General features: G+C 45.7%; 1 protein-coding gene across 1 annotated transcript; it reads left to right on the top strand.

The window, feature by feature from the left end:
- Positions 1–10907: 10907 nt before the first annotated feature.
- On the top strand, positions 10908–49886 carry LOC144888767 (C1GALT1-specific chaperone 1-like). Its single transcript, XM_078767960.1, has 3 exons — positions 10908–10918; positions 44464–45122; positions 47085–49886. The coding sequence occupies exons 1-2, from the start codon at positions 10908–10910 to the stop codon at positions 45116–45118; spliced, it is 666 nt and encodes a 221-aa protein (XP_078624086.1). The 3' UTR covers positions 45119–45122; positions 47085–49886.
- Positions 49887–52821: the final 2935 nt, after the last annotated feature.

Raw genomic sequence — 52821 nt, 5'->3', positions numbered from 1 at the left:
AAGTAGTAAGAGGATGAAAGAGGAGGAGTAGGGTGGTCCAAAAAACATCGATCTCTCCGATTTTGATGCTCTACTGGATTATTGTTAGAAATGGTCTAAAACATTCACCCACCAAATATTTTCGCTCAATTCCATCTAGAAACTCATACACACTTCAATTGAAATATGGCGTTTTTCACCAAATTTGGCTAAATGAGAACAATCCAATAGCAACCTAGGTGGAAAAAGTACATGCACTATTGTACTAAGCCATTTTGTGGTTCATGACTTTTTGCATGCGCATTGCACCTGTGAGTGTGAAATCATCATGGTCGAAACATGTTTGACAATGCTTGAAACATGTTTGAAACATGTTCATACATGTCTGACTCATGTTTCGACCATGAGGACTTCACAGGGGTATGTACCATCAATGACATTATTTAGGAAAAAAATATTTCTAAAGTCTTTGTAAGTCATTAAAATTGACCAAAATGACAAATTTATATGTTGAGTGTGTATGAGTTTATAGATGACTCAGATACAAAATATTTTTTGGGTGAATGATTTCGACTATTTCTAACAATAATCCAATAGAGCATCAAAATCCAGATAAAAAAGTGATTTTTTTGCATTTTTGGACCACCCTAAGGAGGAGGTGTAAAGCAAGAGGTCTGTCAGATGCTTGTGATTGGCAGGTGGTGGCAGACCTAAAGCCACAATTGGTATTCCCAGAGGAGATCTGTGTGGCAAGGTTATGGCCTGATATTGTCATCTGGTCAGGTGCAACAAGTCAGGTCATCTTAAGGGAATTGTCTGTACCTTGGGAAGAGAACATGGAGGAGGTGCACCAGAGGAAAGTACAGTGAGCTGGAGGCAGAGTATCAGGAGAAGGGTTGGCGAGTTTCTTGTCAGCCATTTGAGGTGGGGTGCATAGGGTATATTGGCAATTCCTTTTCTGCATTTCTTGCTCAGTTGGAGTGTGTGGGGCAGAAAGTAGGAGGATCTGTGACAAAGTGGCCCAGGTTGCCTTGAAAGGCTCACTTTGGATTTGGAGGAAGTTTATGGAGGCACGTCGAACGGTGTAGGTTGAGGTTGTGGGTGGTGGTTCATTTCAGCCGAAAGGGGTAGTGGCTGAGCACGGAAGAGAAATGGAGATGTGTGAATGGTGTGTGTGTGTGTGTGTGTGTGTGTGTGTGTGTGTGTGTGTGTGTGTGTGTGTGTGTGTGTGTGTGTGTGTGTGTGTGTGTGTGTGTTGCAGGAGTGGGTGTGTGTGTTGCAGGAGTGGGTGTGGTTTTGCATTAATATGTTTTTGTTTGAGTGGTGCATGTTGTAAGGGTGGTGGTCGGTTTTTGTTTTTTTTGGTGTGTGAGTGAGTGGATGAGGGCTGTGGATTCTGGGAGTGGAGGCGGTTTCATTGTTGTAGTCTGTGTTCTCACTGGCTGGAGGTGGGGCTATGTACGCATCCAGGTTTAGCTGCTGCATGTGGAGGCGTATGTGCCCGTGCTGGCCCACCTTAGCTGACCGTATCGAGGTTGAAGGGCCGAAACGGGATGATGTTGAGGACCTCGACTGAGGACCCGGTCAGTGAGGCACACTTGTGACCAGGTGTGTTTTGAAATTATATGTGTATGTATATATATATATATATATTGTTACAGACGTGGTTTTAGATGTTAGTTTACCGAGCAGTTTGGTATTACCGCGTCCGCACAGTTACTCCCCGATTAGAACCCTATCCCACCCGATTCCACTCGACGTTGACCAAGTCGCGCTATGCTAAATCAATGAAGGAAAGGACACAACGGCTGGGATAAATGCAACGACACAAGGGGTACAGTTCTCAAGACCTCCGGAGGAGGATATAATATTGGTGATGCAGAAACGGGTAGATTACACGGTAAGAGGTAAAGCACAGAAAGATGGGCACTTAGACACAGTCTTATCTTATCCCCGACAGACCACAGACAAACGGGACAAGACTGACTTACACAGGGATTGATGGCAAGGAAGGGCAGGCAGTCGATAGCACAAGGTGCACCTTGGCTCAGGGACAGAATCAACCGCGGTCCGGTCCAGAGATGCGGGGAGGTATTCGGCGCTTGGAGGTGGCGTCTTCTCTCTCCGTGCTGGGGTCGCATCTGACGTCACCTCCCTCTTCCTGCGCATGTCCAGCGGGGAGTGACACGCCCTCGGCTCGTTAGCTCCGCCCCAGATGGAATCGGTCCGCCGCCTCCATTGGGTGCGGGGGGTTACCGGGCTCCGCCCTTGACGAGGAGCTGACAGCGAGCCCCTGCGTGGTAACCCCGTCGGAGCACATGTTCGATGGCGGCTAACCAAGCCGGAGTGAGGACGCACACTCCCCGCACCGCCGCCGCTGTTGTTGTTGTTGTTGTTGTACCATGAGGAAGAGCTGCGGGGAGGTATTTGGAGGTCCTAAACTTTCTAATGGTGCCATACAATCACATTCTGGTGCAACGAAGAGTCAGAATTAATGGAAACGAGTCCTTAACTGACATAGACTAAGAATAACTAGCAAGATGTCCTATAGTTGTCTACGTGAGATGCGGTGAACCTGGATGCGACATTTAATGGGGGAAATAGGGGAAGGTCGGGGCTACAGAGTGTTGTTTACAGAAAATGGGACTAGGGAATGGGGGATTGGGGATAGTTGGGAAGTATTGGGGAAATAGGGGAATATTTACAAGCGGATATGGATGGATCCAAATCCCATATCCGCAACATTGCACCCTTCTCTACCTCGGGGCGTCCCGGCCCGATAAATTTTTACTTACTTTAGTGTGGCACTCAGATGTAGTTCCCTCTACTATTAACTCAACCCTGAGTGCGACAGTTTTACAGATGTTCACAAATGAGTAAATATGTCCCCCTGCGACGTTGCACCCTTCTCCTCACAGAAACACACCCACAGGATAACCGAATCACGGAAAGAATCCTCAAACTAAACATACAGCCGGTAGGGAGCATTATTTACAATTGACGCTACTTTATTTACAAGACTAACCCAGGACCTGTGATTGTTCTTTCTGGGGGGGAGACAGTCTGCTCTGCATCAATGCACCATTAAAGCACCCAAAAACGCACCAAAGCACCCTCAAGCACCAATCGGTGCAGTCACCATTGTTCATGAAAATAAAAACAACAACCCCTAACCCTGCAGGTGTCTCTTGCTCTTCGGCTCCCTCTGCTGGTTATTATTATTGTCTTCCAGTTGTTGTCTTTCTTTCATTTTCTTACTGGCGGCCTATTTGCAATAAAGTGTGCCCCATGTGTCCTTTTTATTTTCTTTTATTTATGGCCCACAGGGCCGACTACGTGTGCTTCACCTGTGTGGCATCGGTGCCCTGTCGCCAAGGTCCGCCAGCAAGATTTCAGGCCCTCATGGTCGGTTCCAGCAGAGGGGCCATGCCCCAACCCATGGGGTCCATCAGTGGTGCTCGGCCACAGGCATGTGGTCCATAATGTGGTGCATCGATGCAGACAGCTGGTTCTGGGAATTCCGGGCGCACAATGGAGGACTCACGCACGCTCCCCTCGGCACCCAATGGCGCACAGGTCATGTGGGAGACAAAAGGGGAAAGACAATTGAGCGAGGGGTAAGGTCACAAGGGTACACATCAATAAGGCAATGCAAGGCGAAATGCGTACGGAGGGCGAAGTGAGAAAGCTCGTCCCTACCGTACGTCACCCCCCTGTCACCTACACTACCCTTGCCCTTACCCCATATGTACAAAATCTACACATTACCAATCCGTCGCTACTGTCACGTCTCCCCATATTTCCTCTATACCAAATTTGTCACCACAATCCCTCTATCCAAAATTTGCCATCACCAAATTCATCATCAATCCTCATAAGGAGGAAGAGATGGAACAACAAAGCACAATGTCACACCCACGTCATGATGCGTCTCACATTCCAAACATCTGCACAATAAAATAACAAAACATGGCATGGTGTGGAGGTACGTCATCTCAGGTGAGTGCATGTAGATGGTGCGAGGAGACTTCAATCCTAACTATCCTCTAAATGACATTAACACACTTTACACTACCCGGGGTCTTTCCCTGCCAATCCATTGGCCACTTACACTATGGGTTCTAAAAACCAATTCCCATTGACCAAACTGTGGTGCTTCTCAATTTGGGGTCTCACTCCCCCGATTCATCTCCCGGTGCCTTCGCACAATTTCTGGGCTGCGACGTGTAGCTCTCCCAGCAGGTCTACCCACCTGCACACCTCCACCACTGCAGTTGCCACCCGAGCTTACCTAACTCCTCACCCTAACCTAACTAACTGGGGAAGGCCCTCTCCTGGCTCTGTCACCCCACTGGTGCCCTCTGGCACTGGGCTACCCGGGTCCGTCCTCCGGATCCTCGGGCCCCATCCACAACAACTACCGGCTCCCAGAGCCCACCTGCGGCCTCACCTGGCCGACATCCTCACAGTGGTGGAGTGCCCAAACCAACTACACACACTAACAGGCTACCCGCCCAGCCATTTCCACTACACTAATGCACCCATCCAAAGACCATTCTTTCACCCGCACCACAGATGCCAATATCCAACCACAATTTACCTGTACCCTCTACCTAACACTTACACTACCCGCCCCGGGTATCCGTGATGGGGGTCCACTCTTCCCCCATTCACACCTTCGCACCATCCACTCCACTCCACAATTTCCACCATTCTCACTCCACGACCATCCATTCCAATACTCCAGATATTCCACACACCTGTACTTGCACACCTGTGCTCTCACACCTGGTGCCACCTGCACCCTTCTCTCCCCAAAGCGCATTCGCGCTGATCCACAACACTCACTACTCATACACTGCTCCACACACCTGTTCAGTTGCACACCTAGCATCATCTCATCTAACTACTCCCCTCTGAAACTTGCGCTTCCCAGTCGTCCCTTTAAACTATTGCGCTCCCTCGTCATTATCATCCATACTAATCTACCTGCGTCCCCACTACAGGTATCAGTCCCTAACTAAACTTAACGTCACCTAATGTCATCTTCGCTAGATCCCTACACACAAGATCCTAACCCACCCGGGGTTGTTTTCACTGCCATACACCCCATAAACTATAGCGCATTTGCCCCACCTGTTTGTGAGGGATGACAGAGTTGCCATCCCACCACATCGGGCATCTCCCACTACCACTTTTGCTTGTCCAAATTCCAACCAATTCAAAAATTTTCCATTTACTGCCAATTCTACCCACTATTATAAATTTCGTATCAAATCACTACTATCATCATCACAGTCCGCTATATCCTAGCCTCGGTGCGTCATGACATCATTAAACTCGGTTCGTAAAGCCGAGCAATGAATTTGGGTGGTTTGGTCGCCTGCAGGTTGAATCCGTCCGGCTTTCGGTTCAAGGGAGGTGGTTTGGTTGGACCGAGGTTCCACGCACCATCTCGGCGCGGCACCTTGCGGTCCCGGGCCCGATGGCTCAATCTCCCCCGGTCGGAACCCCGTCCCCACGAGGGGGCACCGTTCCGCTTCCTCCCACTCGCACTTGAACCGGACCGGTCGCCTCGCCCTACAAGGCCCGGACTCGACCGTGCGGGGCGGGGCCAAGCCCGAATCGGCAACGACGCTTCGAAGAGAAGCGACGCAGCATCGATCCGCGCCGGGCCTCGCACCCAACAAAGCACCCCTCGCACCGAGGGCTCGCATCGGCTATCCGTCGCCCTAACCGCTAACCCGGTTACCGTCGATGCTTCACCGGCATGCTCACAAGCATACGCTACCCCTTTCACCCTCACAAAACCCGGCGTTCCAACGCCGTCCGTACATTCCACCAACGCTCTTCCTGTTACACACCACACCTCTCGCGCACACTCTTGCGCACACCTCTCCTCCGTTACGTCCTCCGTAACACTCACCATGGGCGTACACTCTGGCATCCACCCACTAACGCGCTCAGATGGGCTCTCCCACCCTCGCGCCATGACCCACTCAAGTGTGCTTCCTCGCACACCCTCAACCATTCCAAGCGTGCATTCTCGCACCCGCTCCACCACCAACTCACTCCTCGTGTCACTCTCACCCTCGCACGTACACTCCGTACACCCCGACGTGCATTCTCGCTCGCACTCGGTTTCACTCCCACACTTTATAACACACCCACTCGCCGACGCACACTTTTTCCTCCCACGCGTGCCATTTCCACTCACACGGGACCCTTCACCAACGCCCGGATGCTTCCTCGATCCCAAGCGCGCGAAAATTCTTTTGTCGCTAAACATCCTCCTGCAAAATCTACCCACACAATATACAGCACGACTCACCTGGGGGATCCTTTTCTCCACGCGAACCTGCAAACTTCCATTCGGGTTAAGCACAGCATCGTGATGTGAGCAGGGACTTTGTACATAATCCATTTCTCCCTGCAATTCCCGGGCTACCTCCGTCATCTCTTCAATTTTAATTCCCAGCACTGCTTTTTCTTTATTAACCTCGGCGACCGCTGGCTTTAATAAAACACCCTCCTCTACCTCAGCGGTCGCCGGCTTTTCCAAACCCCGTGTCGCGATTTCTACCCCCGTCATTGTACCCGTGCTTTTCTCAACTTCGTTCAACCGGCGCTTTTCGACCCGCGTTACTTCCTCGTGCACCCCTGGGACCCTTTCGCCCACCCCAGAGATGCGGGTGTCTCCCCACATTTTTGCCTGCGGTCACCCATTCTGTTGGTTATTGCTTCAATTTGGTTTCCCAATCCGTTCGTTATTGCTTCCATTTGGTTTCCCAATCCGTTCGTTATTGCTTCCATTTGGTTTCCCAATCCGTTCGTTATTGCTTCCATTTGGTTTAACAATCGCTCACTGTTCCTGTCCAAAAGGGCCTCCATTTCAGCCATAATTAATTGCATGTCTTCCACCGTTGGTACAAAGGGCGCGGCAAAATTTGGTGCCGCTACACCCACGTGCGCGAGGACGCCATTTTGTGCGTCTGATACTCCCTCAACCACACCTTCTTTACTCTCCTCCACCATTTTCCCCACTTCTTCCCTGGGGTCCTGGGTCGATTCTACCCCACTCTCCTCTACCGGAACCCAGCCGTCTTGATCTGCCATAGCGCGACTTTCAAAATTCGGGTTTTTATTTTTGTAAAACACAATCAAATTTCGCCGTTATAATTTCGAGCGCGTGAAGCGCGCTTCGGGTCCGATCTCACTCCTCGACACCAATTGTTACAGACGCGGTTTTAGATGTTAGTTTACCGAGCGGTTTGGTATTACCGCGTCCGCACAGTTACTCCCCGATTAGAACCCTATCCCGCCCGATTCCACTCGACGTTGACCAAGTCGCGCTATGCTAAATCAATGAAGGAAAGGACACAACGGCTGGGATAAATGCAACGACACAAGGGGTACAGTTCTCAAGACCTCCGGAGGAGGATATAATATTGGTGATGCAGAAACGGGTAGATTACACGGTAAGAGGTAAAGCACAGAAAGATGGGCACTTAGACACAGTCTTATCTTATCCCCGACAGACCACAGACAAACGGGACAAGACTGACTTACACAGGGATTGATGGCAAGGAAGGGCAGGCAGTCGATAGCACAAGGTGCACCTTGGCTCAGGGGCAGAATCAACCGCGGTCCGGTCCAGAGATGCGGGGAGGTATTCAGCGCTTGGAGGTGGCGTCTTCTCTCTCCGTGCTGGGGGCGCATCTGACGTCACCTCCCTCTTCCTGCGCATGTCCAGCGGGGAGTGACACGCCCTCGGCTCGTTAGCTCCGCCCCAGATGGAATCGGTCCGCCGCCTCCATTGGGTGCGGGGGGTTACCGGGCTCCGCCCTTGACGAGGAGCTGACAGCGAGCCCCTGCGTGGTAACCCCGTCGGAGCACATGTTCGATGGCGGCTAACCAAGCCGGAGTGAGGACGCACACTCCCCGCGCCGCCGCCGCTGTTGCTGTTGTTGTTGTTGTACCATGAGGAAGAGCTGCGGGGAGGTATTTGGAGGTCCTAAACTTTCTAACGGTGCCATACAATCACATTCTGGTGCAACGAAGAGTCAGAATTAATGGAAACGAGTCCTTAACTGACATAGACTAAGAATAACTAGCAAGATGTCCTATAGTTGTCTACGTGAGATGCGGTGAACCTGGATGCGACATTTAATGGGGGAAATAGGGGAAGGTCGGGGCTACAGAGTGTTGTTTACAGAAAATGGGACTAGGGAATGGGGGATTGGGGATAGTTGGGAAGTATTGGGGAAATAGGGGAATATTTACAAGCGGATATGGATGGATCCAAATCCCATATCCGCAACAATATATATATATATATATATATATATATATATATATATTTATTTATTTATATATATATATATATATATATATATATATACATATATATTGTTACGGAACCCAACGTCGGCCTCGGATCCCTTCTCGAGGGGGGATTAGTCCCCTCGTTTGTGACTGACCGACGTGGTCCCTGAAGCTGCACAAGCTCCCTCCAGAGGCAGGTGAGCAGCTTCGTTCGCGACCGCGGATAAGATGTTAATTTGCCGAGCGGATGGCAGCCGCGGCACGAACTGTTAACAAAAACTAGACCCAATTCTCAAACGTTGGCCAAATCGTGCCACATGTATTCAATTGGGAAAAGAAAAAGACGACAGGTTGTGAAGAATAAGAAGAACAAAAAGGGTTTGAAATACGAATATAATTTATTACTAATATTTACACAATTAAAAGAAACGAAGGAGGAGGAAGGATAATAAAATAAAAACAGAAGAAAAAGAAGCGGACACAGTGCACCTTAGCTTACCTATAAACAGTCTTACTTAACCCAGGACAGAACAAACAAAACAAACTCACGTACACAAGAGGATGGAATGGCAGGAATCGTTTGGAGGGATGAGCAGGTGGAATCACAGGGCACAGCGAGCAGGTCCACTCCGGGCGGGAAGCGAGGAGCCGGCAGCTCCTTGTATTCGGCTTTACACCGCACACCGGCAGGGTCACTCGCTGCCCCGTCAGGGCTTCACACAGCTGGTTGAAACGGGGCTGGTTGAGGCGGCTCTCTGCAGAAATCAGCTGGGTCATGCATCTGCCGTATCTCTGACGCAACTCTACTAAAGGCTTCCGCGCGCGCTTATATCTCCCTCGGGCGATCAAGCCGCAGGCCTCCAGGACACGCCCATCGGTGAGGTCGCCTCGGCCCTGATTGGTCGCGAGGGCTCACCGATCCCGCCCTTAGAGGAGGCGTTGGCAAGGCCACGCCTTGTTCCCGGCGCTGGGCCGACCCCTCCCACCTTCGGCTCCGAGATGACCTCGTGGCTAATGGAGTCTTGCCGCGAAAACAACAACCCACAGCTGCAGCAGAATTCAGCGAACCGCTCAATGCAGCTGGCAATTGAGGAAAGGGGAATCCAATGGAGGTTCTGGGGAAATTGAAAGGGGATACTACCTTGTCTGGATTCGGTGCAATGGAGTGTCAATTAATGGAAGACACAGCCTTAATCTAATACACACAATAAGGAAATAACTACCAACAAGGAGGAAATCTATGATTTGGCTACGTGATGGTATATGACCTAACTAAGGGATGCCCTTTGACCTTTAGACACAACAACTGGAGGAAGGAGGGTGACATTTTACCACAATAAAAAAAACACAATTCTCATATCCACAACAATATATATATATATATATATCTCTATATATAAAGGAGGAGTGTCTGTGTGTCTGTCTGGATGTCCGCTTATAACTCAAGAACTACACATCGGAGAAAAGTTTTAGACACAGATTCGGAATCAGCATAAACTTCCGGTGGTTATAGGCTACTCTTTAATTTTAATATCAATGGTTTAAAAAACCGCGCCAGCTGCAATTCCACGGTGTAGTTTGTGGCGGCGCTATTGGCCCTTTCCGATCCCATGACGCATTGCGGTTCCGATTCGCGATAAGGTCTATGCGCTATCACCGACACTTTTCCACCTTTTCCATACCTTTTAATCAGATTTACCTTATCGTCCATCGTAACCACATTACGCTTGGAAACACTAGCATTATCCTTCTTCGGACCCATGGCTAAAGGTGGGTTTTCACGGGACACGCGAACGGTTCGCGAAGGATGCAATTGTCAAAAAAATGGCAAAGTCCAACATTCGTATTTTAGGCTCCAAAAGTTCGCCAAACATGCACGGAGGTTCGGAAGCGTCGTCAACAACAATATTGTTGAAATGAAAATCAAATTTTAGCAGTATGTGTGGCAGTATATTTTGTATATTGTGGCAGTATATACTGTGGCAGTATATTTTGGCAGCAGTATTTGGCAGTATGTTGAAATATGTTGAAAAAGTCAAAACATTACATGGGGTGTACTTACTTTTTCACGTGACTGTATATATATTTGTCTGTGGACTTTTCACAACAGCTTTGCACAGAAAGTTTCAGAATAGTTAACGTGCTGTTTCATGGTATATATATATCCATGTAATACCACGACACCCAACAAAGGACTATTTGATTACTTCTGATGAGGTAACACAGAGAATAGAGAATTTATTAAATAAATGTAATTCGGATTACAGGGGTGTGCCATCAGATCTGTTAATCTTGCGTTAACCTGCGGGACTGCTTTGACGTCATAATAATAATGCTGTACTGACTCTATGTATGTCATTACCTCTGCCACCGAAGGTGGATGGAGGTTATGTTTCGATCATTTACAGTAAGTACTCTCTCCATTTCAGTTAAACTTCAACGGAAATAATTTCTTTACCATTTGTAGTTTTGATATCCACAAGGAAAGGGAATAGCCAGAGCCGAGAGAGGGGAGAATACAGAGAGGCTACCGACCTGTCAACCAAGATTTCGTTTACGTAATACGTACATTCAAATAAAACATCAATAGAGGAGCTGCTAGGATGGTCGACAGGTATGCACATTTGCCTGTGAGCCATCTGGCCTCGGTTAGAATCCCGACCCAGCTATAAAGTGTCGTCCTGATGTTTCGCAGGCAGTAGTCAGGTTCACTATGTTTTTTCGTTCAAAATCATGGTAGATTAGCAAACCTATACATTTTTGGAAACGTTATTACATGGAAAATCTGAAAATCAATGTTTACATTTGCCAATTCCGACCAATTCGATTCGACCAATTCGACCAATTCGACCAATCGACCAATTCCATTCGACCAATTCGACCATTCGACCATTCGACCAATCGCTTCGATCGACCATTCAACCATTCGACCAATTCGATCGATTCGATTCGATTCGATTCATCGAATTCGATTCGATCGACCATTCGACCAATTCGATTTGCCAATCAATTTGACCGACCTTTGCTTGTGTGGAACGGACTGTGGAAACGATGCGGACTATATTGTCGGATACGACACACAGGACAGTGATGACGAACTCTAAATGGCATATTCTGTAATCGTGTATGTTTGATGCCATTGACTGCCTGTGTATATTTTGTCATTGACCGCTTGTGTAGATGTGAAGTTATACTGACTGCATGTGTATATATGATTTTGCTGACTGCCTGTGTATGTTTGGTGATATGAATTATTGTGACACATTTTGATGTTATTAACTGCCTGTACAAAATGATAACATGTATTTGATTATGCAACTTATCGCGAATATAAAGACAGTATTTTGCAATTCAAAACCTTTGATTCGTGTCTTACCATTCCCCATAGCACTAATTTGATACTTTCATTGGATTCCTTGACCCTGAAAATATAGGTTTAGTATATATTTTTAAAGTTTTTAGGGTAATTAGAGGCAGAAATAGAACAAAATATATATTTTACAGTGGCCATTTTGAAAATCCAAAATGGCCGCCATACAGGTATCTCTCCAAATGTAAACATTGATTTTTAGTTTCCTTATGCTATAACCTTTCCAAAAATGTATAGGTTTGCTAATCTACCATGATTTTGAACGAAATATAATTTATTGGCATAGTGAACCTGACTACAGGGCGAGGTATCAGTGTGCGGGGTATCCGAGGTATCCCTCCGCCGGTTTTAGTTGATGGACGTTAAAGATCCCACGGTGTCCTTGGCGAAGAGTAGGCGAGCTATCGCTGGCACCCTAAATGAATTACAAATTCATACCTAACCATTACCTAGAGGCTCTGCATCAGTGGCATTGCCACGCCCCCAGGAAATGATGCAACTCACAGCATTGTGCTGCATTCAAAAGAAGAAGAAAAACCGCAATTAAATGGAGCTACTTTTTTTCCAGTTGGACGTTTGCTGCCAGCGCCAGGTCCTTTATTAAAATGGTCTGTACCCTTAATTTCTATGACGAGGTATTTTTCACCTGTGCTTGAAACCAGTTTTGAGCTGTCTTTTTCCCAAATATTGACACAGTTGTCGTGTAGATATTTATCTTTAAAAGGTCCCTTGCACAATGTACAAAACGTCCCTTGAATGAATCACACAACTATGATTATAGGTCTGAGTAGTTAACCATTACCTGGTGGTGAACCATCAAGGGGAGTTTGATTAATATGCCTCAAGAACTATTGACACTTTTCTGGATTGTTTTGATTGGATAATGGATATGACAATGTGCAGTTGACTTTGGTCTTTAGCCTTGAGAAGTTTTGTGGGTTTCTATTTACAGATGAGTATAAGCCGTGTTCACACATCTGTGCCATAATCAGAACTATGATAATTATAGGTCTGAGTCTGGAGTACATTGGACAAGATGATCCTTATTTCTTGTGATTTGGTCTATTTGGTGTTGCCATTATACGTTATATTGATACTACTGAAAAGCCCGTCATAAATAGAGGGTTGGAACAGTTTATTCGACGGTGCCGCCTCATGAGTGTGCTAAAGTCTGAAGTCTCGGCCTAGTGTCAGGTCTTCATATATCTTCTTCATTTATTAGATGTCATGCAGACGGAAATGACCCCTCGTTTTACTCTGCATGCGTTTTTTTTTTGTTTTTTTTTTGTTTTTTTTGTATACTGAATCGAGGCTCGTGAAAGAGCTAATTTGCACATCATGTGCAGCAAATTTCACCTCCCGGCGCCTTGTATTTATTGTTATTTTAAAAAACGCTTCTGTACACCGCCCTTGAGGCTCTGTTTGCAAGCCACCGTCTACAATTCCAATAGAAGAGATTTAGTTACTCTTTTATGGAAAATGTTTTTCGAGTTTGTTTTATCCTCAAAAATAGACCATAGTGAAAACACATTCGTGTCGAAAGATTCGCCTTAAAACTGTGGCGGGCACAAGGGGTAATAATTCCGCGCACCAGTGGGTGGCGCGAGCATCCAGGCGGGGAACTGAAATGCATGCCCCGCCTTACGGCCGATCGGCCACGCCCGGGGGCAAGGCGTGGCCTCGGGACATATATGCGGGCTCTAAGCTCGAGCCCGCCGAGTGCTGATAAGCGAGCTCTTAATAAAGACTCTTGTTTGTATCAACGCGTTGTGGCCTACCTCTCTGGCAATCGAGTCATGTGTGCACAGCACCACACTGGTGACCCCGATTGGTTCAGCCGTTGCTGACCCCCGAACGCGCCATGGCTACCAACGCCGTCGCAATCAAACTCCCGGAGTTTTGGGAAGCACAAGCCGACGTTTGGTTTGTGCAAGCCGAAGCTCAGTTCCAAATCCGGGGCATCACGGCGGACAAGACCCGGTACTACCACGTGGTCGCTGCCCTCGGGCCTGGCACTGCCGCCCGCGTCGTGTCCATCCTTCAGCGCCCGCCGGGCGACCACAAGTACGAGGCGCTCAAACGTCTCCTCCTCGCCACGTTCGGGCTCACGGAGGTCGAACGTGCCGACCACCTCCTGGACCTTCCCGCCCTCGGCGACACACGACCATCCGTCCGGATGGATTTCATGCTGTCCCTGCTTGGAGACCAGCGCCCGGATTTCTTGTTCCGCGCACTTTTCCTCCACCAGCTACCGATACAGGTGCGCCTCCCGCTGGCCGGTTCCAAAATCACGGAACCCCGCGCCGTGGCCGGAGAGGCCGACGAGTTTTTCGCGGCCTGCGACACGCGGTCGGTGTACGGTGCTGCCGTAGTGGATCCCGGTGCAGAGGCTACAGCGCCCCCGGCTTCCCTCGTGGCCGCTGCTGCGCCCCGCCCACTACCGCCGCCGCCACCACCACCGCCGCCGGCACGGCCGACGCGGCCGCCACCGCCGCAAACCTGGTGCTACTACCATGCCAGGTTCGGCCGCAAGGCTAAAACGTGCCGCCCGCCGTGTTCTTTTGACGGGTCGGGAAACGACTGGGCCGGCGCTCACTTGCGGCCCTGAGCATCGGCCATTCCGGCAGCCTCCTGTTCATCACGGACACCTTGTCCGGGCGCCGTTTTCTTTGCGACACGGGAGTGCAGGTAAGCGCCCTCCCTGCCTCCTCGTCCGACAAGCAAGCCGCGGGCCGGGGCCCCGCTTTGCTTGCCGCCAACGGTACACCCATCCGCACATTCGGGAAGCGTTGCCTCTCACTGCGGTTCAGAGGGCAGCCCTTTCAATGGTCGTTTGTTTCACCGTGGACATCGGCGGTGCCCCGGATCGTATCTCCATGGACCGCCTCAAGCCGGCCCACCTCGATCTGGACCACCCCCCGCAAGCAGCTCTGCCTCCGCGCCGAGGCCTCCCCCCAGCGGTCAGACCCCCGGCACCCCCCAGCCCCGCCGTCCCGCTACTCCCCAGCCCTGCACGCATCGCCAGGGGGCGTTTTGGCCGGGTCATCCGGCTTCCCCGCAAGCTCACCCTTCAGGTGCGCGAGAATTCTGGGGGGGCGCGTGTGGCAGGCACAAGGGGTAATAATTCCGTGCACCAGTGGGTGGCGCGAGCGTCCAGGTGGGGAACTGAAATGCATGCCCCGCCTTTCGGCCGATCGGCCACGCCCGGGGGTAAGGCGTGGCCTCAGGACAAAAATGCGGGCTCTAAGGTGGACAGACATCTGTACAAACAAACAAACGGACATTGTGTTTTATGTGGTAGATTTGCCCTGCGTGTATCTGTTGACCATACAAACCCATGAGAGGCAAAAATTTCCAGCACTCTTTGTGCACTTCCATTGATTTTCCAATTTTCCAAGGTCCAAGGTGTGTTGGCCTAGAATCATAGTCTACTAACACTTGTGTTGAAGATACCAAGAATGTAGAGCTTTTCTCTAGGTGTTACATTCTTAACTAGAACAGCACTCAGTAGAGCGCATACCTCCGCCTGGTGAACAGTTTACGTTTTGTATCCCACTGATAGGCCGGAACTGGATTCGGACCTAAACCAAAATCTAATCAGCTTGTTCTTGTCACCTAACCAACTCATCCACCAAGTTTATTCATAACTCGTCCATAACTTTTTTAAATATCATGTTTAATATCGCTTTTCACCCGATCTCTCAATGGTGAAGAATCACTTAGAAATTAAATAATTCTTGTAGCCGAATCCATATTCAGATCTTCACCAAAATCGAATCGATTAGTCCATGTGACACACCCAACCGGTCCACCGAATTTCGGCCAAATCCATCCATAACTTTTTGAGATATCCTGCTATGTATCGTTAATGGTCATATCTCCCAATGGTGAAGAATCACTTTAAAATTTTAATAATTCTCATATCCGAATCCATATTCAGATCTTCACCAAAATCGAATCGATTAGTCCTTGTCAGATACCCAACCGCTCCACCACGTTTCGTCCAAATCCGTCCACAACTTTTTGAGATATCCTGCTATATATCGTTTTTGGCCCTATCTCCTAATGGTGAAGAATCACTTAAAAAATTCTACTAGCCAGATCCGAATCCGGATCTTAACCAAAATCGAATAGTTTCGTCCTGGTCACATACACTACCTCTCTGCCAAATGTCGCCCGAAGCCGTCCACAACTTTTTGAGATATCTTGTTCACAAACAAACAAGAAGACGTCATGCAGAGCACGATACTTGCAAAATCTACCCCCCCACCCCCCCCCCCCCCCCCACCGGAAAAAGGTTTAAATTGATCCAGCAAATTGTCCATTTCATAAAGATCAAAATTGACGATCTTCATCAAAGCTCAGGTCAATAGGATGAAAAGTGATGATTTTTAGATGAAAATTGATGATTTTAGAAGTTTGACCTAGAGTTGACCTTTGACCTTTTGACCTCAAAAATAGTTGGTTTCCCAATTGAATGACTCAATGTGCAAATACTGTTCAATTTCCAAGTCAATCGGATGAAAATTGATGATTTTGGAAATTTGACCTCGAGTTGACCTTCGACCTTTTGACCTCAAAATCAATAGGCTTCTTAATTGTGATGACCTCTACAACTTGGTGAAGGTTCGTGAAGATCGGTTGAAAATTGTGACCTTTAGACGACTGACATACAGACAAACAAACAAACAGACAAACAGATAGACAGAATAACCTTTGACCTTTTGACCTCAAAATCAATAGGCTTCTCAATTGTGATGACCTCTACAACTTGGTAAAGATTCGTGAAGATCGGTTGAAAATTGTGACCAGTAGACGACTGACATGCAGACAAACAAACAAACAGATAGACAGAATAACACGCAAGACCAACCAATATACTTGAAAAATCTTCGATTTTGCAAGTAACAAAAGGACAAACGGACAGACAGGGATGAAGACATAACCTCCATCCACCTTTGGTGGAGTAGGTAATAAATATAGGTCTTCAGAGAAGGTGCTATTTGTCTTCAGGCTTTGTGAGTGCACCGAGTCAGTGGAGTAGGCAAGTCGATTTAAAACTATGAGCTCCACACACCCGATTGAGCTGGCAGGAGGTAGCCGCCCAGCTGCCAAGCTTTGGTGAGCAATGACCGACCAGTGAAGTGCAATGACCACCCAGGCTAACTAAACAACTGAGTCAGCCTATAACTCATAACTGTTGCCTCATGTTGTGTCTACTCTGAATTAACGGTAAGGTCGGAGTGTCCTCTACAAGATGACTTTATTGTAAAGCTCACGAAAAAGTATAGAGATTGCAACTTGTCCAGCATGAGAGCCTCTGTCTCAGCATTGCTTGTTGCATGCAAAGGAAGAATCTTTTTTGAGAAAATGATATCAACAGGTTTTGGACGTTAAGTTGCAGACGTGTCTGTATAACATTTAGTATAGTGGACAGTAAAGATCTCACGTTGTCTGGTGTCAATTTATAGGTGGGTTATCGTGGGCACTCTGACCCAATTCCGAGGTCTACATTGAGAGTAAGCTTAGCTGCAGGGGTTACAGCTTACAGAATGATGTTTAGAAGTTGGTCACACTATCAGCAAAGTAGGACCCCACTGTAGTTTCCTCTCAGGGTGAACTTCAGTCTGGCTCTAACAAAGGATTTCCCACAAGGCCGTGGGAGCAACAGATTCATTTTAGGATAGTCTGCAACTCGCAATGTCCTCGTGTTTATGTGGCTTTTAATGCAGGAATCAGCACTATCCAGCCATCTCCATCACACCCTGATGTGCTGTCATGGAGGACCTCCACTATCCACTGACGGTAACAACAATGTGGTCGTGGCTGTCATTCGCAAGTACAGTATATTGGTTGGTCGTGTGTGTTATGTCAATCGTCGTTTGTCTGTTTGTACAGGTCACAATTTTAAACCGATCTTCACTAAACTACACCAAATAGTAGACTTGGTCATAACCAAGAAGCCTATTGATTTTGAGGTCAAAAGGTCAACATAAGCCAAAGTTCAACAACTTAGGTCAAATTTCTAAAATCCTCAATTTTTATGTGATTGACTTAAAATTTGAAGAGGATTTGCATGTCAGGTCATTGAATTCAACCCCCAATTATTTTGAGGTCAACATAGGCCAAAGTGTCAACGTAGGCCAAAGCGTCAACATAGGCCAAAGGTCAACAACTTAGGTCAAATTTCTAAAATCCTCAATTTTTATCTGATTGACTTGAAATTTGAAGAGTATTTGCATGTCAGGTCATTGAATTCAACCCCCAATTATTTTGAAGTCAACATAGGCCAAAGGGTCAAAATAGGCCAAAGGTCAACAAGTTAAGTCAATTTTCTAAAATCCTCAATTTTCATCTGAATGAATGGAAATATGAACAGTATTTGCATATTTGGTCATTGAATTCAACCACCAATTATTTTGAAGTAAACATAGGCCAAAAGGTCAACATAGGTCAAAGGTCAACAACTTAGGTCGAATTTCTAAAATCCTCAATTTTCATCTCTGACTTGAAATTTGAAGATGATTTGCATATTTGATCAGTGATTTCAACCACCAATTATTTTTAAGGTCAAATTTGTTTTGGGGATTTCACAAGTATCTGCACAAAGTCTTTCTTGTTTGTATGTCAATTGCCTACAGGTCACATCTTTACTACGACCTTCATGAAACTTCACCTCCTGGTAGAGGTAGTGACAAGCTGAAAGCCTATTGTACACCGCTCCTTTCCAATTCCATCCCCAGGCACTGCATGACGTCATCGCCAGGCACCTAAGGGTGCCCGGCGATGATGCGAGCTGAAAGGGAGTACTCAGTTTTCACTCCGGTTTCTTTCTTTCTTTCTTGTTTGTTTTCTTGCTTTCTTCTTTGTTCGGGCGATATCTCAGCCATCCTTTGAGCTAGGAAGCTGAAATTTGAGCAAAATAGTGAGCACGTGTTTTGGCAAAAACGGTACTTCTTATTTTTTGATTAATCATTTAATACATTAATTACTTATTTATTATCGATTTATTAAGTACGTATTTATTTTCTTCCTCATCTGGGCAATAGCTCAGGCACCTTTTGAGCTAGGAAACTGATATTCGGACACAACAGTGACCAAATCCCCCCCCCCCCTTCCCACGCCTCCTCCCCCCAAGCCCTCTCCCTCCCACACTTCTCCCTGCTCTCCAATGTTGTGGTTGTGTGCTTCCCCTTCTGTCCCCATCTTGTCTTCCGCTCCCTCTTTTTGTATATTTTGTTTGTCTGGTTGATTTGTTTGTGAAATAAATGTTAGCTCTTTCACGAGCCTCGATTCAGTATACAAAAAAAAAAAGAAAAAAAAAAGTGATTTGGCTATAAAAGATATTTTTGATTTATTGACTAATCAATTAATCGATGCATTTTTTTTTTCAATTAATCAGTTATTTAATTAATTTTCCTAAAGTTAGAGGTTCAGATGAAAAAACCTGGTGGTGTAGGTATGCTAATAGCCAATTCATTAAGAAATTAATTATTTTACGATATTTATTTATTTTAATTACGCAATTATTTATTGGACACCTCTCCCTCCCAATACCGTCTCTTTGTGCTGCACAGCGGCATCACCGGGTGCTGAAGGCGCCCCAGCAATGCCGCGTGCTGGAAGATATGTTATTTATTTATTTCGCATGGGGGTGGTGCACTTTGAATATATATTATGTACTTGTTGTTTTTGAGGTCAAAGTCACATAAATCGTCGATTTCTAATCGAGTCACTGTATATCTACAGTATGTATATTTATCGACACGGCTATACCTATAAAAGGCAAAAACCTCTTCTTTCTTTCTCTCTCTCTCTCTCTCTCTCTCTCTCTCTCTCTCTCTCTCTCTCTCTCTGTCTCTCTCTCTCTCTCTCTCTCTCTCTCTCTCTCTCTCTCTCTCTCTCTCTCTCTCTCTCTCTCTCTCTCTCTCTCTCTCTCTCTCTCTCTCTCTCTCTCTCTCTCCCCCTGCTGGTCGTTGGTGAGTCGTGCGTGGGTGTGGCAATCATGGCTGCTGTGTGTGAGGAGCTGTGAGTACTGTGTTGTGTTGTTGCCTTTCCCGTCCCCCTTTTCACTCCCTCTGTGTCCTTGTACGTGTTTGTGAAGTTTTCCCCGTGTTTTTCCTTCTTTGTTGAGACAGGAGAGAGAAAGAGAGCGCGCATGGTGAGTTTGGTGCGAGTCCTAAAGAACCTTGTGTTCTTCGGGCCTGTGCTCTGCTTGCCGTGTTCTTCACTATCGCCGTTTATCGGCTCCCTTATTCTATTTCTTTTCATTTTACCTTCGCCTGCAGGCTTTGCTTGCGATAGGTTCTATTTTGTTTTGTTTTTTTCAAATATTTCCTTAGTTTTGGTTCATTTATCGCTATGGCAAACAGTCGTTTGCAGAACAGCATTTACGAGTCACTTACTCGTAAAAATGGGGTAATAGTTAGCCCACCCGACGGGGTTCGGGTCGATGACGTCGTGATGGGCTTGGGTGAACTCGTTGGTTTTGAAAATGTGTTAGCAGCTTCAAAGATGAACCAACGAGTTGTTGTTTTTCTTTCCGAGGAGCGCTATGTCGCTCAGGCGGTTGAAACTGGTTTGTCCTTACCGCCAGATATTTTCGTTAATGTTAGTATGTTGGACTCACCGGCGGTGAAAATCACTTTATCTAATTTACCGCCTTTTGTTAAAAACGAACAGATTTTGTCCGTTTTAACACAGTTTGGCACCGTGGTGTCAAAAATCTCCATGATTCCCTTCCGTTTGCGTTCGGATTCTACAGTCCGCCATATCATGTCCTTCCGGCGGCACTGTTACATGGTGTTAAAAAACAATGCTCAATCGCTCAATGCTTCAGCTACGTTGGTCGTTGAAAATCGAAATTATCGAATGTACATCGCAACAGAGACAATGACGTGTTTCACGTGTGGTGCCTTCGGACATTTAAAAGGTGCTTGTCCGAAGTGTGTATCCGGTGGCACATCTAGACAGTCAGGAGCAAATGCCGATCCTAGTGGCACATCTAGACGGACAGAACCAAATGTCGATCTTCGCAATGACAATGGCGCGTCTGGGACGGCAGATCAGCCTTCACATTCGAGCGCGGAAATCGATAATTCACCGGCTGATGACGCGGGTTTTACTACCGTGTCCTCCAGGAGGAGTTATAAAAGAGGAAGCGGTAATGAGGACATACAGGCGAGCGTTTCGAAAAAGATAGCGCCGTCGAACGAACGTAATGTTTCTTTTTTAGAAACAGAAGCTCCTGCAGCTGGTCTTCTGCTGCAGAATAGGTTCAGTGTGTTTGCTGAAATGGAAGAAGACGTTTCCGTTCATTCCTCTCATGAACAAGGACCAAGCGCAATGCCCCAAGATGTTGTGGTAACCCCCCCGGTTACTGAAACTAAAGTCAAGAACCACAAACCTGCTCTCGTCCCGCGCCCTGCTGACGATGAAGTGTCTGAGGTAATGGAGGAAGAAGAAGCAGCAGCTCCAGAAGGAGAGTGCAAAGCCTCTGATATAAAAGCGTTAATCCCTGTTACGGTTTTTAAAACTCCCGCTGTGGAAACAGCTGCACCTTTAGTAGAAGACGATTTTCCCGTTATGAGAGCATCGGTTTCGGTGTGTGGGGGAAAAAATGAAGACTTTCCAGATTACGACTCAGATGGGGCCTCGTCGCTTGCCTCTAGTGCTAGTAGCGAGGTCTGGAATGACCCAGCAATAGCCAAGGAACTGGAGGGTGATGATGATTTATCACCCACGGAAATTCTAAAGTTTCTCCAGGACACCTTTCGAAAGAAAAAGGTTAAAATTATAACCTTCTTCCCGAACCTGTCTGGCTTTATAAACTCCTCAAGACGTCTCCTCCTTAAGGCTGAACAACTTGGTGTGACTGAGTCGCAAGTTTTTCGCCTTAGAAAGTGTGTATTGAAAGCTCGGAAAGAGCTACAAGCACACCCTAACTTCCCTTTACATGATAAACCTTCCCTGCCTACACCATGACCTTCTCTGTTGTAACTTTAAATATAAATGGGGGACGTTCACCCCTGCGTAAAGCTCAGGTAAAGTTGCTTGTCGAGCAAAAACATTTCGATGTTGTTCTTTTGCAAGAAACAAGATGTAGCTCTTCGTGCATGAGCGAATGGACTCGCATCATGAAAGGACAGTGGTTCTTTAGTAGCTTGACCTGTCCTAGTGCTGGAGTGGCTATTTATTTAAATCCTTCTTTCTGTCCTGAAAATGTCACTTTTAAGGAGATTACTAAAGGGCATTTAGTTTCAGTTAATTTCTTTTATAATGGTTATAAACACACTTTCATAAATGTATATTCACCCAGTACGAGCACAGAAAGATTAGCTTTTTTCACACAGTTAGAAATGTCCCTCACACACCTTGATTTTGATGGCCTTGTTTGTCTGTGTGGGGACTTTAATTGCACACTGTATCCCACCCTTGATCGTAATGGAGAAGAGCCCCACCCATCAAGTACAACACCCTTAAAGAGAGCATTGTCCAAATTCTCCCTTATGGATGTATGGAGACTCCAGAACCCATCTGCACGGCAATACACGTGGTGCCGATGTGCAAATGGCCGGCTATCTCTTGCAAGGCTAGACAGATTTTACATCAATAATGACTCTTTAAACGTCATAGACCATGTCGACGCCACCCCAAGTGGTTTTTCGGACCATCACATGGTTGTTCTTCATATACTCTCCCCGGCTCGAAATCGTGGCACTGCCCATTGGACCTTCAATGTGAGTCTTCTGCAAGATGACGCTTTTCCGGTCGCCTTCCGAGCCTTTTGGGAAGCTTTACTACTACGGAAGCCTTCCTACTCCTGCCTCATACAATGGTGGGACAATGCGAAAACCCATATTAGGACCTTTTGCCAGCAATATAGCTCCTTTTGTACAAAGAACGAATCTGCGCTGCAATCTCTAATTGCCAAAGAAATATTGTCTCTCCAGTCAAGCCTCCCAGCTCCCAGTGCCGAAAGGACTAGTTCTTTAATAGCAACGAAGAAAGCACTCCTTGCTCAACTCTGTGCAAAACAAGCCAGAGGGGCTCTAATAAGGCTACGAATGGAGAACTACAGCTTTATTGATACTCCTTCCAAGTTTTTCTTTGCTTTGGAAGCACGAAAAAAGAGAAACCAGCAAATAACTTCGCTGCAGGCACCAGGAGGCCGAACAACGCACGATCCAAAAGACATTAGAAGCTTGACAAAACAATACTTCTCTGACTTGTATTGCGCCAGAAACACTAAAGAAGACATGATTCGTTCCTTAACCACTTCTTTGCCCACCTTGTCCGAACCTGCATGTCAACAACTTGACAAGGAAGTGACTCTTGACGAACTCTTTACTGCGTTGCAAACTTTGCCCACAGGTAAAGCTTCTGGACTTGATGGAATCCCTGCAGAGTTCTACAAAACCTTCTGGGATTTGTTGGGACCTGAGTTGCTTGACCTCTTAGTTGATAGCCTACGAACAGGCTTGTTACCAATCAGCTGTCGCAGGGCTATACTTGCTCTCATACCTAAGAAAGGAGACCTCCAGCAGCTTAAAAATTGGCGTCCCATTTCGCTCCTCTGCACGGACTACAAGATTTTTTCAAAAGTTCTTGCCAACCGCCTCAAACCTCTGATTGGGGAGATTGTACACCCCGATCAATCCTATTGCATCCCTAAAAGGACAATACACGATAGCATTTTTATTGTACGTGACATGATTGACATTTGTATTGCTGAACATAGAAATGTTGGTCTGGTGTTTTTAGACCAAGAAAAAGCTTTCGACACGATTGATCACTCTTATCTCTTTGCAGTTTTACGGGGGTTTGGTTTTAAGGAAAATTTTATTTGTTATATCAAAATATTGTATAATAATATTTTTAGCTTGCTCAAAGTTAATAACATCTTAAGTCAGCCTTTCCCTGTTACCAGGGGTATTCGTCAAGGGTGCCCCCTGTCTGGCCTTCTATACTCCCTATCAATTGAACCTTTACTACATCGTTTACGCACACGGCTACAAGGGTTTTATCCTCTGCCGTCAGAAAATCCCGTAAAGACCATTGCTTATGCGGATGACCTCTGTGCAATTGTGTACTCCGATGACGATGTTCGCGCTCTGGTTGAGTCTGTCGAGGAATTTAGCCTGGCAAGCTCAACTAAAGTTAATTGGGAAAAGAGCAAAGCTTTTTACTTAGGTCCACGGAATGAAACTCCCCCTCCAACCCTACCAGGGCACCTTGTATGGACCAATGAAGGAATACACTACCTCGGTGTCTTTCTTGGAACTCAAGATTTTATTTCAAAAAACTGGGAGTCGCTGATTACCAAAACCGAGCAGCGGTTGATAAAATGGAGGGGACTATTGAGGCAGCTTTCCTTCCGGGGTCGTACTCTGGTCATTAATAATCTCGCGGCATCAATGCTCTGGCATGTTTTTAAAGCACTGCAGGCCCCAGGTTTTATCCTTAAAAAACTTCAAAGCTCTTTTGTAGATTTTTTCTGGGGGGGAAAGCACTGGCTCCGGCCAGGAATACTAAGCCTGCCGACTGCAGAAGGTGGACAGGGGCTAATAGATGTGACGAGCAAAGTGATGGCTTTTCGCCTCCTTTCAGTACGAAGGCTTCTATACTCCGACGTCCCATGGAAAGCCTTTGCCCATTGTTTGCTTAGGCAAGCTGGGAAACTTGGCTATGGTGACGAGCTTTTTCTTCTCGACGCGAAGCGCGTGGATATGACATCGGTCCCGTTGTTCTACCGAAGCATGCTGGAAGCGTGGCAGGCTGTTTCTTTTCGCCGCGACACCAGTGCTTACTCCCTTCAGATGTTTTTAAATGAACCAATATTTTTAAATTCTTTTTTTGATGGGGTCTGTAGTGACAGATCTTTCATGCAAAAGTTTATTGATGTCGGCGTTACCAGAGTAAAACACCTCAGGAACCCCCTTGTACATAGATGGAAGCCAGCTGCTGACATTGCCGTGGCCACCAGTGTGAGGTCCATCAGAGTCATTGGCAGAATTTTCTCTGTGATTTTACGGACCTTTAAGCAAACCGGGTTAAAATGGGACCCAGACATAGAAGATGCCCTCCATCGATCCCAATGTCCTTTCCCAAATCTTTTAATTTTATTTCAAAGTTTTAGGCTCTTTAACCAGATGGAGAAATCCTCAGTGTACAATCTATGTGTTCTCACTCTTTTTCCTGGCAAACCTGCAGAGCCACAAGCTCATTGGCGAGCGCTGCTCCAAGCTAACCGTTTCACAACAATAAACTGGCAGGTGATGTACAAAGAACCTACTGTCAAGCGCTCGGGTGATCTACAATGGCGGTTAGCGCACCATATCCTGCCTTGCAACATCCTGTCCCACCGTATATGTCCTGAAAACTCGGAATTGTGCCCCTTTTGCGACACCCCAGAGACCATTTTTCACATTTTCATTGAATGTTCAAGGTTGGCCTCGTTTTTTAAAATCCTGTCACGTGTGATCCGGGGGCTCGGTTTGACTTTTACACATTGTGTTTTCATATTTGGTTTTAATGTTTTGTATCAATGTAAAAATGAATGTCTTTTAGCAAACTTTCTGTGTTCTGAGGCAAAACTTGCCATTTATTTATCGAGGAAACGAAAACTGCAGAACACTGACGTTTTAGCTGATGACGTTTTAACTGTTTTTAAAGCATTGGTTACATCGCGTGTTCTTTTTGAGTTTGAAACTCAAGATCCTGCTTTATTTAAAAATCGGTGGTGTGTGAAACAATCCTTATGTGGTATGGTTGGTGGTGTTTTAACAATCAATTTATAAATCTAAAGTATTGCTTCTCTGTTACCCCTTTCCTTCCTGGTTATTTCTTTTTGATGCCTGTACAAACATCTTTCACCATGTAAAACTTGTTTTCCTTGTAATAAAGGGGAAGAAAAGTCTCTCTCTCTGTCTCTCTCTCTCTCTCTCTCTCTCTCTCTCTCTCTCTCTCTCTCTCTCTCTCTCTCTCTCTCTCTCGCGCCCCCTGCTGGCCGTTCGTGTGTTGGGCGTGGCAAGATGGCGTGCACTGGTGTTCGTGTGCTGTAGCTCCGTGCTTGTGTTGTGTTGTCCACCCCCCCCCCCCATTCCTTCCTTTCCTATCGCGCCTTTGCCGTGTCCTTCTTTACCACCTGTGCCCCTTTCCCTCCCTTGAGACAGAGAGAGTGAGAGAAGAGCCCAAAGGTGAGAGCAGACCCGTTCGGTTCAGTTTACCTGCTCCGTCGGTGCTGTTTACCTTATTCGCGTCGTATGAACTTTATTATTCATTATTTCATTTCGACTTTATTTATTTTGTGTCCTTTCCGCCTGGTCAAGGTGGAAAGGTGAGACATCGCCGTTATGGCGAGTGTTCGTGCACGGCAGGAAGGGTTTGAAACCCTAACAAGGAAGCATGCTTTCGTGTGTGTCCCTCCCGAAGGTGTTCCTACCGAGGACATTATCCTAGCTGTAGGGAATGTTATCGGCGATGAAAATGTCCGCGCCGCGTCGCGGATGAACCAAAAGTTTGTTGTTTTCGTGTCGGACGAGAAGTTCGTGCATGATGTTGTTAGTGCCGGTCTGTCATTGAAAGGTGGGCAGTTCGTCATGGTTTCCCCGATGGACACACCGGCGATTAAAGTTATTATTTCAAATGTCGCTCCGTTTATCACAGATGATAAATTAATGGCTGTTCTGACCCGGTATGGAACTGTTGTTTCCCGAATCTCGATGATTCCCCTGGGATGTCGGGATGAACGAATGAAACATGTTATGAGTTTCCGGAGACAAGTATTCATGGTGCTTCCTGATCGCGGCGACGATACAGGACTAAACATCTCGTTTAAAATTTCGGTAAATGATCGTCAATATCAAATGTACGCTTCGTCAGGCACCTTAACGTGCTTCCTTTGTGGAGCCTTCGGACACGTTAAAAGGTTTTGTCCCAAAGCATCTTGTACGAAGTGCGGCAAATTGGGACACACCAATGTGGGCTGTAAAAAAGAAAACGCCCCGACCGTGCTTCCTCATGCCTCGACCGTGCTTCCTCACGCCTCGACCGTGCTTCCTCACGCCTCGACCGTGCTTCCCCACGCCTCGACCGTGCTTCCTCACGCCTCGACCGTGCTCCCCGACGCTCAAACCGTGCTCCCCGACGCTCAAACCGTGCTTCCTGGCGCTCAAACCGTGCTACCTGAAGCCCCGACCGTGCTTCCCGACGCCCCGACTGTGCTTCCTGATGTCCCAAATGTGCTTCCCGAGGTCCCGACTACGCTTCCCGAAGCCCCAACCGTGCTACCCGAAGCCCCAACCGTGCTTCCCGAAGCCCCGACTGTGCTTCCCGACGCCACGACTGTGCTTCCCGACGCCCCGACCGTGCTTCCCGACGCCCCGGTGCTACCCAAACCCAGTGAGATGGCACTTGGTGATGCTAGTACTGCTGACGAACCCATGAATGAAGAACTTGTCATACTGACCAAAAAACGGAAAGCACCACTAACAAATAGCCCCGATGGTGCGATAAAGAAGGCTGTCTTGGGCAGAGACACTGTCTCTGCAAAAGAGGGCAAAACGTTTACAGCAAACGAAAATATCGAACGCCAAAGTGGTAAAGAAGATGTTACTGATTTCCCAAGCTCTGAGAATAAAGCCGACATTGATCCGAACAATGCGGCCATTTTTGAGCCTGAACGCGAAGCCCCACCGGTCCCCCCTCCAGTAGCTGAGCGGACTGGTGACCAAACAAATTGCTCTGTCTCACAAACAGAAATCGTAACCCCGGCTACGCAGAGATCTGCAGCCATTTGCCAAAGCACACATAAAGAAAGTAAGCACCAGTCTGCTCGTGAGTGTGCACCAGAGTACCCAACGAAATCTCAGGAGATGCCTCCAGAGGAGCTCGTGAGAGCTGCAAGTAAGGCCCAAGATCCAGGTGGGACATTATCAGACCTGTCAGAGTCTGAGGACGAGGTGGAAGTGACTGAGCTGTCACAGTCATCAGCATCTCAGTCACAGATACCCCCCCAACACATCGTGTCGTTTCTAGCCGAAACGTACAGACAGCGTAACATAGTCATTAAAGACCATTTTGACGATTTGGCTGCATTCATCCACACTGCAAAATCCATAATTAAAACGCCTGAACAATTCGACCTGAATAAGTCACAATACCACAGGTTAAGAAAATTCATCACACGTGCAGGTGTAGAGTGTTCCCAGCCACAGGCTGATTTCATCAATACAGGATGAAAACTATAAAACTCGCAACCTTAAATATTAACGGTGGTGGTGCTAGACACCTCCGCCAGGTCCAAGTAAAAAACATATTTCAACGGAAAAAGGTGGATGTGATCTTACTTCAAGAAACTCACATCACACCAAATGTGGAACATAACTGGCATCAACTTTTTAAGAGCCAATGCTATTTCAGCAATTCATCAGCTTCATCTGCTGGAATCGGCTTCTTGCTGAAGCCAGGCCTCGTGTGTGAGTCATGCCATTTTCAGGAGGTAATAAATGGTCGGCTTAGCTCTCTCAAACTAGTAAGCCATAACTTCCATTACACTATTTTTAATGTGTATGCGCCAAGTGATAGCATAGAGCGTAAGTCCTTCTTCACCGCAATGATAAATCACTTAAGATCAGTTGATTTTGATCATTGTGTGTGTGTCGGAGGTGATTTCAATTGCACCTTCGACCCATCGGTTGACAGAAATTCTGCCGAACCCCATCCTGAGTCCCATGTACACTTATCCAATTTTTTTAGCACAATGGGCCTCGTTGATGTTTGGCGGTTGCACCACCCAAGCACATCCCAGTACACCTGGTGTCGATGCGCCAATAGTCGAGTATCCTTGGCAAGGCTTGACAGATGGTACATCAACGTACCCTTTAAAAATACTGCGGTTTCTTCAAATATTTTTCCTTCCGTGTTTTCAGACCATCATATGGTAACCCTAAACCTTTCCTTTCCTCAACCCGCAAGTAGGAGCGCTTATTGGAAGTTTAATGTTAGACTTCTAGAAGATGGTATGTTTAAGGAAGCCTTTCGTGTTTTCTGGGCAAGTCTAGTAGCAAAGAAATCTTCCTTTTCTTCATCCAGCATATGGTGGGATAACATGAAATCTCAAATTCGGGTTTTTTGTCAATGTTTCCAATCACACAGCACAAACGACAAGCACATTACAATGGCCCGGTTGGAATTGGATATTCTACATTTGGAGAATAAATTGGCTCATGAAAACAATGACGCCAATTACCGGTTATTGCTTGTAAAGAAAGCTCTTTTAAGGGAGTTAGTTCAAGAGAAAGCAGCCGGAACATTAATTAGACTTAGAATACAGAATGTAAAGTTATCAGACACCCCAAACAAGTCTTTCTTTCATTTAGAATCCTTAAGCAAGCCATCACGGCTAATCTCTTCTGTTTTGGACTCAAGAGGCAACGTTGTTGTCAACGAAGATGATGTTAGAATAAACATTATTGAATTCTTTACAAAACTTTTTGAGGAGCAGACTGTTTGTAATGATACAATGATGGATTTAACCTCTCACCTCCCCTCCCTAACTGAGGCTCAACGGTTGGAGCTTGACCTACCAATCACCCTCCTTGAGCTAACCTGTGCTCTTGCTGCCATGGATTCAGGGAAAGCTCCGGGTATTGACGGTCTACCTCCCGAATTCTTTCTGACATTTTGGGACCTTTTAGGCCCTGAGTTGCTGAATGTTTTGGACACTTCTATACAGACTGGTATAATGCCGCTGAGTCTAAGGAGAGCCGTAGTGTGCTTGCTCCCGAAAACTGAAGATCCCCGACTTTTGGCGAACTGGCGACCGATCTCCCTGCTGTGCACGGACTACAAGCTTTTTTCAAAAGTACTAGCTAATCGACTAAAAAAGGTTATTGGTGATCTAGTACTGCCAGAACAGAGTTACTGTGTTCCTGGAAGATCCATCCATGATAATATTTCTTTAATCAGAGATCTCATTGATGGTAACCGTGTTAAAGAAGACTTTGGAATGATGTCGCTTGATCTTGAAAAGGCATTTGACAGTATCGACCATAAGTTTATGCATCATGTGTTACAGGCATGCGGCCTCGGAGCAAACTTTCGTTCCTACATTTCCTTGCTATACACGGATGTATTTAGTTTAATTAAGATTAATAATGTGCTGGCTCCCCCCATCAAGGTTCGGAGAGGGGTCCGGCAAGGGTGCCCAGTCTCTGGTTTATTGTTTGCTCTTTCTTTAGAGCCTCTTCTCAATCTACTGAGAAAGAAGATTTCTGGAATAGCACTCACTCCCATGAGTGCACCGCTAACCCTATGTGCTTATGCGGATGACGTCTGCATCTTTGTAAAAGATAAGGATGATATCGATATCGTTGTTGAGTGCCTGTCAAAGTTTCACGCTGCCTCCTCTTTAAAAATCAATTGGAACAAGAGCAAGACGTTATGGATACCCTCCCTTTATCGCAACCTTCTTCAGCCTGTACCACAGCCGCCCCCATCCCTCCCCGCAGGGTTGCTGTGGGGAAGTGAGGGAATTAAGTACTTGGGCATATTCCTTGGTTCCCCACAGTATGCTCAAAGAAATTGGGACGGGGTAATTGAGCAAGTGGGAGAAAGATTGAACCGATGGAAAAGGGTTTTACCTCATTTGTCCTTCAAGGGCCGTGTGCTAGTGATCAACAACTTAGTTGCCACAATGTTGTGGCATAGGTTCATCTGCCTGCAACCGCCGGAGGCCCTACTCAAAGCACTCCAGGGCAAACTGGTGGACTTCTTCTGGGGAGGCTACCACTGGCTACGACCCGATGTGATATGTCGCCCCTCGGCTGAGGGTGGCCACAACCTCGTCGACATCAAAGCCCGCCTAATGGCCTTCCGGCTGCGGTCCATTCAACGTCTCCTCTACATGGAACATCTGCCAGGCCGGCTCCCTGCACGCCCTGTACTGCAGCGAGCGGGTAGGCTCGGGTACGGGTTTGAACTCTTTCAAATGAACCTCCAGCATGTCGACATATCGGTTCTCCCTGCTTTTTACCAAAGCCTCTTAAATGCCTGGCAGAGCCTTTCTGTGAGTCGTCAGGCGGACACATATGTAACGAAAATGCTGGCACACGAGCCTTTGTTCTATAACCCTCTCTTTCCCGACATTCCAAAGAGTCGAGATTTTTGCCAACACTTTATAGCAGCTGGTATTGTGAAGGTGCGGCATCTCCGACATGACTCAGGGTATGGTTGGAAATCCGTAAGTGAAATCGCCGACCTGACAGGGATTTGGTCCCATAGGATGATTGCAAAAATTTTGAGGAAAATGATTCAGTTGGGACGGCAACTTGGCCTAACTTGGACTCGAGGTACAGAAGAAGATCTAAATGAGCCGATAGTGCCTAAATTAATTGTTGAACCCATTCAAAACGATTTGCCCCCTGTTAGCGATGGGTCAAAGCTTTTCCAGACAATGGACAGCAAGGGCATCTACAAGATGTGCCTCAAGCTGTTAAATGGGAACCCTTCGTTAAATGGAGTTACCCGATGGAAAGGATTGTTACCCGGAGGACCCCCCTCCGAACCTATCTGGGAAGCCATGTACAGTGAGCCCACATCCAAAAGAACAGGTGATCTCCAGTGGCGTTTGGCCCACTGGATTGTTCCCTCTAACACGTTTATTAGACATTTTTCTCCTGTATCTGTTTGTTGTCCCTTCTGTACAGTCAATGAGGACTTGTTTCACGCATTCATAGACTGTATCCGATTATTTCCTTTGTTTCATTGGTTGAATTACATTGCACATGAAATGCATGTTACTTTTTCTTTGAGAAGTTTCGTCTTTGGTTTTGCCCCTAAACAGAATCCTGCATCTAAACTGTTTAGTTTCCTAATAGCAACTGCGAAGCTTGCTGTTTATTTAACAAGAAAAGACAAACTATCTGGCAAACCGATAGAGCACTGCAATATCATGTTGTGTTTGAATGCATTAATCTCAGCAAGATTGAAACTGGAATTTACCCTGTCCAACGAGTCCGGAAATTTTCATAACTTTGTTGATACTTGGTGTGTTGGTGGGTTTTGTGAGGTTAAAGAAAATGAATTTAGAATACTGTTGTGAAATACTGATTGTTTTTATTTGATGATCATTGGGTGCTTCTTCTTTCTCTTTTTTTCTTTTTGTTGGCATTATTGATTTTATTGCAAAACGTGTATATTGTTACTTTTATATTTTTGTAATAAAAGGACTAAAAAGTCAAAGTCTCTCTCTCTCTCTCTCTCTCTCTCTCTCTGCCGTTTCGTGTGTTGGGCGTGGCAAGATGGCGCGTGCTCGTGCTTGTGTGTTGTAGCTCTTGGCTCGTGTTGTTTTTCATCCTCTCCCCACCAACCTTTTTACCTTTCCCTTTCCTTTGTTTTTTTTTTCCTTTTGTACTCTTGTCGTGTATGTTGACCTTTTTCCTCCCTTCCTGCTTCGTTACCACCTGTCCCTCGTTTTTTTTCTCCTCCTTCGAGACAGAGAGAGGGAGAGCCAGCACGGTAAGGGTTTGTTTGAACCACGTTTTTTCCTAACGTGGTTTAAACCGTGCTTTCGTTTTTAGTTACTTAATATATATATTTTTTTCTATTCTTTTTTTTTGGGATTATACAAATCTATTTGCTTTCACTTCGTTTCTCCTTTGACGATATGGCTAATAGGAGTAGCCAAAGGCCTGCCGATCGTGTTACCGATGAGGGTTTATCGCGTAAGCACGGGCTGTGCCTTGTCCCGCCGGAGGGAGTTGAAATGGATGACATTTTGCTCGCGATTGGGGATTTGATCGACGTGAGTAACATTCGTGCCGCGTCTCGTATGAATCACAAAATTGTGGTTTTTGTTTCGCAAATAAGTCTGGCCGATATTGTTGTGCAGAATGGTTTGACCTTGGGAAACGATCTGTTTGTTCCTGTGTCGTCGATGGACACGCCGGCAGTTAAAGTCATTCTGAGCAATGTTCCGCCTTTTCTAGGTAACGAGGAAATCCTACACAAGCTCGGTGAGTTTGGTACTGTCGTCTCTCGAATCATTAGGGTTCCTCTACGTACGAGAAACGGCAGGTTGAAGCACGTACAATCGTTTCGACGTTTTTGTTTTGTTGTTCTAAAAGACGCAGCGAAGCAGTTGAACACCTCCCACACCTTTAAAGTAGGCGAGCATGAATATAGAATCTTCATGGCGACCGAGACCTTGATCTGCTACGGATGTGGAGCACACGGACACACTAAGCAGTATTGCCCAGACGCAAAGAAGACGTACGCTACAGCAGCTGGGTCGGCCCCCCCTGTAACTGATGCAGTGCCCCCCGTTCATGAGCCTGGTGGAGTACAGACGTCCACACCAGAAGACCAGGGTGTGGAAAGTGGTGGCGGTGTTGCTGAGGTTAGTGCAGCAGGGGTGCACCCAGTCGATGTGGACAAGAGGCTGCAACCTCAAGAGAATATGGTCTTTGAGGAGGTATTGATGAAAGGCACCGAGGCTAAGAGGAACCTAAAACGTACCTTTTTGAGCGCCGAGGTGGAAGACAAAGGTAGCAAAGTGATACTCGTACAAACAAACAGTATCTCAGACTATCCTGATGATTCTCGGCAAGCTGGGCAGGGTGGTGACGAAACAGAGGAGAGTAGGACTTCACCCCATGCTCTTGTTGAAGAAAATCAATGCAGTAGTATTGGTTGTGATGATGGCACCATTGTCCCTTGTGACAACGAGCAGTCCCAGGGCCTGAGTGACAACGGTTGTTGCTCACATCCGGTTGAAACGACCAAGGATGATGGTCCAAGCAGACCTATAATAGGCAGCAGTGGTGGCACAGATGTGCCCCTTGTGATGCAACAAGAAGACTGCAGTGGTGATGACACAGAAGGTGTGCCTGCTCCTGACACACAACAAAGGAGTTTCAACGTTGATGTGGTTAGGGAGCTGGATGAGGAAGCTCAAAGCCTTGTGTCTGTGAATGATCATCAGGGAGAAGAACAGATGGAAGCAACAAAGGAAAACGTCATCAGTTTCCTAAACGAGACGTTTAGGCAACGCTACGTTGTGATCAAAGACCATTTTCCCGATGTGAAAACTTTCATCAGGGCTGCAAGACCCCTCCTGCAAAGAAATGACCCAATGGAAATCTCGGAGGCCCAATTTCAGCGTCTTCGGAAAGCGGTCACAAAGGCGAATAAGGAATTGCAGGCGGAGGGTGAGTTACCTTTGTAAATGGCTTTGCGAAAGATATGTATCGCATCCCTGAATATCAATGGGGGTTGTACCCCCTTACGAAAAATTCAGACAATTCAGGCGATGGAGAGGGTGAAAGCCGACATCATCCTGATACAGGAGACTCATGCTACGAACACCCTGGTTGCTGAATGGGGAAAACTTTATCGAGGGCAGTGGTGGCTGAGTGGGTTTACCACACCCAAAGCTGGTGTTGCCATCGCCTTGAGTGATAGAATCCCTGCTCGGAAGATTGTCTTTAAGGAAATTTATAAGGGACATCTGATAGCGGTGGATTTCTATTGCAACACGCAAAGGATCATCATTGTGAACGTATATGCACCGAGTGAGCCCATGGAAAGAAGAGTGTTCTTTTCCACTCTGCATGACTTTGTAAAAGGACTGGATACAACCGCTTTCATCTGTGTTGCTGGTGATTTCAATTGCACTATCAATCCTTCCGTAGACAGGACCGGTCATGAACCCCATCCAGCTTCTATGAGGATTTTGGAGAACATCATCAAAAATCAGCATTTGAAAGATGTTTGGAGGTTGCAACACCCAACTTCACGGTGCTATACGTGGTGCAGATGCCATGATGGGAGGATATCAATGGCAAGGCTAGACAGATTCTACGTGAATAAGCCAATGCTAAATGTGATGGCCACAACCCAGATACTCCCAACTGGTTTCACAGACCATTACCTGGTTTCAATGGGTTTTAATTTGCCTCTGACCTCAGGGGGTCGTGCGTATTGGTCACTTAATACCCACCTGCTGAATGATATGAGATTCAAAGAGGCTTTTCGAGCCGTGTGGGAAAGAATTCGGTCCTCCAAATTTGAACATGCTAACCTTCGACTGTGGTGGGACCTCGCAAAGGGTCAGGTCAAATCGTTCTGTCAACAATATAGTCTTTATGCCACTAAATTGAAAAATCTCTCGATTGATTCATTAAAGGCTGAAATTGCAGCCCTGGAGGAAAACATTAATACGGCTGGGAAAGACACTACAGGTGACCGGCTGCTATGGACTAAAAAGGCAATGTTGACTGAACTGGTACGGCAGCGAGCAATGGGCACCCTGGTACGCATGAGAATGAGTTATTTAACGTTGGATATGCCAAATAAGGCCTTGTTTGGTTTGGAGAACTCTGTTAAAAAATCACAACAGATTCATGGGCTACGTGCTGCTAATGGGCCAATAGTGACCTCCCAACAGGAGATTAAGTCTGTTTTGAAGGGTTTTTATACAAACTTGTACTCCCCCCAGAGCATAAGTAATGAGACCTTGCAGGAGCTGACTACCGGGCTTCCAAGATTTGAGGAAGACCAGCAACGCACATTGAACATGTCAGTTTCGGCTGCTGAACTTGAAACTGCTATGCGGAGCTTGAAGGATGGTAAAGCCTCTGGGATTGATGGTTTGCCCGGAGAGTTCTATAAGACTTTTTGGAAACTTGTGGGACCTGACCTGCTTGAGGTATTTGATGAATGCCTTCATGTTGGAGAGCTTCCCCTGTCCTGCAGAAGAGCAGTCATTTGCCTGTTACCAAAGGCTGGGGACACTCAACTAGTCGAGAACTGGCGGCCTGTCTCATTGCTGTGTGCGGATTACAAGCTTTTGTCGAAGGCCTTAGCAAACCGTTTGGGAACTGTGATCAGCTCTATTGTGCACCCTGACCAGACCTACTGTGTACCAGGAAGGTCAATTTATGACAATATTTTTCTGATAAGGGATATTATTTCTTGTAATGAGTACTTGCGTGCCAGTTTTGGGTTGTTGTTTCTTGACCAAACAAAGGCTTTTGATCGTGTTGATCATACATATTTGTTTTCTGTTCTGGAGCGGATGGGTTTTGGCGAAACTTTCATTTCCTATGTCAAGCTGTTATACACTAACACCTTCTGCATGATGAAAGTAAACAACAGTTTATGTCCCCCTTTTCCTTTCCGTCGGGGTATCCGTCAAGGGTGTCCCCTTTCTGGACTTCTGTATATAATTGCCCTTGAACCACTCTTAGCATCCATCAGGCAGCGAATAACTCAGGATGTGGGAGCCGTTTTTGGTTCAAGATTTGTGGTCACAGCTTATGCTGATGATGTATGTGTTCTGATTAAGGGCCCAAGTAGTGTTGCTGCGGTGCAGCGTTGCTTTAAAGACTACTCTGCGGCCTCTTCCGCCGAAGTAAATTGGGGCAAGAGTGTAGCCTTATGGTGCGGTTCAGATAACCTTTCTTTAACACTGCCACCGTCACTCCCACATAATCTAGAGTGGAAAACAGATGGAGTCAAATATCTTGGTGTCTATCTTGGCAACCAGGAAGTAGAAACGAAGAACTGGGAAGGAATGATTGAACAAATTACACACCGGTTGAAACGATGGGAAGGACTGCTGCGATCTCTTTCTTATAAAGGCCGCTCTCTTGTTATAAATAACTTGATAGCAGCAAGATTATGGCATAAACGAATTGCCTTGCAGCCACCCAAGGAGTTGATACCAGCCATCCAGCGGGTCTTGGTTAATTTCTTTTGGAATGGATACCACTGGCTTCGGCCGCAAATACTGTACCATCCTCGGAAGGAGGGTGGACATGGAATTGTGGAGGTGTCCACCCGGCTTATGGCTTTTCGCCTACAGTCTGTGCAACGTCTGTTGTATGCTGAAGAGCTGCCCTGGCGCTCATTTGCGTTTTTCTTGTTGCAACAAGCGGGAGGCCTGTGTTATGATAGGCACTTGTTCCTGGTGAACCTTGACCGTGTCAGCTTAGTTTCAATCCCAACTTTTTATCAGGGTTTGCTGAGAGTTTGGAAAGGTTTTGGGGTTCATCGTTGCCTTGAGGCTTATAATTGCCGGATGTTTATCCAAGAGCCTATTTTCTATAACGGGTTTTTTCCATGCATTCCTCATAGTCCGACTTTGATTAGGAAATTTACTCAAGGAGGAATTGGCAAAGTTTGTGACCTGAGGGATACATCTGGGACAAAATGGATGTCTGCTGGCAGGGTGGCGGCCATTCTTGGTTTAAGATCCGTGCGTATTGTCAGCCAAATTATACGCATCGTCAAGAGGAAGTTTAAGGAGTTAAATATTGGCTGGGAAGGTATAAACAATGTCGAGGATGTTCGGCTGTCTTTCCCTGAAATTAAGGTGCTCCCAGCTCTCCAGTCGAATGGTGAACTTGTATCTCATTTTCACTTGGTAACAAAGGCGGGTATTCACAAGCTCCTTCGAGAAAACCAAGCATCATCCTTCTCCGGAGTGGCGCGAGTGGCCTTGTGGTCCGAAAGGTTAGGGCCAGGGTCTCCTGCCACGCCACTGTGGCCTAACATGTACAAATTACCTATTTACGGGTTCCTCGCAGATATCCAGTGGAGACTAGCACATTGGGCTCTCCCTACGAACACCTTTGTTCATCACCTTGACAGCTCAGTGCCAGTAGCATGCCCCTTCTGTGTACAGAAGGAGGATCTCTTTCATGCCTATGTGAAATGCGAAAGACTAATACCTCTTTTCTTGATTCTCACACACCTTTTTGATCAGTTGTCTTTTCCTTTTACTTCACATTCTTTTATTTTTGGTGTATCTTTCAGACCCTCCTGCAAGGACTCTGGTGTCCTCCTAAACTTCTTAGCTGCTGTAGCAAAATATTCAATATATAAATCGAGGAAAATTAAAATTGATAATGGGCATGGGTTTGATGTTGTTCCTATGTTTAAAGGGCTGGTGTCTGCAAGAATAAGGTTAGAGTTTGATTATTATGTGGCGAATGAAAATGTCAAACTCTTTGAATGCAAATGGTGTATTAATGAAGCCTAATGTGTTGTGAATGAATCGAATTTGTACTTTTCTTTTTAACATTAAGAACTGTTGTTTTTTTCTATTTTTTTCTCTCCTGTAAAAATGTAACTTGACCTGGTGTGTTTTTTTGTGAAATAAATGGTGTTGCAAATTCAAATTCTCTCTCTCTCTCTCACTCTCTCTCTCTCTCTCTCTCTCTCTCTCGCCCCCTGCTGGTCGTTTGCATGCTGGTTGTACTGTCATGGCGTCTGCTTGTGGAGGCCTGTGAGTGCTCTGTGTTGTTGCTCCATTCCCCTGCCCCCCCCCCGTTTTCCCCCCTCTGTGTCCTTGTACCTGTTCGTGGAGTCTTCCTGGTGATTCCCATATACGTTGAGACGGGAGAGAGAGCCGGAGAGCACAGGGTGATCGCTGGTAAGGGTTCGCCGTTTTTGGGCGTCGCCCGATCGGTGTTTGCTCCTTCATCTTAAACCTCTATTTCCTTTTTTTCCTTTCGTTTATCCTTCCTTCAGTTTGTTTTGTTGCCTCCCTTTTCCGAAGTTAGGGAAATCGGAGAGGTCTGATTGCTTCCCATTCCCGGAGTTCGGGTAGGGAAGATTGTATTATATATTCACCCTCCCCGAGTTGGGGAGGGGTTGTAAGTGCAGCTGTTCCAGCATGGCAGCTGCACTATCTCGATTTACGGCCTTTCAGAGCCTGACCCGTAAGCACGGGTTCTTTTGTGTACCTCCGGAACGTGAGGTTAGTGTCGAGGACGTTGTCCTCGCAACCGGTCGTGTTGTCGGGATCGACAAGGTTGTTGCCGCTTCGCGGATGAACAAGCGGATCGTTATTTTTTTGTCCGACGTGGATTGTGTCCCACAAATTGTCGAACAGGGTTTGACAATCGATCCAGATTTATTTGTAATGATTTCCCCACTAGATAGCCCAGCGATAAAAGTCGTGATATCAAATTGCCCCCCATTTGTATCCGACGATGTACTAATTAAAGAGTTGTCCCGATACGGTACCATCGTGTCTCGTGTCTCCATGATTCCCTTCGGGTCACGAAACAACGATTTAAGGCACGTGGTTTCATTCCGGCGGCAAGTGTTTATGATTTTAAAAAATTCCCAGAAGGATTTAAACCTTATAATAAAATTAAAACATCAACAGAACGAATATACAGTGTACGTGTCCACCAACGTTCTAAAATGTTTTGGCTGCGGACAATTTGGGCATGTTAAGCATGACTGCCCCCGAAAAGAGAATTCTCCACAAGTGCAACCTCCCCTCCGAACCGGGAATAAGCAACCCCCCCACCTTCCCACCACCGGTCCAAACCCTCCCACCACTGACCCAAGCCCTCCCACCACTGACCCAAGCCTTCCCACCACCGAACCAAACCTTCCCACCACCGAACCAAGCCCTCCCGCCGCCGAACCAAGCCCTCCCACCACCGACCCGAACCTTCCCACCATCGACCCAAGCCTTACCACCACTGATCCCAATCTGTCCACCACCGACCCAAGCCCTCTTACCACCAATCCAAACCCCCCCGCCGTACCCCCCTCCCCTCCCCTTGAAACAGGGGCCTCTCCCTCTACTGAAGGATCTAATTGCAGCCATCTCCTGTTAACTATAGATCTCACCCCCCAGGCGACATCGTCCAATCACAGCTTGTTGCCTGCTATAACTGATCCTACCTCTCCCGCCGTGGTAGCCGATGGGATCCCCCTCCCGATGATCACGTCTTCCCTCCCCCCCCCCTCCCCCCAAACCCTTGCAATCTCTTCCCACTAACCAGGACGAGTTTCAATTAGTCTGCCCAAAAGGAAAAAGACATCTGCAAACAACAGATGAAAACGGTCACCTCTTTAAAAAACCTACAACTGAAAACCGACAGCCCCTCCTCTCTGGCCTAGATTTGTCCCTCGTCACAGAAAATCGTTTCTCGGTATTGGAGGACATAGATGTGGATGAATCCTCGCCCTTGTCTACTGACCTAGAAACTGATATGGTTGAACCACAAAAATTAGTACCCCCCCCCCCTCCCCTGAAGATGGCTCATTTCTCTCCCTCCCCGTCCCCCCCCTCTATGGACTATGCCCCATCCGATAACGTGGAGGGATGTGATGACGGTGAGGAGATAAATGATGAAAACCAGTGTGACACACCATCTGAGCCATCTGATATAGATGACTCTGTTAGTGAATGTGGTAGCCTTAAGGAAGAAGAAATCCCTCCAATCCCTCCCTCCGAGATAAAAAGGTTTCTTAAGGACACATTCCGAAAAAGGAATGTTGTAATAGAAACCTTTTTTCCGGAGCTACCTGATTTTATACATTCCGCTAAACTGATGGTAAAACGGCCCCACGTTTTTAATTTCAATTCCTCCCAACGTCACCGTTTAAAGAAGTGGTTGCAAAAAGCTAAGAATGAACTGCTATCAAAAAATTGAGTGGTGGTCACTCCTCCTTATAGCTGTAATGAGTTTTTCCATTTGTAGCCTGAATATTAACGGAGGATGTAGCTCTGTCCGTAAAGTTCAAGTAAGGGATTTTTTATTACAGAAGAAAGTTGACATTGCCCTCTTACAAGAGACCCATGCCAACGACTGCTGTGTCGCAGAGTGGTGTAGGCTCTTCCCCGGCCTGTCCTTCTTTAGTAACGGTGACTCCCGCAAAGGCGGTGTCGCAATAATTCTTAGCCCCTCCTTTTCGCCTTCATCGCTTAAATTCGACGAAATACACAAGGGATCCCTAGCATCCCTAGAATTCCACTACTATGGAAAATTCTATACTATTTTTAATATCTATGCCCCAAGTACGCCTGTAGCTCGGCGAGTTTTTTTTAATGACCTTGGGACACACCTAACGTCCCTCGACAGTCAAAACGCCCTAAAAAACCAAGACAATCATGTTTGTATTGGTGGAGATTTTAACTGCACCCTCCAACCCCAACTCGACAGGAACAGTGCAGAGCCCCATCCTGCCTCCACAATCCCTCTCACCAAATTTTTAAAACAAATGAATTTGACAGATATATGGCGGGTACAGCACCCATCAATCAGGCAATACACATGGTGTCGATGCATTCAGGGTAATATTGTACTTGCTCGCTTGGACAAGTTTTATATTAATCCTCCACTTGAACGCCTCGTTCTGTCATCCAAAATTTGCCCATCAGGATTCTCGGACCACAGCGCAACATTTCTCAAAATTTCTGCCCCCTGCCCGAAACACAAGAGTGCTTTTTGGAAATTTAATAACAACTTACTTGATGATAGTACCTTTAAGGACATTTTTCCGGAAATTTGGAATATTCTGGTTGCCTCCCAAGGGAATTTCTCAAACCTCAGACAATGGTGGGATAATGCCAAAACGCACATCAGACTGTTCTGCCAACAATATCGTGCGTATGGTGTTCAAGAGGAAAGAAAAACCACAACCTTACTTGAAGATGAAATCCTGGAATTACAGGAACAGCTTCAGGGAACCGCAAGTGTGAGCTACCAGGGAATGAGGCAACAAATCCATGGAAAAACGGCCTTACTGAATTCCATATCCGAAAGGCGAGCACAAAATGCTTTATTGCGCCTGAAGATGAGGTACATACACGACCTTGATGCTCCAACCAAATTCTTCTTCAGCCTTAAAAGGGGGGCCTCTTCGTCAATGATTACACGCTTGCTCCATGATGGGGAACTCCTTTATGAAGATGGCAGAATCAGGGAATGTGCCCGGAAACATTTTAAACAACGGTTTATGCGGCATGACATTAACCAGGATGCAATATCGGAACTTGTTTCTAACCTTCCAACATTGACGGAGGATCAGAAGCAGCAGTTGGAGGATCCTCTTAGGTTACCTGAGCTCACCGCTGCCTTGAAGGCCTTGGAACCTGATAAAGCCCCTGGACTGGATGGGCTGACAAGTGAATTTTTCCAGTTTTTTTGGGACACCATTGGACCTCACCTACTGCGGGTATTGAATGAATGTTTAGAGGATGGACAACTGCCGTGGAGTTGCCGGAGAGCAGTCACCACCTTAATTCCTAAGAAAGCGGACACTCAACTTATAGAGAACTGGCGTCCTATTTCTGTTTTATGTACAGATTATAAAATTTTAGCCAAAGCCTTGTCTAATCGAATGAAACCTTTTATGAATGTACTAATAGGAGAACATCAATCCTTTTGTATTCCTGGACGTACTATTTTTAATAATATCTTTCTTATCCGTGATACCATTCGGTTTTGTAACAATTTTAATATGAATGTTGGTCTGTTTTTTATTGACCAAGGAAAAGCCTTTGACTGTATTGACCACATGTACCTTTTTAGAGTTTTAGAGAATTTTGGGTTTGGACCTATTTTTATCTCGTACGTTAAACTTTTGTATTGTAATATATCCAGTGTTCTTAAAATTAATCAAGTATTGTGTAGCCCCATTGCTGTACAACGGAGAGTACGGCAAGGTTGCCCGCTATCTGGACTTTTATACTCTCTTGCCATCGAACCTCTTCTGCTCCAATTACGTACGCACATTTCTGGCTTCACTGGATCAATTCTTACCACACCGCTAAAAGTCTCTGCCTATGCAGATGATGTCTGTATTTATATAAAAAATAGTACTGACGTCACTGCGGTGGCTCAGGCACTAAAAACATATTGTCAGGCTTGTTCAGGCCAGGTAAACTGGAAGAAGAGTGAAGCCCTTTGGATAGGACCTGGAGATTGCCCGCCAATTGTCCTACCAGGAGGAGTGAACTGGCAGAAAAGTGGCATTAAATACCTCGGTATTTTCCTCGGAGACAACACCTTTGAGCAGCAGAACTGGGTGGGATTACCAGACAAGGTAATGGCAAAACTGGCCCGCTGGAAAGGACTTCTTTTCCAACTTTCGTACCGCGGAAGAACTCTCGTCATTAACAATCTTGTCGCCTCTATGCTATGGCATAAGATGATATGCCTACAACCGCCTGGGAGCCTTCTTATTACACTGCAAAAGAGCATTGTCGACTTTTTCTGGAGCGGGAAACACTGGCTCCAACCCCCCGTGGCATACTTGCCACTCGCTGAAGGTGGCCAAGGTCTTATTGATATCCGCAGCCGGATTATGGTCTTCCGGCTTCATATCGTGCGCCAACTTGTATATGGAGATGAAGCCCTACTCTGGAGGCCTCTGGCTAACTGCATATTACAGCTTACATGCAAACTGGGTTACGACCGAGAACTTTTCTTGATGAACCCTCATCAAATCGATTCATCCTTGCTGCCCACCTTTTACCAAGGGGTGATGAACGCCTGGCAAGCCCTGTCCTTTTCCCGTGAAATGGCAACATACAACATGGAAATGTTGTTGAACGAGCCCCTATGCTACAACCCCTTCCTGGAAAACAGCTTGAATAATAGGGGACTCGTTCAACGTTTTGTTGATGCCAAGCTGCTGCGAGTGAAAGACCTCATGACAGAGTCTGGGAGCTGCCGGCTGAGTGCTGCCGCTGTGGCACAAAAAACCGGAATAAAATCTGTCAGGATCATCTCTCGGTTCCTTCAAGGGATATCCACAACGTATCGTAATACCTGCGAGGAACTTGGCCCTTCCCCCGAGGAAACAGCGGGTGACTTCCCCAAACTCCTAGTCTTCAGCCCGCCACTTAATCTGTCCCCTGGCCTGAACAGCCCTGATGATACTGCATTATCCCTTCCCGCCTTTCCAAAGAAAACTCTGTACAACGCGTACGTTAAAATTTTATACGCAAAAACATTTTCTGAGCACCCGAGGCTTCGATGGCGGGATGTTTTACCCCCAATACCACCCAATTGCCCCAATTGGCGAAGTTTTTATCTCTTGCCTACTCCAAAGTATGTTGGAGATATTCAATGGAAACTTGTACACTGGATTTTACCTTATAATGTTTTACTGAACCGGTTTTCTACTGCTAACTCTAATCTATGCCCTTTCTGTGCATCCATTGAAACCCTACCGCATATATACCTGGAGTGTGAACGATTGCAACCTCTTTTTACATTCCTTCAGGAACGCTTTGTGAAGCTTGGTTCCCTCTTCAATCACAATGTTTTTATTTATGGTGTTTTAGGACCGTCTTCCCTTAGGAATGTGGTTTTAATGAATTTTTTAATTGGCCAGGCCAAGTTTGCAATTTATAAATCCAGGAAGAAAAAAATGGGAAACGCTTCTGACTCGTCATGTGATGTACTGCTCACCCTTAAGGCTCTTGTAAATGCAAGACTAAAGCTAGAATACCGGTTTTTTAAAATGAACAAGAATTTAACATGTTTTAAAGAAAAGTGGGTTTTTAATGATGTCATATGCACACTTGATGATGATGATTTGAAAATAACCTTTCCTTGAGACCATTTTATTGTGTTTTGTTTCTTTGTGACTGAACATAACTGATTTTTTGTACTCTTGTAATAAAAGGAAGAAACAGTCAGTCTCTCTCTCTCTTTCTACTGTTCCTTTTGTTTTGTTATGTCCTGATCCGTTCTATTTTCTCGCTCCTCCACAAGCCCCGACATTGTATACAAAAAAAAAACATTTGAAGGTTTGAACAATATGAAGCATTCAATATCTGCTGGTTGTGTGCGCATGCGTGTTAATCTTTCTTATGGATTGTGGAATAGCTTTACAATGCCACAGTGTTTAGCTAATTCCTTTGTGCTCCTGACTAAGTGCCAGAATGTCAAAGTAAATTGATAATGATCGCATTATAATTTTGTCACACTTTTCATGTTTTTATCCTTTTGTTCAATTCACAGGTGTTTGAATCGGTTGTCCGATTCATGGAGCATGCTCCGCAGTGCCCTGCTCCATGCACATGACCATGACATTGACAATTTTGAATGGTTCGTTGTTTGTGATGACTCTACATTCGTCGTTGTAGAAAACCTCAAATATTTCGCACTTGGTAAAGATCCGGAGGTTCCCTATTTTCTGGGCAGAGTACAGCGAGAAGAAGAATTGGATTTTGTGATTGCATCAGCGGGCATGCTAATGAGCCGTGGTACACTGCGGCGGTTCAAGATCGCATCTGACGATCCAAAAATATGTTCCAACAGTGCATCCGCCATTGGTTTCTGGTTGCGTTCACAATCTCCAAGTAAACTTCTCGCTTCGTGCCTTAAAAACATGAAGGTGCACGCTCAGAATGCCGAGGATTCGAGTGGTCGTTCACTCTTCAACGATGCCACGGTACAGGATCTGGTGAAAAGGACCATGTCAGAACAGGGGCAGAGCAGTAGTAAAGGAAACGTCATTGAGGGATGCTGCTCTGACCTTGCTATTACCTTCGGAAATGTTCCTGCCAATCAGATGCACGTCTTGATGTTTGGGGTCTACCGACTGCGTTCCTTTGGGCATACATACAATGATCTGCTTGAATTCCACCCTGTACCAACTGCAAAGAATGACTAATCAGGTATACATATTATATTTCCAGTCTTTATAAATTGAACATTTGTATCCCCGGGTTTTGTAGGAGTTTATTATGTTGTATACTATTTTAATTTCCTAATTAGAATACCTTGAGTCTTAAGAGGTGTGTTCATACTCCCCATTAGCATCCAAAAAGGTGAGTGAGACTGAAATGGACAGTACACTTGCCTTTTCATTTTAACAGGGTCTGAGGCTCATGGAAGAGCTGTGACACAAATCGCGTACACATATGCAGATGTCGACACTGGACAACATAGGACTTGTCTTTAAAAAAAAAAAACCCAGACAAACAACTCGTGACCCTTGGTGAAGTGACGTATCTTCTTGGAACACTAGGTATTGGCGCCGCTATCTTGCGTCATCACTTTTGTCTCCGCAATCAGCAGGGCATTTGAGATCCTCCCCCTCCCACACTCCATCGTTAAGTGATAGGGCTAAAGACGATATATAACACAATATATCATAAAGTTATGGACTGATTCGGACGAAACGTGGTGGACAGCTTGGGTGTGTGACAAGGACGAATCGATTCGCTTATGGTGGAGATTTGAATCCGGATCCGAATGAGAATTTGTTAGTTTTTTTATTTATTATTCTTCATCATTGAGAGATAGGGCTATACACAATATATAGCATTATATCTCAAAAAGTTGCATCCGGCCATAAAAACATTGCCTCAAACAGGGAACCATGATTGTCATGGGGCCCGCAAGGCTAACCCCTGCTCCAGCAGGGAAAAATGATCATTCATTCATTCATTCATATCTCAAAAAGTTGTGGACAGATTAGGATGAAGAAGCCAATTGGATTTTTTTGGAGGTCCAGATCCAGATCCAGCCTATCGGTGGGATACAAAACGTGGATTGTTCAGCCTGGCGAAGGTTATGCGCTCTATCGAGTGCCATTCTAGTCTTCATAATATAATGGAACCTTTTAAAAATTGCGATTATGGAGTATGATTTGTGATCAATAACATTTCTTACAAAAATGACAAATGTATAGCATGATATCTCAAAATTTAGAAGAATGGTGAAAGTGTATTTAGATTTAGAAGTGTGCATTTAAAATGTGTATTTTATTAGAAAATTTAGAAGTGCATTTAGATTTTAGAAGAATGGGCTGCAGCACTGCCCACCTTAGGTGGGCTGAAAAGGGTATTCCTGCCCAGATGGCGGGAGTGCCCGCTAGTTATTTAAAAGGTAAACTTAGATTTTGTAAAATAAACTAGTGGACCAAATTTCATTGGTCTAATCAATGTAGGACCTCATGGCGATCAATTTGGTGTATCACACTCCCTTTTGGAAAGCCCCGACAAATACCTGTCGTCCTGTACCAAAACCATTATTGCTGTCCCTTTATTCGGAGGATTATAAAAACCACCGTTTAGAGGCCATTTTTCCCCGCAAAGCGGGGGTTGGCCTTTTCGGGGACCGTGGTAGTTGTTGTTTTTTGGTCCCCTTTTTGAAGCAATGTTTTACGGCCGGATGCCCTTCCTGACGCCAACCCTTTTTGCCCGAATTTTAATTACCCTAATCAACTCAGGAGATCATGACGATCATTTCGGTATATAACATTCCACATCAGAAAGCTCCAGTATAACTCAAAAAAACCCCCAAAAAACCATACACCACACATCACACATCACACACACACACCTCACCCGTCCATTTATAGTAGAAACAGCAATTGAGTCCAAACAAAGACTGACGAGGCAAATACAAGTTGAGAGGTGATGTATGGTGAATTTAATTTTGCCATTTAAAACATTGTAGCATTGTACAGATATTATAACTACCATACAAGAGAGGAAGAAGACTACCAACAACCTAAAATGGAAGACACCAAGAAGGGATATCATTGTATTTGCATTTATTTATTATTCGGCAGTTCTTTGTTTCATGTTGTTGATGTTGTTTCTTCTTTTTACCTCCCACGCCCTCCTCAGATGTTGGTTCCCTGATGGACGTTTGTCTCCCCTTTATTTAATATGATGCCACAAAAACAGCATTCGTAATGACATTTAATTGATTGTCACCACTTCGGGGATGCCATCTACTTTACGGGTGTAGCTAAGGCAAGAATCAGAACAGTAAATTATGGCCTTAAAAATGCGTCACAGTACTGCATTTCAATCTAATAGCAGAAGGGGCTGGTTAGGTTTACGTCCTTTGAGAAAAGATGGCACCATCCTACTTGCTCATTAGTGTGGTGACATTTTTCGTCTGATAATCGTATTTCAGGTATTGGGCCCAAATTAAATAGCTCAAAGGCAGGTTCACTACTTCTGAGAAGGCGTTTAACTGATGAGTGGATGATTCCTAAATTTATTTATTTATTTTCACTGTGGAAAGTGAAAACTGCTTTGTTTTTATGACAACATTGAGTATTGGATATTACTTTTAAATAATTATACTGTTCCAACTTTTGCACAATAGGATGCAAGCTATTTGGAGTTTGGGAGTCAATTGACTAACTGCAGTTTAACATGATTGATAAGTTTTACTTTGGTGTACGATTCCTTTTTTTTTTTTTTTTTTAATGATGCTCACACATCAATGTCTTTTTATTCATGCTCACAACTTCAATGTCGACATCTCAATCCATTCACGAAATACAAAATAATTTTGCTGTGCTCATAGGGGTTGTATGATAAGTAACCATTTTCTCTGAAACCGCTCAATGAACAAAATCTGAAACTTCATACATCTAATCTATGACCCAATGTGAGTGAATAATTACACTTACCCTATGACATTAGGTCACATGGTATGGCACACATATCGGATTAAAGAAAAAAATTGGACATCGTTTTCTCAAACCACTCAACGACCAAAATTGAAACTTGGTGCATATCAACTCTCAATGGGGTATATAGGGTGATGACGATGACGTCATCCGTGAAGTATTCCAGCAACAATTGGTTGAATTGAAATCTTTATCCGAAGAATCTTAAACTTAATATAACTGATCTATGACCCGATGTGGGTGAATAATTAAATTTATGACATTCATAACCCATGCCAAGAAACTGTGACATAATAGGGTGTATGGTTGTTACAGGTACACGAGCCATAATAATAGCGTGTTCAGTTAATGATGGTATTTTGTTCAGAATGAATGCACGATGTGAGATTATGCGCTCTACGAGTGTCGTTCTAGTTTTTTAAGTGATTCGTCACCATTGGGAGATGGGGCCAAAAACGACATGTAGCATGATGTGACAAAACTAGGTGTATGAGTTAGTTAGGTGATAAGAAACAACAAGCTGATGCGATTTTGGTTGGTTTTGCGGCTTCTTAGTGGGATACAAAACATAGACTGTTCAGTCTGGAGGAGGTGTGCGCTTTACCGAGTGCCGTTCTAGTTTAGAACTGCTGCAATTATTTCATAATTGTGCGAATCTTTGAGCGTGAAGATCTCAATCCAGTATAAGCAATTCCAGGAATGCTGATTGTATGTGTACGTCTTTTTTTGTTCCTACTAAATCTGGCCTGGACCGACGTTTGACTGGAGCCAATTTTGCCAGCGATAACTCGCCTACTCTTCACGAAAGACACAGGGGTTAATGTTCATCAACTATTGCTAGCAAATGTTAATACTGTATGTTGCTTGTAGTACGGCAAATAATATTGCCAGCAAAATGTCACCTGCTTAATATCCATCCGACGGATGGTGCACTTTGTGATGCAATGCCCTGCTTGAAAAGCACCAATCCGATAGTCAGACTGGGAATCATAAACAGATTAGACAGCTCAAAGGTGAGAACCAGCTGATTCGTGAAAGACTTGGGCCAAAAACTTTCCCTGGCTGACCCCACAAGGAGGTGGCAATAATTGGGGCTGTTAAGGTTGTGTGTTTTAATTAGATGTATGGGAGAAGAGTTGGGATGGGGAGGTGGGGGGTGGGGGGTGGGGGGGCTTTTCGATGTACCTGCATGCAAAGTGGAAGGAACACCCAGTGGTGTATCTGTATGAATAATAGAATAAGAACTGATACTTTTTATGTCCATGTCGTCAGTTGCTTCTTTTCTTTGCTCACATCTTCCGAGCTCTTTTTTTTGTCGTACACCAGGTTTTATGTCATTTGAGCCTAACATTTGACTGGCGTCATCTCATAAGGGCTTGCCAGGAATTGTACATTTATGAAAAGATCGATTTGTGCATTTACTGTGCCCGTATTATCATTGGTATTACGTTTGCCTTCCGCATGTGGAAGTCTTTCCCACTATTGGATAGCTTGGACAAAATGGCTAAAAAGTGTGTGGGGGTGCGGAGGGGGTGAGAAACAGCAAATTACCACTCGGCTGTCCGAGCTGTAGCCCTACGTGGATCGTGGTTTCAGAGATGCTCATGCGACACTTGCCGTGGACAGGTGCTTAATTTTTACCTGCACAGACATACACGATTATGTAAAAATAATCAAAACATGTTTGCAACTTAGATATTGAATTTGCAACTTATTGAATTTGCAACCTTTTCCTCCCGATATTTTGACGAGTTTTGGGTTGTGGTGTTTGAATTTTGGTGAAGGTTAATTTTATGGGACAGGCAGATAAAAGGTTATTTTGGATTAATATGCTTTAATATATACTTTTTCCTTAATATGCGTTATTTATTTCAATGTCCAATCAAAATCTCTCAAATCAGACTATGTATTTCAATTTGCCTCAAAAGACATCAATTTGAATGTTGTTGTCACATTGACCGCCTTGGTGTCCTTTTGTTTCCAATAAAGCACTTGCATCCCACCTAAGGTTTGAATAATACCAATCTGTCAAATAATTTGCATACCACCAATGGATTTATCCATCCGTACTGAACATTTGTGGGAAAGTTGATCAGCTACTAAATTTACAGGAACTATTGTCAAACCAATTTATTTTGATCGTCCAGCGTTCACAGCAATCCCTCCAAAAATATTTTTCCCAGTCAAGTAAACTTAAAATGAAGTTAAGTGATTCATGGTAACATTTTGAGTTTTATTTTGGCATCTTAAGGATATACACTACATGACCAAAAGTATGTGGACACCCGAACATCCAACATCTCATTCCAAAATTAATATGGAGTTGGTCTCCCCCTTTGCTCCTATAACAACCTCCACTCTTCTGGGAAGGTTTCCACTAGATGTTGGAAAATTGCTGTGGGAATTTGCTTCCATTCAGCCACAAGAGCATTAGTGAGGTCGGGCACCGATGTTAGGCGATTAGGCCTGGGTCGCAGTCGGCATTCCAATTCATCCCAAAGGTGTTCGATGAGGTTGAGGTCAAGGCTCTGTGCAGACTAGTCAAGTTCTTCCACACCGACCTCGACAAACCATTTCTGTATGTACCTCGCTTTGTGCACGGGGCATTGTCATGCTGAAACAGGAAAGGGCCTTCCCCAAACTGTTACCACAAAGTTGGAAGCACACAATCGTCTAGAATGTCATTGTATGCTGTAGCATTAAGATTTCCCTTCACTGGAACGAAGGGGCCTAGCTCGAACCATGAAAACAGCCCCAGACCATTAATCCTCCTCCACCAAACTTTACAATTAGCTCTATGCATTCGGGAAGGTAGCATTCTCCTGGCATCCGCCAAACTGAGATTCGTCCGTCCGACTGCCAGATGGTGACGCGTGATTCATCACTCGAGAGAACGCGTTTCTACTGCTCCATAGTCCAATGGTGGTGAGCTTTATACCACTCCAGCCGACGCTTGGCATTGTGCATGGTGATCTTCGGCGTGTGTGCGGCTGCTCGGCCATGGAAACCAATTTCATGAAGTTCCCGACGAACAGTTGTGCTGAAGTTGCTTCCAGAGGCAGTTTGGAACTCGGTAGTGAGTTTTGCAACTGAGGACAGACGATTTTTACACGCTTCAGCACTCGGCGGTCCTGTTCTGTGAGCTTATGTGACCTACCACTTCAAGGCTGAGCTGTTGTTGCTCCTAGATGTTTCCACTTTACAATAACAGCACTTTCCGTTGACCGGGGCAGCTCTCGCAGGGCAGAAATTTGACAAACTGACTTGTTGAAAAGGTGGCATCCTATGACGGTGCCACGTAGAAAGTCACTGAGCTCTTCAGTACGGCCCATTCTACTGCCAATGTTTGTCTATGGAGATTTCATGGCTGTGTGCTTGATTATAATATACCTGTCAGCAATGTGTGTAGCTGAAACAACTGAATCCATTAAGTGGGAGTGGTGTCCGCATACTTTTGGTCATGTGGTGTATACCGATAAGAGGCATTATATCTATATATATCTATATATATATATATATATATATATATATATATATATATATATGTGTGTGTGTGTGTGTGTGTGTGTGTGTGTGTGTGTGTGTGTGTGTGTGTGTGTGTGTGTGTGTGTGTGTGTGTCTCTATCACTTACTTCTCAACCTCTTCCACCTTTTCTTCACATGCCTTTCCCCATAATTCATGCTTCATCCACCCCAAGCCATGCTTCCCATGCTGTACCATTCCCACTACCTTCTCCTGTTGCACCCACTCTTCCATCTCATCCACCTGTGCTCTTACATCCCACTTCCGACCTCCATTCTTCTCCAGGGGAGCATTCTTCACCACTGGATCACTCGAATCCCGCACTATCATGAATTCCCACACCGTCACCTCCTTAAACTCCTCGGTTAATGATGTTAAGGGAAACCAGAGTGTTCCACCCTGACCATAACCAAAAACATATTCGCCAGAGCGTTGGCCCTCCCAACCACCTCCTCACCAAAATCTCCAACCTCTCTACATGCCCAATCGCAATATCATAACCAGTTAATGGCCACAACACTTGTGGCGTCAATCCAAACTTCAAACACCATACCTTCAACTTACTTGGCAAACCACATCGACCATCGACCAATCCAATTCAAACCTCTCAGGAGCTTGTTCCTCACCTCCTCCACCCTTCCCACATCATCCAACTCCACCACATACGATCTTCCCAAGCTCTTCACGAGAGCCTCTGCCAGTGATGGAACCACCTCCCCTCTCAGCCGGTGACCGTCATCCACCACTCCTAATTTCACCACCACACTCCTCGACTTTCTTGCTTTAAATCCCATTCTTGTCCACCGCATAAACCTTTCCAGTCGTCCCAGTACCTCTACTGCTGCATCAGCCGACTGTTGGACAACTGTCAGGTCATCCATGAATGCAAACATCGCTGGCAAGCTCTGACCAGGGGCTAGCTCCACTTCTTTCCCATGTCTACTCACACCACGTATCAGCAACTCCATAACCAGCACAAACAAAATAGGGGAGATGGTACATCCCATCGGGATCCCCACTTCCAACTTCTGCCACTCTTATGTAGGACTGTGTCGCAAACTGATCATAATATGCCATCAACAAATCCCTAAATCTCCGTGGCACCCAAAAGAAATCCATGGCATACCTGATCAAGGCATGCGGCACTGACCCATATGCATTTTCCAAATCCAGCCATACCACCGCAACATCCTTCCTTTGCCTCTTTGCCTCCTGTAACACTTACCAGACCATTGCCGAGTGTTCAATGTATCCTGGTGATCCTGCCTTCTGCACAGAACCGTCCACAAAACCATTCTCTCTGATGAAGCCTGAGAGCCGTGCCGCAAAGACACTCATCAATATCTTACCATCTACATCGAGCAATGATATTGGTCTAAACTGCTCACGTGTCACAGCCTCCTCCTGCTTCGGA

This window comes from Myxine glutinosa, chromosome 14 (genome assembly GCF_964187855.1).
Source record: "Myxine glutinosa chromosome 14, kmMyxGlut1.1, whole genome shotgun sequence".
Classification (NCBI taxonomy): Eukaryota; Metazoa; Chordata; class Myxini; order Myxiniformes; family Myxinidae; genus Myxine; species Myxine glutinosa.
This window is presented reverse-complemented; position numbering and strand designations above follow the sequence as displayed.